Source organism: Aphis gossypii, unplaced genomic scaffold (genome assembly GCF_020184175.1).
Source record: "Aphis gossypii isolate Hap1 unplaced genomic scaffold, ASM2018417v2 Contig00088, whole genome shotgun sequence".
In the NCBI taxonomy this organism is placed as follows: Eukaryota; Metazoa; Arthropoda; class Insecta; order Hemiptera; family Aphididae; genus Aphis; species Aphis gossypii.
Window position 1 is genome coordinate 31,432 of NW_026083009.1, and position 58,134 is coordinate 89,565.

General features: G+C 34.3%; 5 protein-coding genes across 5 annotated transcripts; 3 read left to right on the forward strand and 2 right to left on the reverse strand.

Annotated features, from left to right (window-relative positions):
• The first annotated feature begins 8,233 nt into the window (after positions 1–8,233).
• Positions 8,234–9,136, forward strand: LOC114119734 (E3 SUMO-protein ligase KIAA1586-like). The gene has a single exon (XM_027981418.2). It carries the CDS (start codon positions 8,234–8,236, stop codon positions 9,134–9,136), a length of 903 nt encoding a protein of 300 aa, XP_027837219.2.
• A 13,290-nt stretch (positions 9,137–22,426) lies between these two features.
• LOC126553167 (uncharacterized) lies at positions 22,427–23,115 on the reverse strand. Its single transcript, XM_050208337.1, has 2 exons — positions 22,647–23,115; positions 22,427–22,579 (listed from the first exon to the last, which is right to left on the reverse strand). Exons 1-2 carry the CDS (start codon positions 22,843–22,845, stop codon positions 22,467–22,469), a joined length of 312 nt encoding a protein of 103 aa, XP_050064294.1. The 5' UTR covers positions 22,846–23,115; the 3' UTR covers positions 22,427–22,466.
• Positions 23,116–25,660: 2,545 nt separating this feature from the next.
• Positions 25,661–27,982, reverse strand: LOC126553161 (uncharacterized). Its single transcript, XM_050208332.1, has one exon. The coding sequence runs from the start codon at positions 27,980–27,982 to the stop codon at positions 25,661–25,663; it is 2,322 nt and encodes a 773-aa protein (XP_050064289.1).
• A 969-nt stretch (positions 27,983–28,951) lies between these two features.
• On the forward strand, positions 28,952–29,398 carry LOC126553168 (death-associated inhibitor of apoptosis 1-like). Its single transcript, XM_050208338.1, has one exon. The coding sequence runs from the start codon at positions 28,952–28,954 to the stop codon at positions 29,372–29,374; it is 423 nt and encodes a 140-aa protein (XP_050064295.1). The 3' UTR covers positions 29,375–29,398.
• Positions 29,399–37,110: 7,712 nt separating this feature from the next.
• On the forward strand, positions 37,111–42,381 carry LOC114131208 (uncharacterized). Its single transcript, XM_027996374.2, has one exon. It carries the CDS (start codon positions 37,111–37,113, stop codon positions 42,379–42,381), a length of 5,271 nt encoding a protein of 1,756 aa, XP_027852175.2.
• Positions 42,382–58,134: the final 15,753 nt, after the last annotated feature.

Here is a 58,134-nt window from a genome sequence, read left to right on the forward strand (position 1 = left end):
TTACTGCATACAATAATATTTTACACTTTAAGAAATCATCATTAAACTTGTGACAATGCGACACTGACACACATGTACAAATACAACACAATATTATAAAAATACAAACATATTAAAGACATGATTATTTTAAATTGAAAAAAAAGTATGAATCGTTTACAAATTATTATTACTAGGAAAACAAACACTAATTTTAATAAAAATCTTCATATTGTACAAATATTGTAATACATGTGCTGACGATTGTCACTTTTTCAAATATTGCATATTTAAACAAAAAATATTAGACAGGTATGATTTTAATAATTAAAATAAGGATTTAAGCCTAAAAAGGATCCAATAACACTGAGTGATGATAAATTAAATATTGCTATCTTGTGTATAATAGTGAATGTAGACAGTAGACTGCATGAAACCTGAAAACAGATGAGAAAAATTAATATATTGAGAAATTATATTCTAAGAGAACAGATTATATTTACTTGTTTGTAGACCATTCATAAATTGAAATCTTGTCATTCAACTTATTTTGCAACAGCTTGTGGATTGAAATACTCAAAACATAAACACTCCTTCAATGATTAGAACTGTGACTAGATATTATGATTCATACCTATCAAATTCATACCTAACTTTATATAAATATTTTTGTCATTACTTCTGGTACTCGGCAGTACCAAATTTTTTTTACAATAACAAAGGTATTTCAAATATAAACAATCATACGTCTGGATATGACGACATACACTTAAGCATTAATTATATTATATTATATAAAAATTTATCAGCACCTACAATAATGTTTATATGTATAAAATATTAATTTTATTATTTCTATAGCTATTTATTGACAGAGAAATACATAAGTATTTTTATATGAGATGTTAATATTGAAGCCAATTAAAATCCAGAATCAATCTTAATAATTAAATGCATTAACTATTTAAATAGTGTAGGTATTTATTTTAAAAATAATTTATTATAATATTTTTAATTGTTTGAGTGTATCTAATATAATTAGTAATTAATATTGAAAAATATAAATCAAATACAATATTACCTTAAAACATAAAGAAACAGTTTCTGTTATTTTTAAACCTGTTAAAATCATTAAGATTGTTTTTTTAAGTTTATAGAATATAACTTGAATATGTAATACATTAGTTTTCTAAGCTCAAAATGTCCATCCATCTTCTTAATGTGCCTACAATATATCTAATAACTACATAGATCTCTATAAAATATTGAGGGAGGCTCAAATAATTGGTATCAAACAGATAATGTAGTTGTGGATATTTTTCGTTTGCATTAACAATCATTATGTGGATAGTTAAACGAAATATTATAATGCACTTAAATAAAATACAACTAGATAATTAAATAACTAAGAAAATACTTACATTTCCAAATAATGGTTATACCACAGTATCTTTAAACTTTTAAACAACATGGCAACGTATATTTGTTAGAACTTAGTACGTGTATTATATTATGGACTATGCCCGACTATGGAGAGATTAATAAGTTATAACCTAACTTTCTAGTTTCTATTATTATTGGTTGTTACAAATCATAATGGTATGATGACAATATGTTCGGTATAATTATCGTGGTAATATTTATTTATAATATACTTTTAAAACAGATAATTATTACATGACATAGCTGCGCTATCTTGTGTTTTATAACGGTGAAGTAACTTAGAAATGGCAATATAAATGTTTGGCGCCTGGAATTAAACATAATGCAGCAACACATACAAGGTTTCTTATCACTATTCGTCTGAAAAACAGTCACCTAGCTTTGGTCACCCAACTTCACACACGTTAAATAAAGCATGTGTAGCTGATGAATAGAACAATATAATAGTCGCGGTTGATTGATAAGTCATATTATTAATATAACAATAATCTTTTCAATCTAAAAAAAATATTGTTGTCCCTTTCATATTGGTTGTATATACTGTGTGTATACTGTTTATAAATATAATATAATAATCTATAAATAGTATTGTCGATTCAATAATAATATTATACATTATTCTTTTCTTGATAATACATTTTTATCGAAGTGACAAAAATATAATTAGTTCAACAATTATCTAAGTTAATTTAAAAAAGATTTTGTCAAATTCACAGTGTTTGCTTTGTTAGCAGTCAACAATTTTGCATGATCAATATTACTAATGATTTTTCTTTGGGTGTATGGTATGATTCTGTAGTGATACGGTATTATCACAGAATAGATTCTGTGGTATTATCATGACCATATTTCGTTTGGATATTACATAGACCTGATAATAGATGGACTGCTCTTAGAGAGAGAAAAAATATATCCAACATGAGAAGGAAGATTTAGGTAAAATGTCATGGATAATAAAGTTAATTGTCAATTTAATCCATGAAAATCATAGCCTGATAGTGTTATTAATGTTATGACCATAGACCTGATAATATTATCATATGACCAAAACTATAGTTTATAAAAGTCTTTAGTCTAAAGACTTCAACTGTGTTCTGTCTTCTTGGTTGTTTTTCTTTTTTTAACTTCTTAAGTAGGTACTTAAATAAAGTTAAAACGAATTAATTTTTATTATTTTGACTGTCATTATTACGTTATACTCGTAATCAATATGGTTCTGATATGCTCCTTAAAAATTTGCCGAAATGTTACTGGTAAAGGTAAATTTCAGGCACACAGGTATGTAATTTTAAATTTTAAACACTGCAATTCTTTAACTAGTATACAATAAGTAAAAGTTCTGATAATTTTTAGATTTCCAGCAGACCCAAATATAGCTGAAAAGTGGTTGTTACGTTTAAAAGAAATTCAACCATCTTATGAACAAACAAAATCAGCGGTCGTATGTAGTGCTCATTTCCTAGATTCTGATTACACAATGTCTGGAAGTAAAAAAGTATTAAACAAAAATGTTATTACTTCAGTTTTTAAAGAAAGTATGTACCTATTATATTATAAAATAAATAATAGTAATTTTATTAAAATTTTGTTACTATTATACAAAAATCTATACTAAAAAGTTCCTTTTAATTTTTTTAGCTGCTTGTAAATCTCTACTAAGAGTTTTTGAAGATATACCTCACAATATTGAGAATAAAAATCAGAACAACGATGAAATATGTATATTACCAACAAATGAAGAGCCTGTTTCAACTATGACTCATAGAACAACTGATATAACAATTGCTGCATTAGAAACAGGTTTAAATTTTATAGATATGTTTTAAATTATTTAAAAATGTATATAGGTTATAATTTTTATTTATCTAATATTAAATTGATTTAGATTTAACCGATATGTCAAATAGCTTACAAAGTACAGAGAAGGTAGAATTAATTAGCCCAACTTTAACAACCTCAGTCCATTTTAAAAGGTATAAGTTTATTAGTAGTTTATTTAATCATTTTCAATAATAAAATTCATTTTTCTAGGAAACGCAAAAGTTACATGGGTGATTTTCATGAAACAGATTTAAATAGTCCAGGAAAACGCAAAAGATATTGGCAGATTTCTCAAAACTCGTATTCATCTCTTAAGAAACGAAATAAACTTTTACTTTCTCAAAACTTGGCCATGAAAAGAGAAATAAAAAACTTTCGCCAGCTAACAAATCATCTAAAAAACAAAAATAAGATCGCTGAAAATTGTTTCTCAGTTTTAAAGGTTAGAAAGGTGTTAGGTGCTTATTAATAGTAATAAAGTATAGTATTTTACATAAATACTAAAAGAAGGAGACCAAACTCCGCTTCTGATAATGTCCCGAAATAAGTCGCACGATTAAACCGTCACAAACAGCATTTCATTTTTTCCCCCATCAATAATTGGTACCCATACAAATACAATGAATGCAATCATGGCTATTGCTATATTAAGCACAATGTCTATGTCAACCTTATGATAATTAAATCAAAATATTACCTAGTTTAGTACCTATTATAGATATTATGTACTAATATTTTATTATCTTTTATTAGTAATATTAATTTTTTTAATTTTTTTAATAATACAAATACAAATAATACAAATTTTTAATGAAATGTACACATATGCACATGTATGAATGCGTAATTTTACGAACTATAAAATTTATAATGAGTCATGGTTCGAAATAATGCATATATTTTACAAAAAACGTAAAAAAAAACATGAATAATTCCTATACTACGTGGGTTAAGTAGCAACTTTAGCGTACGCAGCGCCGCCTGTGGTGGTTTAATCGTGCAACTCATTTCGGTACATTTTTTCATGCGGGCGGCCGTACTAGTTTGGTCTCCTTATTCTAGTATTCATGGTATTTTATTTTTATGAAGGCACAACACCCGTATTTGTTGTCTCAGTCTTACAAACGCGTAACATAGCAAATTTACTCTCAGCAGTTCATGTTTTATTCCATTAGCTTAAAAATTAGAGTGAATAGACCTATTACAAAACTTGATGGTAAGAACATTATCTGTGTTTTATAGTTTTATTAAAAGTATTTTTAAGATAATTCAGTTTTTAAGTGAGTTATGCATGTATAATGAATTGTAAAATAGAAATACTCTCACTTAAAAAATGAATTATAAAAAAAAACTTCCAACAAAACACAGATAATGTTCTTACCATCAAGTTTCATAATAGGTCTATTCAATCTAATTTTTTAGGTAACTGAATAAAACGTGAACTTCTGAGCGTAAATTTGCAATGTTACGCGTTTATAAGACTGAGACAACAAATACGGGTGTTCCCATCTTAATAGTAAATAAATAAAAACCTATATTTATATAAAAAATAAAATTGTATTCAATGTAAGTTGATGTAAAGAAGAGCTGACGACATAAAAACTTTGATTTAAGAAGAAAATAAATTAATGTATCTACCCACTTCTCCACATTTGTATATAAATATATTATGTATTTTTATTTATTCATTATTATTTTAAAGAGTATAAACTAGTGATATTAATTTTTTGTTAAATTTGTATAATAATAAAATAAAATAATTTATTTTACCATACATTAAAAATTATTGTAAGTCTTAAGTCACATAAAAAGCAAATCCATATATAATATTATATATATTATTAGTTATTAGTTTATTACTATATGTATAATATCATGTTGTATCTTAATACATGTATTTTAATTATATTACTTGATAAATATAAGTTGTTATTAATTATTACCTTAATTTAGGAAATATTACCTCCTGTTCAACAAGAAATGGTTTTAAAGCAATTAAATTTGAAAACGGGAAGAGAAATTTCTCCTGAGCTCCGTTGTTTTGCTTTAACGTTAAATTTTTATTCGCCAGCAGCATATAACTATGTCCGAAAAAACTTTAATAAATGCTTACCACACCCAAGTACACTTCGGTCATGGTATTCGACTATTAATGGATCACCTGGATACACTAAAGAATCAATGTATGCGATCAAAATTAAAGTTGATGAGATGTCTAAAAATGGGAAAAAACTAATTTGCGGTTTAATAATGGACGAGATGTCTATAAAAGAAAATATTCATTTTAATGGCAAACGTTTGCAAGGGTATGTTGACTTAGGTACTGGTACAGACAATTTAGATGGACTTCCTAGAGCTAAAGAGGCGTTGGTGTTTTTATTAGTTGCGATTAATTCAAATTGGAAAGTGCCAATATCTTACTTTTTAACATGTGGTCTTTCTTCAGAAGAAAAACACAATATTGTTCTTTCAAACTTGAAGTTCATTCATGAAACTGGTGTAATTATTAAAACTTTGACTTTTGATGGGGCACCAAATAATATTTCAATGGCTAAAATATTAGGGGCAAAACTAAATTTGCCTAATATGGAACCTTATTTTCCACATCCGGTGACTAAAGAGAGAATCCATATATTATATGATCCTTGTCACATGCTGAAACTTTGTAGGAATACATTAGGGGACTACAAACAAATATTTTTTCATGACGAATCAATTCAGTGGCAATACTTTAAAGAACTAGTTAAGTTACAAGAAGAAACTGGACTTCATGCAGGAACAAAAATTCGACAACGGCACATTAACTATTTTAAAGAAAAAATGAAAGTCAACTTAGCTGCCCAAACATTTAGTTGCAGCGTTGCTGATGCATTTCAATACTGTTCAGAATCATTAAAAATGAAAGAATTTCTTAAATGTGGCCAAACTATTAAGTTCTGTCGTACAATTAATGATATTTTTGACTTCCTGAACACAAGGAATTTCTTAAACAAATCAGAATTTAAGAAACCACTAAGAAAATGTGATGCATTTAAAATTAATAATTTTATAGAAAATTCCATAAATTATATATCAAACTTAAGCGTGGAAATTGTCAAGAAAGTAAACGGTCAACAAGAACGATCTAAAATCTCTATTTTAGAATCACAACGGCGCACCGGATTTAATGGGCTAATTATTTGTTTGACTAGCATAAAAAATTTGTTTACTGACTTAATTTTAAATGACCAACTCGATTTTTTACTGACATACAAAATGTCTCAAGACCATTTGGAAATGTTCTTTTCTGCCATCCGTGCTAAAGGGGGATTTACAAACAATCCAACAGCTACCCAATTTGAAGCTGCGTATAAGAGGCTGATTGTCCATTCTGAAGTTATGGTGGCTTCAGAAGGTGCAAATTGTACAGCACAAGATGTTACAAATATTTTAACTGTAAGTAGTGGAAGGAAAAAAATAGAAGAAAATTATTTGGATATGCTGTGTGTCGAAGAAGATGATGAGTTACTAAATGACAATGCTTCAGGTGACGTTATTCTAAATTACTCAATGGGTAGTAGAGTAGAAGAAAGGTTTACTTCAGATATCATATCATACATTGCATATCTATCATTGCATTTACATATCTAGAAAAATTTTGAGAACAATTAAATGTAAGCACTGTTCATTAGAATGCATAGATTCAAATAAGGATGTGTGGTCGACAACTTTATTAGGAATCAAAAATAAAGGAGGCCTTACTCGACCTTCAACAGACATTATTTCTTTGTGTAAGGCAGCTGAAACTGTTTTTAACACATACAAGTTTCACTTAAAATTACATAATCCAATAGAATATCTAATTATTAAAACCTGCTCAAATAAAATATTCACAACTACTTCAAATTTAAGCACACATATTTTATCTCAATCTCCTCTTAAAAACCATTTATTACAGTTAATCAAACTTATTCTTAAAACATACTTTCAAATCAATGCATCATCATTACAATAAAGTTCTAAGTCAACCACAAGACCGAATCAGATCACATTTTACTAAGCTCATTCATTTTAGACATCAGTAGTGTATATACCCGTGTACTTGTACAATTTGTATACTAAATACTTGTTCTTAAATTAACAAAACATTACATATTTACATTTCAACATTTGTATATATTGATTACCACAAAATTTGTATAATATTAATTATGTACATTGTAATATCTTTATTATATTAAAAGACAAAAGTATAATTCATTTTACCTCAGAATCATCATTTATCAGTCTGTTCTGGGAAATGAGTACATTGACATTTAATTGATTTGTTGATTAGCTATTAAGGTCACCTAACATTTACAAATATAGTATTTACAATTTATATAAATCTATTATTATCTTTGGCTGCTTATTTACAAAATATACATTATAAAAATGTTTACTTCTAAAATCTTTTGTGAACAAACATAATGTGTTTTTTTACGTTTACCTAACTTCAAACAGTTCTAACTATGAAAGACATTGTAAATTTGTAAATAATATAAATTTTAATATTGTATCATTTGAATACACTATCCACTTATATTATTCTGATAAAAAATAAAGCCCGGTTCTATGGAAAGTAAAATAATACAACTCTTTTCCCCATGATATTTTACCTAACAGAATTCGCGATGATGGCTGTTATGTTCGATGGGCGAGGGGGTCAGAAAGCGCAGTCCATATATTATCAGGTCTATGGGATATTACCTCCATAGGTTAGGTTAAACATACGTACTTTTCTATGTTATTAAACATCTTTATTATTTATGATTACCTCCCTAGACGTAAACTCAGTAATAGATAACCCAAATGGCAGATAACTAAATAATTCTATACAATGATTACAATGTACAGACATCATACAGTTAACTATTAACAGTTTACAATACTTTTTAAATTTTTTATTATAAAATAAATATTGTTCTGTTTTTTTGAGTTTTCATAATTTTACATACATTTTTATATCAATATGTCAAGTAGTGATGATGAAGGTCCAAAACTTGGCTCAAAGAAAAAACCATACACACCAAAATTTAAGGAAGAATGGAAAAAACATCCAGAATTTGCCTCTTGGTTGTGTAAAGGTAAAACGGATACATTTTTTCACTGCAATGTTTGTTTTAATGACTATTTGGGTGGTTTATCGGCAATTAAACGTCATTCAAAGTCTGACAAACATAGGAATAATTCAAAATCAGTTTCAGTTTCAAACCCCATTAATAAAATGCAAAAACTTGTACAACATACAAGTCATGAATACCAAATAAAACAGGCAGAAATAAAATTGGCAATGTTTATTGCAGAACACAATATTGCTTTTCAGACAAGCAATCATGTTGTATCTTTATTCAAAAGTATGTGTCCAGATTCAAGTGTATTACAAGGTATATCATGTAATCGTACAAAAAATACATCGATAGTAAACAATGTAATTGGACAGTATGAATTTGAATATTTACTTGAAATTATGAGGTCTCAAAAATTTTCTATTCTTATCGATGAGTCTACAGATCACTCTTCTGTTAAACATCTGGCGATAATTGTTCGAATTTTAGACTACAGTAATTATGTGGTAAGAGATAATTTTTTATGCTTACTTCAAATTACAAGCGCAACTGCTGTCAACATTTTTGAAAAAATAAAAACATTTTTTACTGAGCATAATATCCCCTATCAAAAAAATCTTGTGGGATTTGCATCAGATGGGGCAAATACAATGTTTGGGAATAGACACTCTGTCAAAACGTTACTTGAAGAAGATGTACCTGGAATCTTTGTCATGAAATGTATATGCCATTCACTGGCACTTTGTGCTTCCTATGCTTGTGTAAAAATTCCAAACAACATAGAAGAATTGGTAAGATATTTATAATTATATGAAGCAAAGTTTTAAACGATTATCAGAATTTAAAGAGTTCCAAGTATTTGTTGATTGTAAACCTAATAAGCTTTTACAACCATGTCAAACGAGATGGTTATCTCTAACTTCTTGTATAAAGCGTGTATTGGAACAATTTGATGCTTTAAAGTTGTATTTTCAAGGTGAAAATTTAATAGACAATAAAGCATCCATAATATTTTCTAATTTGACTGATCCATTAACTAAGTTATATTTACAATTTCTAGAATTTGTATTGCCAATACTCGTTGATTTAAACATAATATTCCAATCTACAAAACCAAAAATCCATGAACTGTATTATAAAATGGAAGTAATTTATAAAACAATTTTATAATGCTATATGAAACGAGAATATTTGAACTCAAATGATATTTCTAATATCCAGTACAGAAACCCAAATAATTTTCTGCCTTCGGAAAAAATTTACTTGGGGGGAACTTGTACTGTGGCTCTTGAAAAAAATAATTTAATTTCTAAAACAGCTCGGGAACAATTCCGAACAAATTGTTTAAATTTTTATATCGAGTGCTCTCATCAGATATATAAACGTTTTCCGTTTAATACGGCTAATGTTCAATTATTAAAACTGCTATCGTTCTTAGACCCAAATAAAATTAAAGATATACCGTCGATTGCTATTGTTTCATCAAAATTGCACACCTTAAACCTTGATTTGAATGCCATTGACCGGGAATGGAGACAACTACGTAATGAAAATATTAATTTTAACGATGATATACTTGAATTTTGGAAAACCGTAAAATATATCAAAGTTAACGATGACGAAACTTACCCATTAATTAATAGTTTGGTATCTCATGTTTTATTACTTCCACACAGTAATGCAAGTGTAGAACGGTTATTTAGTGCCATAAATTTAAACAAAACCAAAATCCGTAACAGATTATGCACAGAAACACTAACTGGAATATTACATTAGAAAAATTTTCTTAACAGACAAAATAAAAGTTGTTTTGATGTTGACATTCCCAATAGTATGATTAAAAAACTCAATGCAAATATGTACAAATGACATTTATTTTATTAATACCTAAACCTATTTATATGCATTATTATTATTATTACTAAACTTATTATATTATTATTTATTTTATAATTTAAGTATAAATTAATATTTCTATCTATTTTATATAATATACTATTAAGCATTTTTTGAACTTATGTTCCTATAAGTAATAATCAATGTGATACAAAGGCTTGTCAATTATTTTTATGTTTATTCAGTTTATTGTTATGTTTTTATATTTTTTAATAATTTTTAAAAGTTGATAATTATAATATTATGTTTTATTTCAAATAAATAATTTGTTAAATTTTAAAGTGTAAAATATATATCCTTATAGTACTAATGATGCATCAGGCCTGGAAAAATTAAGTTTTTCATGAAAATGGAAATTATAATTGTTTATCTCTTATTTAAGTCCTATTAGTAATATTTAAAAAAAAAAAAAATTAGTTTTAAAGAATTTCAGTCATTGGGACTGAGAGAGTTAAAAAAAATCTAATATATGTATTACTGATAAAATAATAATATAAAATTAATACTGTATCAATTGAAATGGTCACATTCTCACATTAAAATGTAATACAAATATGACACATTGTAACTATATTATTTTTTATTACTACTTAATTAATATTACATAATAGTTTTTATATATAAAAATAAATACAAAAATTCAAAAATATATTTTCGTTAACATTATATCTTTTTTTCAAAATAATAATTTTTTTTAAATTCTATGTATTATATCGAGTATCAACAAACCAGAAATCCTCGGAATTCCTTGAAAAATTAAAATCCTGCACTTTTCCTGCAACTTTCCCAAAATCCCCGGAAAAAGGAAAAATCCTTGAATCTGGCAACACTGGCTCCTTCTGACCGCCGTAGCTTTAATGCGTCTGTCAGCATTGTTGTTCGCGTATTTATCGACGTTAAACTTCAAACCCATTTTTTATAAGGAGCCGAACGTTCACAGTTTCGCCACGAAAATCGATTAATTTACCGTTTTGGTCGGTCAACGATACTCGGACGAAATAAATCGTATTTGTTTTCAATTTATACAGCACGCAATATTTTGGTATTTCGACTATTTTATAGCCGGGTGGAACGACTGGATAAAATTCGTGTATCGTGTGCGGTTGCTGTCCGTTGTCGAATGAACCTAAAGCCAAGTTACATTCGACTTTTATCGTATTGACATTCATAATTTTTACCACGCGATCTGATTCATGTTTACGACCGCGAGTTAAAAGTCGCTTATCGAAGCCCAATAATGGGGCGATACTGTCCTCAACGTTCAAGTCGATATCGCTATTACAATGAACTGCACATTTCAAAGTGCTATTGTCGGTCGATAAACTGAAAAAATGTCCTTCAAAAGTCCACGTACTTTTGTTTCCAGAGTAATTATTTCATAAAATCCGGTCGGTATTTTAATCTTTGTCGCCCCCTCCAGTTCACCGCGTATAATATGTAGTGTATCACATCCGGCTTCGACGTTAGGTATAGAATTATATGTCTGGATGCTTAGAAGTCCGATTACGGATTTACCTGGCAATTCTAGTGGCGGGAAAAAATGACATTCCAATTCGGAACTGTTACCGCTCAACGATACTGTTTGCGACGTCATGCCGGCGGCTGTGTATTATATTATATTATATTATATTATTATTATTATTGTTGTGCGGTTAAAAATTTTAAACATAAATGACCGCAGTTAAAAGTATCGTATGCCTGCGTTCTCTCGTAGTTGTATTCGATATCGCAGCCCTTAAAATATTTTTCCAATTCTAACGGCGGACGAAAATTACCAAAACTATCGAAATACAAAACTGATTTTCCGGTTTTTTTATAGGACATCCAATGCGTGGCCTTATTTTTTTCAAAGTCTAGCTTAACGACCGCAGCTTCTTCGCGTCTAGGTGCAACGGGCAACCTGTCTATGCAATATACGCCTCTGAAATGCGATATTTTCGCGCGTTTAGCGTATTCGCTAATTTCAAAATCGTAAAGGGCACGATTGGGCAGAGTTAGTTTTTTGATTTCGGTGACTTTTTATTAGATTTAATTTTTCGAGATTTATTATTTTGTTTTTTTTTGTTTGTTAGTCCGCGGTGTAATGACGCTAGATTTCCGTGCTATAGTATACGAGCCCGCGCTTTTATACGGCCTTAGATATACGCCTTTACCTAAATGCACAGATGTGCCGACGTCCGATCTAATACCGCGTATCGTTCTAACGATGTTAGCAACGCCGCCGGCCAAGGTGCCGAGCGCCGAGAGCCCCGCCAACACCGGGATTAAAGTTAAAGAGCCCTCCGTTTTCGGAACTCTGATGACGCGAGGCGGTTTATTTTAATTTATTTTTTTCGACCGGCTCCCCGCAGCAGAATTTACATGTTTTCGCGCGACAAGGACAGTCGATTTTATTAAACTATTCATATTCGGTGTTCCCGAACACGATTTTAGTGATTTTTTTAACGCTTTTTTACACGCCCCGACTATACTAGAGAACCCGCAGCCACTACCGATTTTTCGTTTAGCCTTCATACCCGTAGTTACAAACCACGCGGCGGCTTTTTCTTTAAAATCGGCGTCTTTTGCCCCCGCTCTGCTCCAAGCACGTTCTTCCAATACACTGTCAGCCGCACTGCGATCGGTCAAAGAATTACTTTTATCGTAAGCTATATCGTGTTCCCTGCACGCCGAATCCAATCCGTTTATTCCCGGCTGTCCGAGAGTGAGTCTTTTTTTTAAATTAGTCCCCGGCCCGCAGTACTGATAACCGGGCAGATGTAATTCAAACGGTAGACTATTTATTACGGTGTTCAGTAGACCTGCACCGCTATTGGACTTGTACTTCGAACGCGATAACATTATATGAGCACGTCGCTCGAACGTCACGCGTATTTATACAATGCGGTTTGTCGACCAAGTGATAAAGCTCAGAGTCGACAATATCGATCCGCTATCGTTATGTAATAACGGAGCTGCACCGCGCGCCCCGAGACATGGAGCGCTGTTTCCGAACACAATACGCGCGCTGATCGTAGGCCCGTCCGGATGTGGTAAAACAAATCTTATTTTCACGCTATTGGTTCACGAGAACGGGATTAAATTTGAAAATGTGTATATTTATTCAAAAACGTTAGATCAAGCTAAATATGTAATGCTCGATAAAATTTTGAGCGGTGTTCCAGGCGTTAAATTATATAAATTCAGCGAGAACGAAACTGTTATTCAGCCGGAAAAAGCTCTACCTAACTCGTTTTTTCTTTGACGACGTCATAACTAATAATCATAACATTGTTCGCTCATATTTTACCCGCTCAAGACATCATCTTATAGATGTGTGTTACTTGGCACAATCGTATTCACGCGTCCCGAAACAATTGATCCGCGACAACGCTAATTTTATAGTGCTTTTCAAACAAGACGAAATGAATTTAAAACACGTCTACGACGAGCATTGCTCTGGCGATATCAAGTACTCAGAGTTTAAAGATTTTTGCATGGCGTGCTGGCGGGGCGGGCGATTTGAATTCGTCGTTATCAGTAGTGAAAACGCGCGTGATGACGGTCGTTACAGGCACGGCTTCGACAAGTACGTCATTATATAAAAAGACGGCGAGCTTAAATTTGCTACATTAACTCGGGATCATGGATAAGGAGAACAACTCGACAGCATCATCGCCTACGATATTGACGGATATAATTCAAGCGAGGGCTAATATAAAACAAAAATATAACGCGTTAAAAACGGGCAGGTTTGAAACGGATGCGTTAATAAATAACACATTTGGCGCCATTATCCAGCCTCTGAACGAAATACGTTCGAATAACAAAAGGAAACCTTTCCAGGCCACATCGTCTCCGCCCGCATCGTTACCGTCGAGGGCGACGTCGCCATTGCCAGATGCGGATTCTATTGTGAATCGTTCCCCGCCCCAACAGACTTCGCCTACAGCGTATGTAGATTTGAATGCACGTTTCGGACCTTGGACAAAACCAGTGTTGGACCGAATATACGGTCCAAGAAAATTATCTAACGATGCGTTCGAATTGGGCGGAAAAGAAATACAATTTTTTGATAACGTGATACGTATAGAAGGCGATACACGCACATACCCGATGACGGCGGGGCTTATCAATTTGTTATTCCTTAAATCCCCCGAGTCGGGGAAATATACACAGGCGGATTTAAATGCGTATAAACTGATCTTAATTCAGACATCGGCGCACAGGACGTTGAACGGTGATCGTATTCGTAAATCTAAAGGACCTAAATTTGGAATAATATCAAATTTGTTTTCGAGAAAAAATAATATTTTAACGGGTGCGGGTATTAATATACGATTACAAAAACACAATATCACTTATTGGAACGATCCTAACGAGTTGGTCGATAGACTGCGTCTATTGTATTCGTCTCTCGGTGCGGGCAACACGGCAGTTCGTAACGAGATAATATCGATTTGCGAAGAATTAGTCGAGGTTAAATTATTGAAAAAAATACCTAATGTCTAAGCGTGCGATTGCGGCGGAACTTCACGCGTCGGCCAGAAGGAGCTATCCGCGACGTCGAGTCATTGTTTACGGTAAAAACGATTTATTCCAAGCAGACCTTGTCGACATGCAACAATATTCTGCCGTGAATAAATCGTATAACTATATACTGTTCATTATTGATTGTTTTACTAAACGTTTATTTTACGCGCCCTGAAGACCAATAGGGTGAGGAAGTCACTGCAGCAGCTGGTAAAATTTTCGCACAGAGCAGACCTAATCTATTACACGTTGATCAGGGCCGCAAATTTTACAATAAAAATTTTGAAGCTCTAGTAAAAAAGCACAATATAAAAATGTATAGTACTTTCAGCGTGCTTAAAGCATCGATAATAGAAAGGGTCAATCGCACGATTAAAGCTCGTATGTTTAAAGAATTCACTAGCAGAGGTTCGCACGTTTGGATCACGATTTTACCCGCTTTAGTAGACGGTTATAATAATTCAATGCATAGAACGATCGGTATGACGCCGATGGAGGCCGACGCTCACCCGTCACGGGTAAAACTAAAATACGATGTTGAAAAAACGGGGAAAATAAAATTTAGCGTCGGTGACAAAGTCCGCATTAGCGTGTACAAGGGTGTTTTCACCAAAGGATATTTACCCAATTGGTCTACGGAAATATTTACAATTATTAAAGTGAATAAGTTTACGCCGGCAACATTTATCCTTGAAGATTATACGGGGAGCCCGATCGCCGGTGGTTTTTACGCTGAAGAAATACGCAGGACAATGTACCCCGACGATTATCTGGTGGAAAAAGTAATTCGCACAAAGGGTCATCGTGTTTTCGTTCGATGGTTAGGCTTTTCGGACGAACATAATAGTTGGTTAAATAAGGTGGATTTAAAAATATAAGCACAGTTACCGCGGTACGATGGACGCGTTTGGAGGTTCACCGACCAGTCGGTTGAATAAAATAATCGCGGATATAGAGGAAAAATACGAAAAAGAGCTCGCCTTACACGTCGATTTAATCGAGATAATCGATGGTAAAATAACGGTACTCGGCGGAAATTTTACAAAAGAGCTAGCTATACATAGTAATATAATTGACACAAACGTGGAAAAAATCTCGGCACTCGTACCGTATATCGATAAATATTTTTCGGAAAACGAAAATAAAATTAAATCTTTTATAGAATCCATAGACAGTAAAAATAAAAATATTAAAGATTTGAAAACTGACTTGACGCACGCATACACCAGGATAGTTATACTCGAGGATAGAATCGATGGATATCAGTATTCACTCAAGACTACCGCTAGTAAGACGTTATAATATATTATAATATAGCTCTTGCAATCGCAAGAATATTATGACTTCGGCTATTTTCTGGATATCCAATGCATACTTGGTCCCCACTCAAAGTACATGATAAAAGAAATGTCTATAGTAGACTTGGACGGGTGGGCTAGCCAACATTGGATTTTTAAACATATTAGAACGCGCGAAAATACGCCAAAAGTCAATGCTGTCAACATGTGGTTGTATCGCAATTACCATCAACTGTCACCGGTTTGCGGGGACGTCCAATATTCGGAAATAGGAAAGATTTTAACATCGTTACATTTCGATTGCATTTACGTGAAAGGTGAAGAAAAACGGCAGATCATTCAAGACTTCATTCCCAATGTCAAAATCATCGAGATGGGCACAGATTTGGACTGTCCGCGACTCGACCAGCTACATGCGGGGCCGGGAAAAAATATACAACCTTGCTGTTTATACCATATGAATTTAGATAGCACGCAATGCACTTATAATCGAGTTTTCGCATTGCTTAAATGGTTTAAAAATAATATGTAAAAATAATGTGTTATATTATTTAATTTTTGTATATAATATTTCTGAAATATATGTATATTATATTATATAATTGTGTAAAGAGTTTTATTACGCATATATCTGTGTGCGTGTGTATAACATGTATCTACTCCACATCTAGGATTGACGGTTGGTCAGCGTTACACAAACGACCTCACATTCCATTACACGATTTTTAAAAATAATTTTTAGAATAATATAATTTCATTTCTGTATACACGATATTATTATATAGTCTCCTGCAAATAGATATATACATAATATAATGCTCACGAATGTCGAGTTTTTCAAGCAATCGTATTCGTTAGCCACATCTGGACAACCCTACAGGCGGTGTGTAAAATACCATCATCTGGCGGCGAAGGTCAACCCTCCAGCCTCGTACAACCGAAGCGACACATTCCGATTACAACGCGCAGGATCCGCTCAGCGGACCACCCTTTTCGTCCGTAATATACGCATATGCGTTTATCAATCGATGTATCCGCTCGATATTGTACACGTCGATAGATAATGGTGGGGATGTCTGCTGATAATAATTTTAGACGAGCGGGCATCGGTCAGAGAATATTAAATCAGTTGTATTTTCTCAACTATCCGAAGCAGTCATCTCTTCATATTATCGTCCATCTACACTACAGTCTAGATTTTACAACATCTCCGTTCAAATAAAGTGAATTTTGTTTAATAAAAAATAATATTATTATTATATGCAATGGAGTGTAATGTCTATAATTTTTAAAATATCATTCGTTTGTATATATTGTTGCGTGCCAGTATCAGATTTGAATCCAAATGGTTAATTTGAATGAAAGTTAAACTTAATAACGTAATATGTTTTATTGCATACAAACAAAATACATGTAACAAATTAAATAAGTGGCTGAGTGACGTGAAAGTGCTCAGTTGTTGATAGCTTTGGTACATCTGCCGTTGCTGGTCTTCGGGCTCCCTTATATATTGTGGTGCGTCTCTTGTTTACGTCGTGTTTTCGCCTTCTGGGTAAAACCAGGTGTCCTTGTTGTTGTTGTTGCAAATTCGGACACGAATTTGAGAATGTGCAATAACATCTCAAATGCATCATTAGTGCACTGTAATTATTGGTGCGCTTACTATCCCGACACGTGTCATGGTCATAGTAGCATCCGCATTACCCTTGACACGAGGCATGGTCATACTAACTTAGCCTTGTAATCTCGTAGATACCTTATAGATATCTCGTAGCCCATAACACCTCCCCACAAAAAAAAAGGTTTATGTCTGCAAGACAGAAATCTTTACAATTTTCTTAAATGCACTCAGTTACACTTACAAATTCAGTTTTACATTGGTAACTTAATAATAATATTAGTTATATCAAATTTTAAATAAATCAAGAATACAATATAAAGTATGTTAGTACAGTATATATTATTAATATATATATTTTTAAATATTTGAATCTCCTTCACCTTGAATAATACAATTAAAATAATAAAATAAATTTGTGAATAATTAATTAACATTACACACGAACGTTACGTTCTACCCATATACCAAATTAAATAACTGAATAACTGAATCTACACATAGGTATAAAATTAATATTAATATTTTAAAATGCTTTATTAAGTTTTCATATCGTTTTTTTTTTTTTTATGATGATATGATTAAATATATTATATTTAGTATATTATTCTACATCCATTCTCATAGATCATGAAATTGTTTTAGTATAGTTACTTTCTCTTCTTCCGTATACTCTACGTTTTTTGCGGTTTTAGTTTATGCAAACTATAATTCTGATTTTAGTCTTACGAAATATGTATCGTAACATTGACCTTACTTTTTTACATTCTAACTCGTCATTCATACCTAGTTTATTCATTACTATTTATTTAATTATTTTTAATTTCACAAACCTTTCTTAAATTTATTCATTAATACTATAATCTTATATTTGATTAATTATTTGCTTTAACATTATAATACTGTTTTACATTATTTTTATGTATGGTAATGCCTCGTCGGCCACGTTGTATAACTATATTTCCATCTCCTATTACTTCAATTACTATGACTAGTATTAACTTTATTTATTTTTAACAATTTGCAAACTTCCGTAAATGTTTTGCTAAGGAAATCCGTTCCCTGATCTGTCAATATCGTTCCCGGTATTCCATGTACACACACGAAATGTATAACAAAAGCTTCCGCGACCGTGTTTGCCTGATGATTAGGTATTGGTACTCCTAGCGTGTATTTAGATAAGTCATCTTGCATTGTTAAAATATAATTATTACTAGACAAGGTCGTTGGTAATGGACCTACAATATCTAAAAATATTTTTTTTTTTATGTTAATAGAAATATTATATAAAGATTGCTCTGTATTACATACGATGTATTACCTATTACTTTACTAATCGGTAAAACAAATTAATTCCTAACTTACGTTCTATTTCATATTTTATTTCTAATGTTAAATTTATTGTTTTGTAATTTTTGTCACTATATAATACTCTTTTTTTAATGCTTCTAAAAGTGTACCTATAGTTTCTTTTACATTACCTTCGAATAAAACCATATTTCTAAAATTTTTATTAACCTATTCATAATTATATTCTACTCTATTATTTATTTATTACTAACTTATCGTAAAGTCCTGTACTGTTGTTTTCACTTTATTACAGGTGTTCTATATTTGATCAACCTCCTTGGTATATATTATCTGATTGAAAATTACTGATATGATTATTCGTGTTATAATTTCTTGTATTATTTGTACGTTGAAAATTATTATTATTTAGTCGTGAAAAATTACAATTATCTCTATTACTAGAAAAATCGTTCCTGTACCTATAATTATCTCTTTCTGAATTATATTCTACTTCTTCTGATTTTGCCAATTGCTTAGCTACCTCTAATGTTTTAGGATTTCGTGCCTTTACAATTGTTCTTATAGGACTTATTAATCCTTTTATAAAAATATTCAGTGTTTGTTCTCTTAAAGTTTCGTGAATTACTTTTGCTTCTGATTCTTCTTTATTAAGTGTACACGCAGTACATAATTTATAATACAATTTTTCTACTCTATGGCAATAATCATTGACGTCTTCACCATGACGCATCTTAATGGAATTTAATTGTATCTGCAAACTTGAAGCAGTTGTCGTATCTTCAAAAGCATCCGATAAATAACTCTTAATGTATACCCATTTAGCAACATTTTTATATTTTATCATTTCTAATGCTCTACCGGATAACCTAGTTGTTATATATTTAACTAAAGTCGGTGCGCATTTTTCTTCAACCGGATTTACTGCCATATCACATGCATTTATGAACGGATAGATATCGTCTTCTCCCGTACACATAGGTATAAGCTTAAATGCTTCCTCTAATTTTATGGTAACCATTTTCTTTACACGCGGTTTTCTCCCGAACGTTAACTCAGTATGTTCAAAATCGTCCGTAACCTTGCTACGTGTAACCTTTTTATTGTCTAAACTTAAACTTCTCTCTAAGCTGTGTTTTATTTTTGCGCTCTGGCGTTCATTTTGGTTTCTAAATAAACTAGGGCGTTCTTTCGGGCTTTCAATAGGGCTAGGGCTTTTACTAGGGCTAGGGCTTCTACTAGGGCTTCCCAAATCAATCAACTGTTGGGTTTTATTTAATACTTCTAAACTCAATTCTGGAGTTTCTAAAGACGTCTTATTCGATGGATTAGCTACTTCCAAAGGAGATGTACCTGTGTTCTCCATAAATTGCTTTCACACTCATTTGATACGTTTTACAATCAACTATAATAATATAACTCAATAATAAATCTCAATAATATATGCCCTTTAATAATTCTCAATAATAATCTCAATAATTCACAATATGCCCTCAATAATAATTCTCAATAATAATCTCAATAATTCAACAATATGCCCTCAAAATAATATAATAATTCAATAATAACTCAAATAACTCAATATGCCCTCAATAATAATATAATAACTCAATATTTCTCAATAATAATTCAAATAAATCAATTGCCCTTTAATAATCAAAAAAAAATTCCTAAATAGTTTTTTTACGACCTACTTAAATATATTCAGTTACTTAAATGATATTTCTTAGGTTTTATATTTTTGAACATATATCCGTGTAATAATTTAATTAACTATTCACTCACAATAATGCGACGTTCGTTGATGTTGTCATCCTGTCTGATACTTTCTGCAACGTTGAATTGAATGGTCTTCTCTTCTGGAGTTATCAACGAAAAAGAATGATCAAGTCTTCCTTGTTGATGGTAGCCTTTGACAGTTTGCCTCCTTGAAAAGTGAATCCTACCGACTGCGCCAAATTGTTGCGTGCCAGTATCAGATTTGAATCCAAATGGTTAATTTGAATGAAAGTTAAACTTAATAACGTAATATGTTTTATTGCATACAAACAAAATACATGTAACAAATTAAATAAGTGGCTGAGTGACGTGAAAGTGCTCTGTTGTTGATAGCTTTGGTACATCTGCCGTTGCTGGTCTTCGGGCTCCCTTATATATTGTGGTGCGTCTCTTGTTACGTCGTGTTTTCGCCTTCTGGGTAAAACCAGGTGTCCTTGTTGTTGTTGTTGCAAATTCGGACACGAATTTGAGAATGTGCAATAACATCTCAAATGCATCATTAGTGCACTGTAATTATTGGTGCGCTTACTATCCCGACACGTATCATGGTCATAGTAGCATCCGCATTACCCTTGACACGAGGCATGGTCATACTAACTTAGCCTTGTAATCTCGTAGATATCTTATAGATATCTCGTAGCCCATAACAATATTATATGAAACTAACAGGAGTTATATTTTTCAGTTCTGAATTCATTCTCTTACCACATTCAACAACGTCAATATCCGCAACTATACGATCTACTAAAAATACAAGTGACTTCGGTTCCGTACATTCATCAGATCAATACCGCGCGACTTAAAGTGAGTTAATTTTAAGTCTAATAAATAATTAAATATTTTTAAAAAATAATAAAACTATCTATTCACGCATAACGACACGCGCATACACACGCGTTTACCAAGTTTATTTTTATCTAACATTTACTGTTTCTGTTCTCAGTACGATTATGGCATTTTTACAATCGCTAAAGGCTCAATTGAACTCCGTCAAACTTTCTGTCGGGGAATTACGCAAAGACGTTCGTTACCCCATACGGTCGATGAAAAATGTCGAGACGAAATTTGGTACTGCAGTGTCCTGCATATTATCGGACCTCGATGGCGCCGGTTCAATAAATATATTTCTACCCAAGGCGATCTGGATATTGAAACATATAATTTAGGCGCTGTACCTCCTGTTAGTCTCATTTATAAGGGATTGAATAGAAGGAGCTTTATCATAGATTTTGAATGAAATCTATAATCGAAATCCTCTATGAACGGTTATCGATAATTTTCTATTATTATTATTTAATTGTTTTATTATTTTTAATATAAAAAAAAAATGTCTAAGTTTATTCTTATTTATATTTTATCTCAACCCTATAATGATAATAATTTATTCGTAATAGTATAAAAGGTTTAGTTATAAGGTTTCGATATTTCTTAATATGTATATCTTAACATGTATTTATACGCATTTAGGAGTTGTATAATATAATTATATATATTTAGCGTGTTGAATAATTATTCCTGCAAAGATGAGATGGTTAAAAAAAAAAAATAAAATATGTTTTTATTTTCATTTTATCTAAATCCTATAGTTTTAAGGGACATATAATATAATTATATACATTTAACAAGTTATACAATTATTTTGTCCGAGCAATGAGTTGGTTTTAAAAAATATATTAACATCGGTATTCTATAAAATAATATTTTATTTACATAAAATTAAATATATTACATTTTAGTGTTAAATTCAGATATTATTTTCTTTTTCCAATGTGGGGTATTTTCTTTAAGTGGAATATCTTCCCACTCAAAGTCACTCAAATGAAATGATTGCGCGTCATCTGAAAATATGATACGTAATTTAAAAAAAATATATATAATAATTTTATCTATAATATTAAGACTCACTTAATATTTCTCTATCGTTGGGGAATTGTGCAGATAATAAATTTAGGATGGACGGTGAATTCCAGCTCGACATCTCCTCCGTAGACTGTTGCAATGGCGGACTTGAATCGGGTGATTTCCACGGAAATTGTTGTCCGGCATGAAACCCGAGCGAATAATCGACGCTGGGTTCACTGTGTTCTGCAGCTACAGTAAGCATGAAGTCACGCGGATCATAAGACTCGAGGAATAATGGTGGTGACTTAAAATAAAATAAAGTTTAATTTAAGTAGTAGTATGAGGTGTGGTACAAAATGATGATAAAAAAAAATAATAATAATAGTTGAAAAACTTACCACGCATCGTTTCTTAGGGATATGGTCGAAAAATGAGCACTCTGACATATTAATATATTATTATCACACGTTCGAAAATACTTAACTCTAAAGACTGACTGATGAAGAAATGACCATCCATGTTCCTGTAGGTATGTTGACATATAAATCCCCTCTACACCACATCCACGTCTTATCACACAGCGACTGAGTGGGGATTTTTAAAATAATAATAATATTACCGAAATCGTGAGATTTGTCGGGCAAGTGTGTGTACGAGTGTGCGTGTGGTAATAAGGACGATAAGGAGTAATGATTAACTTCGCCCCATCACGTGTACATATATTTAGCTCAAAAACGATAATATTAGTCGCAGTGAGGATAGGAACGCAGCTGTGCGTATAAGGGGTATTGTATAGTTTATAAATATATTTAACTCGATATAGTATGAGTTGAAATACTAGGGGTAAAGCATAACTATAATATTACTTTTTAAGGGGTTATGTATATATTATATATATATATTTTACTCTATACTATACATATTACGTCGAAACACCACGATCGACATTATAACTATATGATTCATAAGAATACTGAAATGGAAATAATAATAATAATTTAAATAAACGGTGTTAATATATTTTAACATCTTACAATACAACGAATTTTTATACATTTAAATACACAATATAATAACAATAATAACAATTTAATAATTTATGCGGTGATGACCGTGTGCGTACGTGGAAATGTTATCGGGTAACACATGACGCTTATCGTCAGCCCTGTTTAAAACTAATTTCATAGTCTTAATCGTACGCAATTCGTGTTTAAACGACCGAATAGAGACATTTTGTCTATACGGTGTAAAAGGCATATAGGTATGACAATGTGACGGATGTGTGGTCGACGGTGAATTTGTTGCTGACGTTGAGGCGTTCCGATGAATTTGAGCGACAGCTTTCAGTGCGGAATCGGCTGCGATCATTTTCCCCATATTTGCGTCGAACTCATTGTCACACTTGTCGGATTCTGCATTGTCGTCCACGTCAGCGAATAAGCACCGCTTATGGTCGGCGAAAGTGAGGTGATTACGAATCACGTACCTCATAACACCCTTCGCGCGAATGGTAATCTCTTCTTCCACGTCGTACGCATAAGACTTGGCGCGCAAAGCTACAAATTCGTAAACGGTTCTGGAGCCACACTCGAATTTAAAAAGTCCTGGAATGCGCTTCCGAGCAGCTGTATAGCACTTGTGATCGTGTGCGAAATTTGAGGTGTCCATAAACCGCATCAAATTAGGATTTTTTATCAGGTCAGCGAAGAAATCGTTGGTCATCACGCGGTAGAATAGTGAATCTGAAATATGAAATAATAATAATAATAATATATAATATCTGAATGAGTCTGCACGAGATTTATATAGACGTACCAGTATCGGTATAAAGCAGCTCGATCTTATCTCCGTAATGTCGTTTCATAACGTCATAATGAAATCCGTACATTAAAACTTTACTCAGTTCCAGTACAGCAAATCCTATGTATATCGGCTTACAAAAATCGACTTCTTTATTATGCTGCGTGACGACCGAAAGATTTTCATTGTAAGTCGTGCAGTATTTGAACGTCGGGCGGTTTATCAGTTTCCGCATTCGGACTGGACACGATACAAGCTCCAAATCAAATCGTAAACGCATATTCTCGAAAGTTTGCCCTGCATACATATACATAGTTATCATGAAGTAAAGTTGGAGCAGGTTAAAGTTCAATAAAACATGTACAATTTATAACAATAACATACCGTACACTGAATTATTTAAATCCTTAAAAAACTTTTCTTCAAATTTATTTTTCGCCTGCTTCCACAATTCCGTGTTGAGATTAATGTACGGAGCCAGCCATGGGGATTGTCGGAACTCTAACACCCTGTGAGTCTGGAATTAATGGGAGGGAAATTATAAGAATCGTATTCGTATTTGTCAAATAATAATTATAATAATAATAATAATCACCTTTTCGACTACGACGCCGTGGGTCATGGCCTGTTTCAAATTCATATAATGCACCACGTAGTGTTCTTTCTGCAGAAATGTGACCATCAACTTTCGGACAGTTGACCCGTGCGGAATGCTGGCGTGAGGCAAAAACGGCATATCGTTGTGGGCGTCGTGTAGATCCTCCGGGTATATTATATCCACTTCGTAAAATCTACCCACATCGTCCGTCGCGTGCATCCACTCTAACTGGGCCAGCGCGACCTCAGGATTCCCCGTGTACCATACGAAATCTCCAATCGGCATATACTGACACATCGCGTACCCGTACAAATTGTTTGCTAAAAAAATACGGAAAAACATGAATTAATATACGTGTACATATAATTTATATTTTATAATCACCATCTAAGTATATGAGCGACGTGTTAGGTTCTTCGGTATTGTCCCTCCCGTCGTCAGGATTGTTGGCACGCGCGTAACGCTTGCTGGCCTGCACCAGGCCACCCCTCGTGCCTGACTCTATGAAGATAATTTTCTCATAATCGGTCAAAAGTTCAAGTTGAACTTTCGTAAAGTATAGCATACAATTAAAACTGAATCCGGGTAACGTGAAGTAATGTGCGGGGTCGAGGTGATATGTGGCCATACATATATTCCTGAAATTCTCAAACACGTCGGCGCTTAACAACACATCGACTTAAAGGTATAAATCGCTATAAGCGCCGAGTGAGGTGCAGCCGAAATGATTCCAGACCCTGGTCGCGTGACTATAATCCTCGTCACTCACGTGCGTCTCCGTCAACGCGCTGTAGAATTGGAACTTATCCGGTAGCGACGTAGCGTCCAATTTATCCCACGAATCTGTATATTCATACGGATATACGCCTTTCCGCGTAACCAACTCCATCTCCGACGGGGCGAACACTTTCGCGACTTCGCGAAACTTATCAAAGTTCGCGGAGGTGAAGTTCTCCGCCAAGTGCGCCAAGCTCGACGCCATGAATCGACACGTGTCTACAAACCTAACGGAGAACGAGTTGTTAATATACTTCGAGAACGAAATATATTTCTCCTCGGTGTTCGCTATTACCGATATTCGATTATTGTCGCCGTCGCACGCCAAATTCGTCACGATAAAATGGGCGTCGTAGTTGGACAGATTATGCAGATAGCACGGTACAAAATTCGGTGTTTTCAACTTAAGGTTGCACGTGTTGCATAATGTTTTTAGAAAACGTCCCGACAAGTGGTCGTGGTGTGCAGTTTTACAATTGCGTTCGCTAAACGTACAACTGCACAAGTCACACATTGTCTTGACGTCATGCACGTGACAATCCTCAATACTCATAATAATCGGTACATTTACTTCCTTATATAATCTTGCTATCTTTTTGGTCACGCCGAGTACATCGCTGACAAAGCGTTTGGCAACATCGTCCTGAGTAACTGAACCACGGAAAATGACTGGAGCTCGCGGTATGTCGAACTGGTCGAGCAACTCTGTCAGCACCCCCTCCGCCGCGACAACATGGTACCCGTAGCTCATTGGATGGTGTTCGTGTATCGCAGTGGTATTTTCACCTTGTTTTCGCCCCGTTTTCAGTAGTAGGGCTTCAAAGTCAGCGTATACCACAAACGGCAGGCGACCCGTCTTACACCACGCCTTGAATTTGAGCGTGTCTCCTTCTTTCGGCATAAGAGGAACAACCGGTTTGTGTGAGCCGCACAGTAAACGGTGGTTGGCCAGTGCCCTCTCTCCGTGTAATTTATATTTTAATGGGCGGTCCTCAAAACTGATGAAGCACCGTTTGCAGTAAAATAATCGATGTTGGTGATTATTTTTTTGCGAACTGGCTAGGCGTGAAAAATTAGAAATGATCGCGTAATGATTCTTGTCATCCTTCCCGGTAATCAGTAGCAGGTCAAAATGATTCTCCTTTTCTTCATCCACGATTCGCAGAGGGTACGCGACAGATTGTGTGGACGACTTTTTATTATTTTTATTTTTTACGCATTTTCTTACGCCGTATACATTAACGGACGTCCCGGGATTCGACTTTTCAAATACCTTTATTTTGGACACCGGAGTGGGGGTTGATAGTGCAGAAAAGTCGTATCGGTGTTCTTCCCTCGAATAATTCGTACCTACTCTTGTGCGATCGTTAAATACATGTTTGGCGAGGATCACCCACTTGAAACATTGCTGGTCAATATTTTGTGGGTTGACAACGGCCTTCCTATTCAAAATACTTTTCGGCAACGGTAAGTACGACGATCCCCCCATAGGCGTGTACTCGTACACACCCAAGAGCAGTCCGTCGATACACGATAAGGAAAATACACTACACTTTCCGGCGTAACAATCCTCTTCGGCCTGGAGCGCTGCGAAATCGCGATCGACCAAACGTTCGACATTACTGTGCCCGTATAATTCACGGGCCGAAGTTTTAAATGCGCGATTTTGAGCTGAATTGGGTAAATTTGGTACGACGTATGTGGCCTCTAATTTCAGGTTATATTTGATCGGGTTAATACGCACGCACTCGCGTAATTTTGCGATTAATTCGGACTCTATCGAATTGAGGAACGCACGATAACTGGCTACGTTATCAACGTTCTTCCTAAAATACCATACGATCGCCCGTTTATGCGATGACTCGATCTCGATAAAGCCCGGCGTATTAACCTTTTGAATACGCGCCTTTTTACGTTTGATGTTTTTACTAGTATTTTCCGTATGGGACTCGCCTTCCTCAACGGACGGTGGTGAAAGTGAAAGTGGTAGTGCGGTGGTCGCGGGGGATCTTGCGACTATTCCGCCGATGATAGCCTGTGCGGGTGGTGGGGAAACGATAACCGGTATATGGGGGGACGATGATGATGAGGCTTGAGGCGGGGGAATAGATGTGTCCGCACAGCGGCGGCTAGTCGAGATGTCCGTCGGAGTCGAAACATCTGTTGGAGCGTACGGGGTAGTGGCGGGGGGTGCCCAGTTTATGACTGATGCGCGACCTAACATACATTATTAATATTAAAATAGCTACATTATTATTATTATTATTATTATTTATATGAGAAAAAATTATTTACCCAATGAACCACCTACTCGTACAGCGCTGTGAAATTCGGGAGTGTTTTTAACGATCTCTATTTAAAAAATAATTTAATTAATAACCCTGATTTAAGCAAATCATCTATGTGTATATTACGGAACACTATCGATTAATATTCAATGTACTTACTATGACAATTTTGTACGTGGATGCTGAGTTTGTCTCGGCGGGTGAATATCTTGAGGCATATTCCACATGAAATCACCGATCCATCGTGAGTTTTGACATGTCTGTTCAAACCACACTTATGAGCGTACACTTTTCTACAGGTCGTACAGTTAAACATTTTCGAGAATGTAATACAAACAACGTTTTAAAATAATAATAATAAAATGTAGACGAGACTATGAATATACGCAAGAACGTCGAACGTGTTTAAACTCTGTAGGCCGTCTGATCTGTATACGTCGGGACCGTTGGCATTTCGATTCAATAACTAATCGACCGCTAAGAAAAACCAGAGCTATGTTTCGGGCTATATTATACGAGGAGTATATATTATATATATATAAATTACACACGAAATATGCGCGTCGGGGAAGATGTGTTAACAATGACACTGGTGGCGACATCATACCACACATCTGTATGGTCAACAACGACGCGACGGCGGCGGCGGCTGTTATCTGATAATGAGGAATAACTGCTCGACATTGAATTTGCTATTCAAATATCTTAATTCATATTATTTTTGTTACTATTATTATTATTATTGACGCGTATACACCACGCGCGAACTATTACTATATATACAGCCGTCAGTCGTCAGTTACTGTGAGACCTTTACACTGGCCGCAAGTGTCTTATTCGCGATCAGACAGCTAAAACGAATTGCATGCGATTTTAAAACAATTATTTTTATACGTTGTATTGAAATGGAATTATTAAAATGTTCGACTGATTGCCGATCACTAGTGCGTTTGGTACACGAGAACTCGGATCCGGAATATCCTCAGTATTCAAGCTTTTTATCGAGACTTAAAACATTCGATTCATATCCAACGCGATCGCATCAAGATAAATATTCGTTAGCCGAATGCGGGTTCACTTATACCGGAGCTGGCGACTTGGTTCAATGTCACTACTGTGGCATATTGTTGGTGAATTGGGAGGAAAATGATGAAGTTTGGCAGCAGCACGCCGTGCATAACCCTAAATGCGTATATGTGTTATTATATAAAGGCGCTCAATTTATTACGAATGTTCAAAATGAATTTAATGACATTCGTAATAATCGCGGTAATAGTAATGATCAAGTCCATAGATGTAAAACGGAATCGTATGATGTCGTCGGATAACATGTAGATTATTCATGCCGGTTATAACACGATAACCTGTATAATATATTTTTATTGAATAAACATCTAATTATATTAAATGATTCAATAGTGTTAGTATTTACCTCCGTATCCTACTAGAAGTATGCATGTATGTACATGATTTACACGTTTATGTATATGTTTTTATACGTATATGTATATGTTTCATACGCGAATGTATATGTTTTACACATTTATGTATATGTTTTATACGTATATGTATTTTTTATACGTATATGTATATGTTTTATACGCATATGTATATGTTTTATACGTATGTGTATATGTTTTGTATGTATATGTATATGTTTTATACGTATGTGTACTCACGGCGCTCGTGGTACAAGTGGCGGGGTTTTAGCGTGATAACATGGAGATATCATACAGATGCGAGGCGAAAAAACCGCATCAGTCGCATGTACGGACAGATGGCGCCACCGTCGACGACGGCGATAATAGGACATGATAATAGTGTGATGGGCGGGGCGACAGTGACGCGGTATGGGCGGTGGTGCTCCGATTACGTAGTGTATTGGGGTGGGGGGCTCAGGGGTCTTGTGACGTAGGGTGGGTCGGTATTGGGGGAAAGGGGCTCGGGGATCTTGTGACGTAGGGTGGGTCGGTATAGGCGGGGGTGGGTGGAGGGGGTAATGATCCGGGGGTTAGGGTGGGACATGGTGGGTCGGTATAGGCGAGGGGTGGGTGGAGGGGTAATGATTCAGGGGGTTAGGGTGGGACATGGTGGGTCGGCTTGGAGGCGGGGGGGGGGGTGAAGCGGAGGGTCACCAGAACCGGCCATTTCACCCTACTTAGGTTCATTTCCAAAACATTTATTTATTTTACCGGTTATTGTGATATTTGTTCCTAAGGAGTTTGTAAATAAATTGTCAAAACAGGTTTTTACAAAAGTACCAATATCTGATCCTCCGTACATCGAAATAATTTTTGACTGCAATTTACACGAATTAAATATATTTATACAATAAAATTCAGTAAGTAAATATTAGTTTAAAGTTATCTTACCAAGTATTGGTAAAATGAATCATCATTAAGAAGGCCTTCAATATAATCCAGATCGTCATTGTCTTTTAATGGAAATTTTTTGTATTGGATAGAATGTTCATTTTCAAGAGACTTATCAGGGCAATTATTACCATTGGCTGCTAATTGATTAAATATACGCTCTTGGTTAGAGATGATTCGACAATTCTGGGCTTTAATTTCAAAAATATTTTTCATCAATACACTAAATTGCTTCATCTTTATCCCTACAAATATATCAAAATAAATAAATATAAAACATTAACTAACAAGATTTAGTTAGAGTTGACTGATATCAGTATGACAGCACATTATAATATAGTAGTAGGTATAATTAAAATATGCTATTTTGTTACTTTTGTTTCCTGGAGATGGTGATTCTTCTGTGAATATTTTATGACATGCTGCACGTTTTGATGTACTTGAAGTTTCCAGAGTGTTTGTTGTTACTATAAAATTATTTTGTGTAAAATTCATAAACAGTTAGATTAGGTACATCAAAATTTTAAATTGTATTAAGTTACTTTTGTTCACTGTAGAAGGTGATTCGTCAGAAAATATACCATGAGATGACCGTTTAACTGAACCAATAGTTTTTGCATCTTTACTATTGTTTGTTTCTTTCATACAATTTTAAAACAAATTATTAGTTTTGTAAGACATTTATAGCGATGTTATTAAGAGGATGTTATACTCGCATGTGTTCTCTGTTGTAATATAAATAAAAGCATATGAAATTTTCAAGATAATATTCTTACCTTTAAATTTGACAATAGGTAAATTTACTCTAATATTAAAGCTAATATCACAAAATATGTTCAGCTGAACACAAATTTGCTAAGATGTGCGTTAGTACAACATATACAACACATGTACCATAATATGTCCTCTTAAATTTATTTGTTTACTTCTGTTCACTGGAGAAGGTGATTTGTCTGTGAATAAAGTACGACATGCTGCACGTTTAAATGAATTTTTAGATAGAACAGTTATTGAAGTTTCCCGAGTGTTTGTTGTTGCTATAAAATTATTTTGTGTAAAATTCATAAATAGTTACATTTAAATATTATTAGGTTACGTTTGTCCACTGGAGAAGGTGATTCGTCAGAAAATATACTATGAGTTGAGCGTTTAACTAAGCCAATGGTTTTTCCATCTTTACTAATGTTTGTTTATTTCATGCAATTTTAAAACAAATTATTAGTTTTGTAAGACATTTATAGTGATGTTATTACATTTATTTGATTACTTCTGTTCACTGGTGATGGTGATTTGTCTGTGAATAAAGTATGACATGCTGCACGTTTAGATGAATTTTTAGATAGAACAGTACTTGAAGTTTCTAGAGTTTTAATTTTTCCTATAAACAGATTTTGTATAAAATTTACATTTTTATAAAAAAAAGTTTCAGTACATTTAAATTTTATTAAATTACTTTTGTTTAATTGAGAAAATGGTTCTTGAAATATACTAGGTGAAGGTATATCAGGAGAAACAACATTACGGCTTGTAGTGGCATCTAAAATATAATATGAATTATTAGTCTTCAGAATGGATATTACTATAGAAGAACCCATATTTTATGAATAATAAATCAAACAATACCTTTCTGTGAAAAAGTAATAGATTTGTTCTGATCAGGACTATAATTATTTTTTTTTTGCTCTTATTTGTCTTTGAGATTTAGCCAATGTTTCAATCTCAGTATCGCATTCAGAATAGTTGAATTGTATAACTGTTGATAGTTTTTCAAATGCTCTTTCAAAACTGTCTATAATAGTGGGTACAACAGAAAATTATATTATTAGTTAATTAAAATAACATTATAAAAATTATTAAAAACTAATATAATATTGAGCTTACCACTTGAGCCTAAAATGTTTTTAATTGACCAAACTGGCCAAAAATCTGTGGGATTTGTCATGTTTTTCACAGCTTTATTATACTGGTTTTCAGTATGAACATCTGTACCCGGTCTTGGTAATTTACAAGAATATTTTTCATCATTTTTATTTTGAAACAAACAAGTCTTTGGAATACACTGGACCCTACTATCTTCAAATTCCACAATCAAATAATTACTAAAAATATTAAACATAATAATTGTTTGTAAAATTGTATCAAAGACTAAACTAATAGGATTTAAAATATATACAAATGGAATTTTTCTCATTTCCACAATTATAATTACTTTTAATTATACAATATACATATTTTAATATGTTTAACATAATTTTAATTTAATTTAAATGTTAAGACACAGTTTATTGTTCCTAAATTATCATCAAATTTATTTTTAATAAAACAATGACAATTACAAAATATACTTAAGTTAATGTAAAAAATTAAATGCTAAGTAAATAAAAATAACACCTATATAACATATTCAAATTTTAAATCAAAAAAATATTTCTTTATTCAGTGTGATGTAGTGGAACTACAGCCATTCTGGTTGAATCCAAACATATCGGAAAAGAGAAGTACTTGAATTCAATATCTTTTACTGGCCATGTCATAAATTCAGATAAGTCATCTACTTCATAAATGCCCAAAATAGATGATGGACATGGTAACTTATAAAGATCAGATCTTTTAAGGTATTCTTTACCAATAATAACAAATAACCATATCTATCTTTTAAGGCTATGTTGAAAATTTTAATTATTTTATTCCCTTTGACACAGCAACAGTCATTTTTGTTGTCATTTACTATGAAAGTCATATCATTAAATATTAATTTTTTGTATTGAGAGTTGGTACACCCTTGAAGTAAAGGACCATTCATGTGTGGGTTATTAAGATGATTTGTTTAGATGTATTGATGTCACTTGAATTGACAACTTATTAAATTATTTAAAGCAGTTGATTCTGCGTACCTTCGAACTATTTGTTGCAAAGGTTTGTCTTCTTTGTGTATTTTTTTCTTCAAATGCCCTAAATAACTTTCAAATTGAAATGTGCTAAAATAATCTAGAGAACCATAATTTTCAACATCATTGACTAAATGAAGTAAACCATGGATATTATAACTAATATTATGTTTACCATAAATTATTCCAAATTGTTTAACAAAACATTCTATAAGATTCTTTGCACAATTTAACCATTTTTGTTGGTAACAGTATTGTTTTGAACATAATATTGATACAGCCACATGCAATGTAATAAAATTTTCATAAACTTCATTACTTAGTTTATTTTTTAAAATAAATGGCCCAGAGTATAATAATAATTGACGGTATTCTGTGGCTTTCCATTTTTTAACATAATTTAATGATCTAGGTTTTCGTTGAAATTCTATAGGAACACAGTTTTTAACCAAATGTATTAATGCCGATGATATCAATTGAACATTACGGAAAGGTAATCGTATTCTAAGATCACCAAAATTCCACATCAACAATAATTTTTTCACAATGCCTAGACAAACCAGATGTTGATAGTCAAGTGGAACTTGACTGACAAGACCAAACCTAGGAATATTTTCAAGTGGGCTTGTTCCTTGATGATAGTCTTCATCCTCATGATCAGCAAAACTCTTATCTGATCGTTTTTGACCAATGTAATCTGTAAAACATACTCTTCTCTCCGAGTAATCACCAACAATATTGCATTTGGTGCAACTTGAATAGCCTGTATGATACTTAATATTTAAAACCATAGCTTTGTCTGGAGCATCAGCATAAAAACCTTTAATAGAAAAACTATAAGTTTTTCCTAAATAATTTATTCCAAAATGTGTCAAATTAGATGCCTCTACAACAAAATCTTCTAAAAAGGCAAATGTATCAGAAGGTTTTTTATTTCCATGGTATATTTCAATCAAAAACACATAGTTGGTTTTATAAATTAATCCTAAAATTGGCCATAATTCACTTGAACCAGATTTTGTAACCGGTATTCCATCAATATTAAACAAAATTTCTATAGCATTATTTGGTGCGTTTGAATAGATTTTTAAATATTCCAATATCCCTTGTTCTATTCCTAAATTGGAATAGAAACCCGGTTCAACTCGTCTAATATCAGTGGATCTTGGGGTGTTCAAGAGAGTACGAGAATCTAATGGTAAGCCATATGTAACATTTAAACCATAGTTAGAAAACCCATGAAGAAGATTATTTAAAGAACTTGCATTGATATTTTCCTGAACTGCCCAACTTCTCAAAAAGTTTTTGAAGCTAATTACTTGATCTTTTTTATGATGTATAACATGAATTGACGAGGCATTCAAGTTTTGATTTTGAATAACATTAACTTCCAGATTTAAATTTGAAGTATTAGATAAAACTGAATTTGAGTATGAATTTTCTAAAATATTTGAAGCAATTGAACTTGTATTAAAATTATGAACAGTTTCTGGAGTAATATTATATGATATCGGATCAGAATTAGGAGTTAGATGTATTGTTTTATAATCAGTGAACTTAACTTCATTTTCAACTTGTAATAATTCTGCAGCTATTCGTCGGCGACGTTGACGAGTTGTTATGTCATTTACATTTTTTCTATAAATTAAAGCAACACATTCTTATAGAATTTTGAGAATAATTTAATTGGTTGTCTTATTAAATATTTCACATTTAATAAAGAATTAGTATAATCATTGTGTTGAACCTACTATGCCGTTAAAATAATTAAAGTAGTAACTGATCAGTGTCCTGCACACAGGATTATAAAAAAACTACACTGAATTATTAGATCTCAAATTTTCATTTAAGTAATTTTTTATGTTTTTAATTTATTGAAATGTTAACTATTAGCTTATTCAGCTTATCATTAAAGACTATATAAATACTATATAAATACTATATAAAGACTATATAATATGAACTTTTTAGATCTAAATCAATCATTAGTTTTTTGTAGGTAACAATAAGTAATAATCGAATAGCTAATATTACATTAAACTGAACAAATAACAAAATTAAACATTTTAGTGTAATACTTAATATACTATATAAAAAAAAAAATTTTACTTAAGTTATAATTACATACTACATTAAATTAATTACGTTAGAGTGTAAAATCATAATATAATTACTTCAGTTGAATTAATTCAATACTCAGTAAGTTAAGCTACCTACTATAAGTAAATAGTTAAAAACAATACATTTGACATTAAAAGTATAAAGTTATAATGCTATGAATTTTACACCACAATAAATAGTCCATCTAGTCATCTAGGTTATGTTTAAATAATATCAAATAAAAACAATTACGGTACCATATACATTTTAATGTTCAATATGTATCCTTACTGTAATACTGAATACTAAAAAACTTAAAACCCAAGAAGTTCTTAGTTAAAACTTAAAACTAAATAGCAATTAACGTATGATTGATTAACATTTCCTAAAAAATCATTACTTAATTGACTATTACACAATTTATAGGAATTCACTAAAAAAATTGTTTTAAAAATACATATTTTTGAAAACCATTTTAAGCATATATTAAAAAAATCTAAAAAGTTTGTTTTTAACTCTTTTGTTGTATTTTTTTCAACCCTGCCTGCACAGCGATCACTTACTACATGGCTATACAGTATAAACAGTAAATTTTACTATCACTTAAACTCTAAAGCTGTTCAGCTGCCGCCTTTTTTCTCGAACCGGTCCGCGTGAGCGCGCGACGGACGACGAATTTTCTAGAAATTTGCCCGTATCGGCTGTTGTCGCGCGTTCGTTATCACCATCAGGCTTTTCGCTGGACATAGGTGCGTACGCGACAACGAGTCAGTCTGCCGTAAGCTGTTGTGGTTTTCGTGGTTTATCGTGCTGCGCGTCTTACGACGTCGCTGAACCCACAGCGTCAATACGAAACCACGTGTTCGGTTTGTGCGTCGTCGTGTGCGATTGTTGTGAGCTGTTCGTCGGGTGCGACTCGTTGCGGACGTTAATTGGAGGTGCATATACGTTGTCGTCGACTCCGTCATTCTCCGCCGTTGTATTCGCCATCTTCGGCACCGTCATTCCCCGCCGGTTCATAGGCCGTCGTCGACACCGCGACCCCATCGTTGCCATCACCGTCACTCGCTGCCTACGCGCACGTCGGCGGCGTTTATAAATACGACGAATATAGGTCAACGGCCGCTCCGTCAGCTGTCCACTACTCGTTCCGATACGACACCAGCTGGATACAGTGATAAGTCCTATCCATACTATTTTTCATATTATATTATTATACGTTGTGTATTCTGTCTTTTGTATTACCCCCTATTATTACTTAATTATTATTAGCAGGAGACGTCCTCGCCATTATATTGTGTATTATTATTATTATTATTATTATCTGCAACGAACAATACATGTTGTCTACAAACAATATTCATATATGATATTATTATTCCTTTTCTTTATTTATTAATATTGTAAGTGGTAACAACCGTTGTACGGTGCGAGTTGTCGGGTCAACTGTTCGCAAGAGCTCGACAGCGTAAACATTTTGGTAGCAGAGCGTGGTTCTGGACACTATTTCAGACATTAATTAGCGCCGTAGGTTATTTGTTCGTTCCTTGGGTTAAATACAGGTATTGGTGTAATTATTTGTATATTTAGGCCGTGTATTATTATTATAGCCGGTTTCGTATTTTCACGCGTGACGTTATATTTTATATAATATTTCAGTAGTTTTTTGTATACCTTGCGATATATTTTTCTGTTGGTTACATCATGTCGCTCACCACTGATAACAACGCTCGTGATATGCGTGCCAAAGAAAGGGCATCAATAAAACGTGATACGATCGTCGCAGAAATTCGGTCTATTTATCAATTAGCACAGAAGGCTGCGGAAGATGGTAATTTATATTCTCAATTAGTAATCGCCACTAATGATCTGGATTTGTTATGGGCGAACTTTGTTGCCGAAGATGATGCGTTCTTAAATTCATTATTGGATTTGGGTTTAAGTGATCAATATTCCGGTGCACTTAAGGTGGAAGTTCGTGGGTTCATATCTTTTTCCAAATCTATATTACGGAATTATGAATCGCAACCAGGCTCCGTAGGAGCAGAGTCCGTGTTAAATCAGAGTATCAGGTCCGAACCAGCATCCCAGGGGTGTGGAAACGCAGATCAATCGCAACCTGAGCGTGTCGTCAATACGTCACATATAGATCCGACGGATTGTGGGAACTCACCAACATCAGACTCTGCTTATGTACGTTTGCCTGAGATCCCTCTACCTGTGTTTGACGGAAATATTTATAAATGGCCGGCCTTTCGTGATCATTTTATCGATATGGTAGATAAGAAACCTCGCACCACTGATAGCGCCAAATTATATTATTTACGTGGTTGTTTGAAAGGGGACGCTGCCGATGCAGTACGCGGGATTCCCGTTTCTGCCAGCGCGTATAAGCTTACCTGGGCCACCTTGGAGTCACGGTATGATAAGCCTCGCATGTTGGCTAGCGCTGTTGTTGAAAAAATTCTAGCTGCACCCGAGTCATCCGAAAAATCGCTGGCAAGTCTCACGAAATTTATCACCACCTTTGACGAGGGCGTGTCGGTACTGAGGTCATTGAATATTCCCGACATGGGAGACTTTATATTGTTTTCAATCGCTTCCCGTTGCCTACCACTGTCTTGCCGAACGCTTTTTGAAACCAATTGTCATGAAGATTATCCCACAGTTTCATCCTTATTCACATTTCTAAAGGCTCGCGTAGCAGTATTAGAACGTGTTGGACACTCAGCATCTCTCGGACCAGCCACTAAGCACGTGCAAAAGAATGCTTCGCACAGATCTCAAAAACCTGGTGGCATATCATCCTTTGTGACCTCGGGGACTCCGCCGTCCGTATGTAAATGTTGTAGTGGTGCACATGCTGTTTCCGCGTGTTCAAAGTTTAAGGGTTGGCCTCTTCAGCAACGGGTCCAATGGGTCCGTGATCAGCGCATCTGTTTCTTGTGTTTGAGTGATAAGCACTGGTCGAACCGTTGCTCGTCCAAGGTAAAGTGTTCGAAATGTTCCCGTAAGCACCACGTTTTAATTCACGAAGATCAGCCGCCACCCCAAGGGAAGGATCCCGCGGGCTCGAAGAACGAATTCGACTCGACTGCGGCCACCTCAATGTGCGGTCTCTCCGAATCGCGTTCGATATTGCTCGGTACAGCATTAGTACATATCCGCGATTCCTCTGGTGTCCTACATACAGTTCGCGCGTTGATTGACTCTGCATCGCAGATCAGCGCTATTACTACGGGCTGTGTGGCGCGTCTTGGTCTCCGAAAAACCCCTTGGACGGCCCCTGTAACTGGACTATCTGGTGCGCCTGTTGCAAGCACTGAAGGGATCGTCAATTGTCAAGTCCAACCCCGGTTCGCGGACGAGCCGATCATTTCGGTGAAGGCTTGGGTGTTCCCAACTATCACGTCTGACATGCCTCGTCAATCCCTACCGGAAATCGTGGCCCAGAAATTCACACATTTGGCTTTAGCCGATCCATCGTTCGCTACACCATCACCAATAGATTTACTGTTGGGTGCTGATATTTTTTCTTCTGCGTTGAACGGCAAGCGTGTTGAGGTGGGAAACGTTTATCCAGTGGCATTTGGCTCGATCTTCGGGTGGATTTTGATTGGACCAGTTCCCTCAAATGCCATGTCAGCTTTTCATGCCATTCCTGTCTCGTTGACAACTTCGATAGAATCCTTGATGGATCGTTTCTGGCATGTGGAAGAGCCGAATGCAGCTCCGGAAACATTTACTGTTGACGGTAAATGTGAGGCCATTTTTCGAAACGAGTGCTCTCGTGATCCCGAAGGCCGTTTCACGGTTCCATTACCATTCCGTGAAAAGGTGACCTCCGACGCATTTCATGGGTCTCGTGCTATAGCTCTGAAGCGTTTCGAGAATTTAGAGCGCAAGCTCCACGCCGATCCTCGACTCCGCGACATGTATGTACAATTTATGTCCGAGTACATCAGCCTAGGCCATATGACTGTTGCGGCTGCTCCCGGACGTTATTTCATCCCACATCATGCCGTATACCGAGCATCGGTCCCTAGTTCGAAAATTCGCGTCGTTTTTGACGCTTCGGCAGCATCGTCCACTGGCACTTCCTTGAATAATTGTCTGCTTACAGGTCCCAAGTTGCAGCAAGATGTAGTTGATATTCTATTACTGTTCCGTTTGTCTCGTTATGCATTTACCACTGACGTGTGCAAGATGTATCGACAGATCCTGGTCAATCCCGAGTACAGACCATTCCAGCATATTTTTTGGCGGGACTCGCCATTCGCTGAACTCAAAGAATACGAGCTGAACACCGTCACCTACGGTGTCAATTGTGCTCCATATCTTGCTATGCGGGTTATCAAATCAGTCGCTGAACAGGATTGTAAAGATTGTCCGGCTGTGCAGTATGCACTGCTTAAACAGACCTATGTTGACGATATATGCACTGGTGCCGACTCGGAGAAAGAAGTTTTAGAATTGCAATCATCTATTATTTCCATAATGGCTGGTGCTGGTTTTGAATTAAAAAAATGGTCGAGCAATAACAGAGAGGTTTTGGATTGTGTTGCCCCAGAAGATCGTGCCACTGGATCGACATCATTCGACGGTAACGATGTATCCGGAGTAAAGGTCTTAGGGCTTCAGTGGGACCACCGTGAGGACAATTTCAATTATGCATTTCAACTTGAATCAGTCGTTCAAACAAAACGCGGGATGCTCTCTCTGATCGCCCAGATTTTTGACCCACTTGGATTCCTTGCCCCGACGATATTTGCTGCGAAACACCTTATGCAAAGGGTATGGTCGTCCCACGTGTCATGGGATGAAACCTTGCCGGACGATCTGGCTGAGCTATGGCGGAATTTTGTGGCAGACCTGCACATCCTATCAGATTTAAAGGTACCTCGCTTCATAGGTACGCGCCTACGTAGTCGATGTATTCTATGCGGATTTTGTGATGCCTCGGAAAGAGGATACGCGGCAGTGGTTTACATCCGACTGGAGGACACCAATGATCAGAGATCAGTAGTATTGCTAGGTTCCAAGACTAAGTTGGCTCCCATGAAACCAATGACTATTCCTCGACTGGAGTTATGTGCCGCTGTGTTGTTGTCAAAATGGCTACATCGTATCCAGCTCACGCTCAGTGTTCGTCTTAATATTACACACATATTTGCATGGTCTGATTCATCCATCGTTCTAAGCTGGTTGACGGCACCCCATCAGTCTTTCAAAATTTTTGTATCCAATAGAGTGCATAAAATTCAGTCGCTGTTGCCCACGTCTCGGTGGCACCATATTGGATCGTCTGACAATCCAGCAGATTGCGCTTCTCGCGGACTCACTCCATCAGAACTACTTAATCATCAACTGTATTGGGAAGGACCACGATGTTTGCACTCTCCAATAGAAACCTGGTCTACTGACTTTCAGGCAGTCCCCGCAGATCAACTACCCGAACTAAGGGTTACCCAAACAGTCCTCACCACAATTGAACCAGAGAGTGAATGGTTCAGTAGATTTTCGTCCTATACTCAAATGATACGTGTTGTGGCTCGAGTAAAAAGATTCTTATATTGTTGTCGTCACGGCCGACCATTAGTTCAAAATTCTTGGCTTTCTCGCAGCGATCTAGATGCTGCTATTGTTACAATTACGCGCTCGGCTCAGCAATTTGCATTCCCTGCCCTTCATCGAGAACTGTCGGTGAACTCGGAGGTGTCCAACAGTGCCCTTGCTCGCTTAAGACCATTTATAAATGAAAAGGGGCTAATCTGCGTAGGAGGTCGCCTACGTTACTCAGATTTGCCAGAAGCACAGAAATTCCCAATGTTGTTGCCGAAGTCGTCGCACCTGTCCATGTTGATAGTTCGCCATTGGCACCAAGTCACGTTCCATAGTGGGCCCCGCGTGTTAACAAGTATCATTGCCAGAGAATTTTGGATCTTGTCATTGCGTTCCCTTATTCGGTCAGTTATCAGTAAATGTACAAGATGTGTCCGTATAGCAGCAGTTCATCCTCAGCCAGTGATGGCTGATCTCCCTCGATCACGAGTGTCCGAGTGTCGTCCGTTTTCCCGGGTTGGCATTGACTTTGCAGGCCCACTTAAGATGACAGAAAACCGCCTGCGCAAGTCCCGGGAATACAAGGTCTACATCGCCGTCTTTGTGTGTTTCGTCGTCAAAGCGGTTCATCTAGAAGTGGTATCAGACCTGTCAACCAAGGCGTTTCTAGCGGCTTTAGATCGATTCGTCGCACGACGTGGCATTCCCACCGACATATACACAGATTGCGGAACCAATTTCGTTGGCGCTGCTCGCCAACTTAATGACTTGATCAATGATGTTGCTAATCGTGATCACATCTCCGCCTCTGTTCGAACTACATGGCATTTCAACCCACCTAGTGCGCCGCACTTCGGGGGATTATGGGAGGCTGCCGTGCGTTCAACGAAATCCTTGATGGTGAAAGTGATGGGGGAGCACACCTTCACTCTAGAAGAGTTTACCACAATAATCTGTCGGATTGAAGCTATTTTAAATTCCCGGCCGTTGACACCGACTTCTACCGACCCTTCAGATTTAGATTGCTTGACTCCGGGTCATTTTTTGATTGGGCAACCCCTGTTGACAATTCCCACGAGTGAAGACAACGGGTCCATATGTCGACTATCTATTGCTAATCGCTGGAAACTCTTACACCAGTGTGTTCAGGCCTTTTGGAAACGGTGGCGAGACGAATACCTGCAGACGCTGCAATGCCGTCATCGATGGTCTTCGGACGCACCCTCTTTAGCATTAGGCGACATGGTGGTCATTAAAGATGCCAATTCTCCACCACTGACGTGGCGCCTTGGGCGTGTCATCGAACTTATGCCAGGCTCGGATGGTGTAGTTCGAGTGGTCCGCGTCAGCACACAACAGGGATCCATGGTTCGCCCTGTCGTAAAGTTAGTTTTGTTACCAGCCACTCAGTGACCGTTGTTGCGGTTGCACTTGACTTGAGGGGACCAAATCAATCATTTAAACCGTTCCGCTCAGAGCTCTTGCGAGGGGGCCGGACTCCTCGTATCAAAATTAAAAAAAAAAAAAATGTATTCTTTGAGGGCATGTAACCACATTTCATGTTGTTGTATTGTTAATTTTACTGTATTATATTTTTATTGTCATTTTGAATTATGTAAAATAATAGGTACTTATCAGCAATGGCATCGGAGGATAATGTGAAGCGGAGCTTCCCATGGGGGAGCATGTTCAGCTGCCGCCTTTTTTCTCGAACCGGTCCGCGTGAGCGCGCGACGGACGACGAATTTTCTAGAAATTTGCCCGTATCGGCTGTTGTCGCGCGTTCGTTATCACCATCAGGCTTTTCGCTGGACATAGGTGCGTACGCGACAACGAGTCAGTCTGCCGTAAGCTGTTGTGGTTTTCGTGGTTTATCGTGCTGCGCGTCTTACGACGTCGCTGAAACCCACAGCGTCAATACGAAACCACGTGTTCGGTTTGTGCGTCGTCGTGTGCGATTGTTGTGAGCTGTTCGTCGGGTGCGACTCGTTGCGGACGTTAATTGGAGGTGCATATACGTTGTCGTCGACTCCGTCATTCTCCGCCGTTGTATTCGCCATCTTCGGCACCGTCATTCCCCGCCGGTTCATAGGCCGTCGTCGACACCGCGACCCCATCGTTGCCATCACCGTCACTCGCTGCCTACGCGCACGTCGGCGGCGTTTATAAATACGACGAATATAGGTCAACGGCCGCTCCGTCAGCTGTCCACTACGCGTTCCGGTACGACACCAGCTGGATACAGTGATAAGTCCTATCCATACTATTTTTCATATTATATTATTATACGTTGTGTATTCTGTCTTTTGTATTACCCCCTATTATTACTTAATTATTATTAGCAGGAGACGTCCTCGCCATTATATTGTGTATTATTATTATTATTATTATTATCTGCAACGAACAATACATGTTGTCTACAAACAATATTCATATATGATATTATTATTCCTTTTCTTTATTTATTAATATTGTAAGTGGTAACAACCGTTGTACGGTGCGAGTTGTCGGGTCAACTGTTCGCAAGAGCTCGACAGCGTAAACAAAAGCAATAAAGCATACAGGTTCAACAGTCATTAGTTTCATTACATCTAATTATAACAGCTATTGATATATATATGAGTAGGTATTTCGTGATGATGTTTATCACACAGTTTATTAATATTTAATACAATACCATAGGTATTACCATTGTAGAAAGTACTTGTACATAAATTTTAACATAAACTAAGTTTATTGAATTGAATAAGAATAGAGATAAAAATATTATAGTCTGGTCGATGTAGGTGTCTCCATGAAAAAGTTACTAGAATGAACCAATGAAATTAATCAAAAACAAAAAGATGACTTAAGTAAGTAAGACAATAACGCATGAACGTTTAAAAGTTCAGTATACTGTTTTCGTCAGTAGTTTTGCCGTTATCACGGTAAAACAAAAATTTATTAAAATTTATTTATAACGAATTTATCACAATAAACCTTTTGATCTCTGCGAACATTAGGTACCGCATACCTCGGAGACAGTAAATTAACGATGCACGATTTTAGTGTGTAGGCTACTAAATAACTCACCGTTTATTATTGTCGGCCATAATAACTGCAGCTATATGTCAGTCGTTTTCTAATTATATCGTCGATTATATTGTCTTCGGGTTGACGATTGTACAAGTAGAACGCTTAAACGCATGTGAGAAAATAAATCAAAAATCAGGAACCAACATACATATTGCTCACAAATCAAGATAATTAAGCACACTGCACAGAATACACGTATATTATAATGGGTAACGCCGGTCATTGGACGTTGACGGTTGACCATAGATGATATTGAATTATATAATAATAATAATATATTTTAGTTATTTGTGATCGTCGTCGTCGCCGACGAAGATAACAATTTTGGGTTTACCCATTAGTAAATAATTATTAGTTCGCATTTGGTCAGCTGTTTGTAAATTTGTAATGTGTTTGCATTGTTCGACATACGCTAGATAGCAGTGGTCAGTGCTCAGTACAGACTACGAATTAAAATATAAATATATTTGTTATTATAAATGAACGAGCGTTCAATTTATGTATTTTTTTGTGTCTTCGCCTCCAGACTCCCAGTCGTAACGATTTATTGGCCATCCCTATTAATGTATTATAATATAATATTATATAAAAATATAAAATATAATAATTATAAGATATTGCCATATTGGGTATTTATTACTCCGAAAACTTACCTACGCAGTGTCGAGAGAAATTATTATGAGGCCTGAGGCAGATTTTTTTTGTGAGGCCCCAGGGTATATTAATTTTATAGCTTTTTTAACAACTTATTGTTGACCTACCAACATTATTTTACCCAAATAATCATTAATGTGTAGATATCTAGGTATTAGATACTAATATTATGATAGAAGTGTTTATTTACTGTACAAATTAAATAAAAAGTTGACAAAACGATTTTAAAACCGTGTAACGCGGGGCTACCAAAATCACGGGACCCTGGACAGCTACTCCTTCTGCCCTGGCTTCTAGTCAATGCTGTACGTATGTATACAAAAAGAAGAGTTATAAGTGTTATAACAACTATAGTTACTATAACTGCTGATTGTCTACAATAAAATTGTATAAAATTATGATATTCCCAAGGTCTTCCTAGTTAAATACATTCGGGCATTCCCATTGTATTTGTCAGTTAGTATTACATTTGATTAATAAATTGAGTTAATTCTTTTTAGAACTCCAAAGACATGAAAATGGAGTACTAAAATGGGTTATCCCGATTAGGAGGCTAGTAGGACTACCGGCGGGATTAATTGTGCTGTGCGGGTATACATCTTGGTAGTTAGTCTCATAAAAGTTTTAAGTACAAAGCAACCATTGCTGTTTATTTATAGTACTTATACGAAAGCCAATGGTTATTTTTGTTTACAACCATTTCACATTTTGGCGAGATTTAATATTATGTAAATTACACCAGGGATATAGGCAAAAACAGTACAACTGAGGGCTCCGTATGTCACTGCTTGATTATCATTGACTTTCTCGTATTATCATTTATAGTATTTGTTATTAATTCATTATCGTCTTATCGAACATTAAAATATTGTTAAATTATTATGGTAACAGGATGAAATAAAATTATTACGAGTAAACAGCACCCAAATGTTATTATTTTGTACTCTTGTAGATATTTATATCATAATATTTTATGTAAAATGGCTAAATAAACAGTAAACGATTATTGAAAAAAATACACATGCATTACACAAGATTTATCTAGATATTTATGTAGATTTTCATAACTTAAATCTTAGATACCAATTAGATACTAATTTGTTTTTTCATCTAGATAAGATAAAAATACTTAATTTGCATCTAGATAATTTATCTAGATATGACTCAACACTGAACTTGTTACACCATGGGTTACCCTCCTTCACACCAATATCACTACGCAAGTCGTTGTTGCTAACCGCGATTTATAAAGTAGGAGCGGACGGCGCACAACTTGAAACATGCGTTTATAGGTGTTTTATTTTTTATTTGGCAATAAGATGTAAACAGACGGTAACACGTTAGAATACTGAACAGAGTGAATTTTAAATACAGTAGAACTCCAATTATCCGGACTAATTAATGTCAAGGGTGGTCCGGATAAGCAAATATCCGGTTGATTGACATATGATATATCAAAAGTTATATACACACATAACCATAAACAAATATGTTATTTTATTAGATATTCAACTGAAACAAAATAATCTATACTCTATAGTACATTCCTCCATATAATTATACAATATAAAATTTTGGAATTAATGATTGCCAGCATAAACAAACTTGCTTGTTCCCTCGTTATCACTGCCCACTATCAGACATAACTCACATGGTTCCGGAGGGAAATTAAAGCGGCAATTCAAATATTCAAGATTCTAACTATACTCGCGGATTTTTAGACAATGAGTAAAAAAAAGAAAATTCAAACATTTAAGTAAAAGATTCAAGATCCTACGATCAGTAAATTTTTAAAAATAACAAAAATCGAAAAATTTTTAGTAGTAAAAAGTTATTTGACACGTTAATTTTTGATTTCAAATTAAAACCTAACTTAACTTAAATTTAATCACTTCTAACATTTTTTTAATTGAATAATCCTCAAACTTTTTTATAATTATTCTAAGCTTAACTTATGGACAGCATAGTATTAAATTTTCAATTCTTAGCTTTTGATAGTAAGTAAAACATTTATAAATTTTTAACTACCAAATAGTTAACAAATATTCATGATTTCAAATTTCAGTTGTCTATAAATAGCTCAAAAAAAGTCAAAATATTTTGAAAATTAAATCACGTAAAGGAAACGCCAATCTTAATAACTAGAAAAATTTTCAAGTATCTACGACTTATACTTTTTTTCGAAAAATAACAAATATTTAAAATCGTTTGAGGATAAATCGTTATCGTTACGCTATTTCGTTAAAATTTAAAATTCAAACGCACTTAAAATTGATCCTATTATGATGCTTCGAGTTTTTCTATAGATACTTGAAGGAAAACTTATGAAAAATCTTGTATTAAATTTTCAACTCTTAGCTACTTATACAAACATTTTTATGAATTATACCTACAAAATAAATTGCAAATATTCATGATTTTGACGAATTTTTGTCAATATTTGAACTTCAAATGCTAATAAAAAAAAATTGTGCCTATGTATTCTTATAATTTTTTAATCACTACACTATAAGAATAACTTATGAGGAACTTTGTATTAAATTTTCAAGTATTTTGATAGGACCAAAAAAATTTTATTGACACTTCAAAAAAAATTTTTCAGAAAATTTGAAAATTTCAGTTGTCTATAAATAGCTCAAAAAAGTCAAAATATTTTTGAAAATTTAATCACGTAAAGAAAAACACCAATCCTAATAACTGGTAAAATTTTGAAGTATCTACGACTTTTTGAAAAATAACAAATATTTAAAATCGTTTGAGGATAAATCGTTATCGTTACGCAATTTCATAAAAATTTAAAATTCAAACACTCATAAAAATTTTTTGTCTGAATCCGGTAGAGTTTTTTTTACAGATATTTGTAGAAAAATTTATGAAGAACCTTGTACCAAATTTTCAAAACTTAGTTATAAAAGAAAAAAAAATTATGATTTTTCAACTTCAAAATTACTTGCAAATTTTCGCGTTTTCGACAGATTTCGTAAAATTTTGAACTATAAACGCTTATAAAAAAAAATTGTGCCTAACGATTTTTAATTTTTTTTAGCTACATTAAAAACAACTCATAAGGAACCTTGTATTAAATTTTCAAAACTTTTTGGTCATCCAACAATTTTTTATCGACACTTTAAAAAAAATTTCTCAAAAAAATTGAAAATTTCAGTGGTCTATAAATAACTCAAAAAAAGTCAAAATTTTTTGAAAATTTAATTATATACGGATACCACTGACATTAACATTTGGTGAAAATTTCAAGTATTTTCAGTGATTAGTTTTTGAATTACAACCATAAAAAAATCGATTTGGTCGAAAACTGGTTTTGCGTAAAAATTCCCGTTTTTCCGTCATTTTTTTTTGGTTTTTCCCGGCGCTTTTGAAAACTATTGGAAATTTTTTACTTTTGACCCCCCAAAGTACAAACTACATTCACTTTCCTATCCGAAACAGGGTCTACTTTTTAAAATCGGTTTTACTGCTCCAAAACGTGGTGACAGACACAAAAAAAAAAATAAAAAAAAAAAAAAAAAAAAAAAAACACATCATTGTAAAATCAATACATTCTTCACTCCGTTCAGAATCTAAAACATGATAATACTACTTCTTATAAAAATGCAATAGCTACATATAGTGCATGGCTATTAACTAAAAAAACTGGATCAGTTTCAACTTTAAATAAATTAACAAGTCAAGGAGCAAGTTATAAAAAATTCAGCTATTTTAACAAGTGTAATAAGGTGTGTCTTATATTGTGCCCCGCAAGATATTGGACTACGAGAACATCGAAAAGATATAAAAGAAGAATTCAATAGTGAAAATTGTGATGCAAGTTTGTGTTCACGCCATAACGTAAATGAAGGTAACTTTTTAGAAATTATAAAATTAATTTCTATCGAAAATGAACATTTTAAAACAAATTTTAATTTATTACCTAAAAATAGCAAATACGTATCGCCTGAAATACAAAATGATATAATAAAAGCTATCTCAAAGCTTGTATTACAATTAATAGTAAATGAAGTTCATATTGGAAGCCAGATATTTTGTTTAGTTGAAAATAAGGCTAGAGATCAGTCAAAAACTGAGCAAATGAGAATTTGATTTCGATATTTGCACAATTTAAAAATTAAAGAAAGATTTTTTTTAGGTTTTGTCGAATTGAACGAATTAAATGCTCAAACTCTGTGTGATGGCATAATATTTTTTTTTATTAAATAATATTGGTTTGGATATTTAAAATTGTGTAAGTCAATCATATGATGGTGCATCAGTAATGTCCTGAGCTTTTTCTAGTGTTCAAACAAAAATAAGGGAATTAGCACAAAATCCGTGTCCGTATATTCATTGTCATGCTCATAGGTTAAACCTAGTTCTGATTGATGTAACGAAAAATATTCAAGAAGTAGATGAAATACTTGGTTTATTAGAAGCTATTTATAGCATTAATATGCATTCCAATCGGTTTCTACAATTCACCATCATGTTTTTTATAAGAAACCAATTATAAAGTACCACAACATTGTGAAACAAGGTGGGTTTCAAAATACAAGGGTATTAAATTTTTAAAAAATCATTTTATTGATTTTTTAAAAGTTCTTTATGCATTAAGAAAAAGTACTAAAAACAAGAAGCTGCAGAGGCAAAGGGTTTGGCCATACAGTTTGCTAAGTTTGAAGTTATCATAATAATTGTATGCTTAAACGAAATATTAAATATCGTTAATTGCTTGTCTATTAATCTGCAATCAACTACTCTTGATATAAAACGCTGTACATTAAAAATGATCCATCGACTTGGGATACCATTCATAGTTATAAAAATGCATTAAATATTGTAACCAAGTTACAAGTAGTAAATGATACGGCAGAGTGAGGTATTAAATTGATGGAGGATTACAATAAGTTATTGACAACCAATGAAGAGCAAACACAGTTTGTTTTACAAATTGTAAATGTTTACAGGAAAAAGTTTCCCGATTGCAAGAAATCTACATTAATGCAATTACTTTAAAAAATTAAACTATTTATTACATACATTACTTATTTTAAATTTAGTAATAGGAAAAAATTGACTAAAAGATAATTACTATGTATAAAATATAAAAATGTGTATTTAATAATAAATATTAGACTTGTATATTTCTATTTTAATCATAATATATTATATGTTTTTAGCTACAAGTATATAACATTGTAACGTATTATTTAACTCAAACTATTTAAAACATGTTTTTTAGAAAATTTGTCCGTTCACCGTTTTGTTTTAACCACCGACCGGTTATAAGGTACGCTAATTGCCATCAGTGGCGGCTTGTCAGAGGAGTCTTTGAGACGGTGACTTCCCGTAAAAATAAAAAGTAATAACGCAATAAAAAGGTTTGAAGAAAATTGTTTATGTTTTATCCATTTTGAAAATAATTATTATACTATTATAGTTTTTGATATTAATATCGATAATATTTTGTATTCTATTTTTACATTAATAATGGGAGGACGGGACGGGTGTCATTCAATAACAATACGGGCTAAATAAATCGATAACGATGACGGTCGCTAGTTCGGGAGTCTGCCGTCCGAGAGACTCAATTGTGTATACAAATTTCATATGCATGACAAAGCAGCGAACGGTGAAGATTGTATAGATGTTATTCAGTACATTGAGACTAGACTCATTCAAAGTTTTTGTCGCGGTCGTCACGTATTTTTCTGTAAACAAAAAAATTGCAGCTAACTGGGTGATATGGCAAAGGACCCGACATTTGTGGAAAGTATTATTGATGATTTTGCGAAGAAAAAAGAAAGAATAATTGAATTCGAATATGAAAAAATATAAATTATCTATTCTTTTAATATTATTATAAAGCTATCAATTATAATAATAAAAAAAAGGGTTTTTTGTCATTTTTATATTATTTTTTTTTTTATTATTAAATGTTCAGTCTCCCCAATGAATTCACTTGCGAGCCGCCACTGATTGCCATATTTGACGTCACAACATTGTTCTTTGTGCCTACCTTCTTACTTGTACTATTTTACTAAACCTTTCGCCTTGCTAAAGTTTTGGTTACGTATTCTATCTATAAGAAGCTTTTAATAGTTGTTCTCTGCTGTGTTCTAATAATGAATTCATCCAGTCAAAAAAACATTTTCCGATGTTAATTAAAATTAACACGAGGAGTAATTCTAAAAACTTGCAATGTTACACTTCCACCAACAACCTGATGGAAACACTTCAATCTTTCAGCAATTAATTCCTAAAATCCGTCAAATCTCAATCCACAGTGCAGATATCACTATTTATGAACTTAAATGTGATTTAAAGAACCTTTCTTTTCTTGTCGCAAAAGCCGAGAATACTCTATTTAAGGAGGAAATAAACACTCTCAAAAATAGAAAAGAGGTTATTGAAAGTACAGAACCTCCCACTCAATCTACTTTATCATTTGACCAAATGTTTCAAGAAATTTCTGAGAGAGAAATCTGGGCATATAACGCTTTGGTATACGGTTTATCTGATTCGTCAGCCACCCCTTCTCATCGATGAGTTAGTGATGACAACATTGGGCTGGAGCAATCTCCTGGAGAGCACAGTAATATTATCCCTAAATAAACTATTAAACTCATTCGTCTTGGGAAAGTACGTCCTGGTTATATTCGCCCATTAAAAATCATCTTTTTCTCCAAAGAAGAGTTAACAAATTTAATTCAAGGTTTCATCAAAGCTAAATTTGAAGGCGCCTAGTTTCCTGCTGGTCTCCAAGTTGTCAGGGACAAAATTACTCATGAACGTGGCTTATTACGGTCCTGTCATTCTGAACTCGATCGTAGAACGAAATCTGGAGATGTGGGTCTGCGGATACGTTACATCAATAGCGCGCCTAAAGGTGTACGGAATCCCTCAAAAAACGAATATCATCCACAAGATCATTCAATCAATTAGCTCCAAACCTGAAGCTTGGTCATCCTCCACCATCGCTTTCAACATTTTACTCACACTCAAGTCTCACTTTTCAAGTCTCCAGATCTTCTTAAGCATAACTTTTTTAACACTAACTGTAAATGTTGTGATTATTCCAAATCTACCTTCACATAATTTTTTTCTGATTTTATTAGTCTTAATTATTCTTAAATATCTTTAATTATTTAAGTGTTGTCGTATACGCCGATTACTCGAACGTATACCAAAATAAAGTTAAACACAAAATAACGCAAATGAAGAACTTTATTTAAACACGACGTCCGGTGGTGCTCGAGTCACACGATCACCACCACTGACTGCCTTTGCTGTCTTAGCCATCTCACTTATATATTACACTTACAATCGAATTACTTATCGATTGTTCTACATTTTTCTATTACTACGTTAAATTTACAATTATAGATACTATGATTATTGTGTAATTGTTATTTTAACCCGATTAGTAAATTATTAAACAAATTTATTTACATTCCTTATTATTATATCTTGCTTACTATGCTAACTGTAATATAAAGTTTACTGGCACCGAATTGCACAATTGTTATTTTAACCTATTTCTGTGAATAATTAACTATTGCTTAACTTATTGAATTTTACTATTTTACTTATTATCTATAGTTTTTCTTAACTTATTTCTTACGTACTAACATCTCTTATAAAATATTCATACATATAATACAACAGTGTTTATAACCAGAATGTACGTGGTATTCGTAAAAAACTAGCAAATCTTCATACTATAGTCCACGCAACGAAAACTGGCCGGTTACCGCCGAAACCCGCCCGCCATGAACATGCCGTTAACTGTGGGTTCTCAAACTACGCGTCGTCGTTGTGATGCTTACACAATATAGGCGCACGGCCTATAGTTTAATAACCACTAATTGAAAATTGCCACTAGATTCAAGCCAGTCATCGGCCAGTTTTCGTTGCGCAGACTATAATGCTGCTTTTTTGTCCTGCGATGTTTTTATTTTTATAGAAATCTGGCTCGCTGATGGTACATCGAATGCTAAGTTATGCCTTGACGGATAAATGATTTTTTGATGTGATAGAAACTCTAATACCACTGTTAATCGGTGAGGTGGGGGTCAATATAGCTGTTAAGAATAAATTACACCCTACTTAAATAACCTCACCAATCAAAGATATTGAACAATTTTTTATTTCTATCGCTAACTCTGGTGGAACTACAGGACTTCTTTTATGCATTTATTTTCCTCCGAACTCAGAAATTTCAAGATATGTTAGTCATACAACATAATTTGATTTAATTCTAAATTCAATTTTGGTATGGTTTGTGGGGACTTCAACCTGATTAAAGTTAACTGGATCAATACTACCTAACCTCTGGCCTCGAGTATACGGGTCATGTCTTTGATAAAGTCCGTTTAATTGAGGATCAATTCGGCTTACTTCACTTTGATCAAAAGAACAATGTCCTTAATACTAATAGTTCTCTTCTAGATTTAGTTTTTTATAGTATTGAATTGGTTCAAATCACTCAAAGTGCTCTTGAAACACTTATTCCTTGTGATACGCATCAACCTCCGCTCTCTATTTTTTGTCCAATTCCCCTGGTTTCTTCCGTTTTAGAAACACAACATATGTATAATTTAAAAGTGCTGATTATGTGGGTATCATTGAAGACTTGAGGTTGATTGGCTGGAACAACATCCTTGCTCTTTCATCGGTCGGGGATTTAGTTAACTTTCTACAAAATACTCTTGCTGGAACAATACAGAACCGGATTCCGATGTTCAAAGTATTTACATATCCATCCTAGGTATCTAAAGCTTTCAAAGATTTAATATCTAAGAAAAAACAAGCTCTTGCAGCGTATAAAACTGTAAGTTATACTAATAGGTACTACAATTTCTCTTAATTACGTGCTCGCTGTAAATTCGAGTCCAAACGCCTTTACAATAATTATATGCAAATCATCCAAAACCAGTTAAACACAAAATCTCAGTTCTTCTGGAATATAATCGTCAAGGAGGCAACACCATTCCTGAAATTGTTCTTTGAGCTATTAAGGCATCTGGAGATAGAGTTGCTGACCTATTCAATAAATATTTTTCCTCAGTCTATATTAAACCATGTGTCATCAACCTCAGGGATCGGCAGTGATGAGTGGTACCGATGTGAAAACCGGCTCCCAAGTAGTGGGCTTACCAAGGTCGTTGTCAGGCAACCGTGAAGGTACGAGGGTGGACAACCTAGTCCCCGCAATTCCACACAAGACTAATGCTGAAAAAATTGTGCCAGCGAGCGCGCATCCCAAATTTGGTGAACTAGAAGCGGCCATGCGAGTAATGTCGCAGATGAAAACGCAGAACGGAGCTGCTACTGGAAGAGGTCTAGAACTTAAAGCAGCTAAGTTCAGTCATGAGATCCAATAGGTCTGCAAGGAAGTGATAGGAAAGGTCAATGAAGGGACAACGGGACTCCAGGAAAATCGAACGGCTCTGCATAAGTCGATGAACGTCCTGTACCTCAGACTAAAGGAGGACAAATCAGGCACGAAGCACTCGGCGAAAGTGAGTACGCAGACGGAAGAGGGACCTCCACAACCCAAGGACCCAGAGATGCACGAAAAGAGGAGTGTTGGGTTGTAGACGCTAGTTAATGCCAAAGAAAGATGCGGCGGAGGCGAAGCCAAGAAAACAGAAGAACAGACGAAGAAACAATAGTGTAATGGTGACGGAGGAAGAAAAGAGCGTTAGCGACGCTACCCCTACACCAGCCCAGAAAAGTGAACCGCCGGACAAGCCCGACGACGGATTTACGCTGGTGTCGAGAAAAAAGTAGGTGCACGAGAAGCCGAAGGCCGTCATGGTTCTATCGGAAGCTGTTGTGGTCAGAATTGCAGACAAAACATATACTGAGACACTCAGGGAGGTGAGAAATGGCCTAGGAAAAGCTGGCTTGACAAACGAAGTAAGGGAGATGAGGAAGACACTTCTAGGGGATCTACTCATCAAACTGAAGAAGCTGACAGAAGTGCACTCTGAAGTAGAGAATATTACCGGGACCACTGTACCACTGTATGAAAACTGTGCCGGCCTGGACGGAGATACGACGCCAGGAGTACTGTCTGGTAGCCTGTCGGAGATACTCGAAATTAGCGTGGAGTAAAGACTCTTAAAGGTGGTGATGTGGGGAAGATGATTGCCGTGGTGGATCTACCAGTTAGGGCCACGAATCAACTAGTATCGGGACCACGTCTGCGAATAGGTGGGCGTCTTGCTCTATTCGTATTCGCGTGGCAATGGAGCGATGCTTTAGGTGCCTGGCCTTTGGTCACAAAAAGGACAGGTGTACCGGCCTTGACCGTACAGCAACGTGTCGGAATTGTTGGACAAATGGATATGTGCAGAAGGACTGCACTGCAGAACCATTCTGCGAACTCCACAAGGACGAGGAAAATGGAGAATCGGGCAACCACTACTAGAAAAGTCACAGTTACAAAAATGAATACATTTTCGATCGACGGAACGTTATGCTTCCTCTACACTTCCGCAAGCTTGTCTCATCACGAGGTTTAACGGGGTGAGGTGAAGCGAGACGCCGAACACTGTCGCCGAACAACCATGCGAGGCAACCATCTACATTCTCGTTTTATTTGAATTTTTTGTTCGTACCTGGACGTGGTTGAAGTAAGTACTGCAGCAGAATTGATCACCTTTGCATATTATAATTTTTTTAATATTTATGATAAAAAAAATAATTAAAAAACCATAGAAAAAGGTGATGGTGATGTGTTTCAGACCAACTATGGATCATGTATTTACAGAGTTGCTTTTTGAACCATCAGATGAATTTGAAAAATTTTTACGAATGTCCTCATCAAACTTTGAATATATGTTAGATAAAATATCACCTATAATATCTAAAAACGATACTCAATTTAGAGAAGCGATACCTGCCAAAACAAGACTTACTATCGATTTAAGATTCTTAGCTATTGGAGATAGCTATAAAAGCTTGCATTTTTTATTCAAAGTGTCTAGTCATTTAATTTCACAATTCGTGCCTGAAGTATATAATGCAATGAACGACCTCCTAAAAGATGAAATAAAGATAAAATTGTTTACTAATTATAAAGAAATTAAATTAAACTAGTGAATAATATATAACAAGAACATTATTTACTTCATTGTATAAACGATTAAGGAAAAAAATTCCCTTAAAATAAAAAATAGTCATAACTTTTTTATAACTTATAAAAAAACAAAATAACATCTTATTAAAAAACGAAACAGCTTTAAATCAATATTCCTGATCTTCTTGAGCAATGTAATATAGTTGACTCATTATGTTTGAGTTAGTCATAGCTGGTTAATTTATATCAGGTACATGAATAGGGATGGACAGTTGTTCTGAATAGAGAGGATTAGAGTTCTGTGGATCGGAATATGTTCTATGTTGACTGTTGTATTACTGCAGGTTCTTATTTTTTGTGTCTGTGTACACGAAAAGTAGTTAAAATAATGCTACGATTTTCAACTTTAGTATCTTGTTCGATGGGAACGTGAATCTAACACCGGCTTTTGGTAAGTTAAAATTAATTTGTATTTGAGGGGCGACATTCCAAAGTGTGTTATTGCCAAAAAATGGTAAAATTAGTAATACAGTTATTTTTATTTTGAATTTTAAGTTTATATTTATTCTAAATTTCAGTAGTTATGCATATTTATATTTATTTAGAGTGATAACAACAATCAAACGGTTAAAAAGAATAAAACGTTTCTACCTTCAATAAAATGTCATCAAATTCGATCCAAAACTTGCTTATTATCCGTAATTATGATTCTAGTTTTTCCTATTGTTAAATAATAATTCACAATAGAAAATCGTGTTTCTTGAACAATTTAAAAATTGGCAATAATACACTTTGGAATGTCACTCTTCATTTATTATTACAATGTACGTACCTGTTCAGTATTAATCGTACCTAGCGTTATAATCGTTAATAGTCCCTAAAAATCTACCTAAAAACCATATTGGCTGATATACCTCATTTTGTCCAGTTCCTGATTGTATAACCGCAAAATGTTGCCATGATTGATTTTTTTTTATTCTTCAGCTCTTCAATCAGTATATTATATAGGTCGCTAGTCCGGAGTTCGTCGATGGCATCCCGGGCCGCGTATTACCAAACACTAGAGCCCCAGCGTCGTATTTTATCCCAGCGCTAATATTGGTCCGTTTAAATTTCACGTCACAATCATAAAATAATATGTTAATCACGCCATAATCATATCAACATTAAATTAATATAGATACACTGAGATAGTTTATAATAGACTAATCATATCAAAATGTATAATGACAATTTTAAATAACAAGTTAAACTGTAAATAATTCTGTTACAAGAGAACTCATGCTCATTACTAGCAAAATTGGCTTAAAACAACCAAAAGGCACATAATATATTATCTCCATGATGAATGAAGAAAAAAAATTTTGGTTCCATTAATGTCCCTTTGGATATATTACTAGAAAAAATAGCTACATGTGCCAAAATAGTTAAGTAATCATTTGAAAAATATAAAGGAAATATTATAATGGATAGGTGTTTAGTAAACCTTATCAAAGTTATTTTAATGGTAGTTCAATAGGCATCAATAAATACATAGATGAAATACTTAATACCTACCTAAATTTTAAACAAATTCATATATATTATCAGTGGTCGAAGTGGGGGGATACGGAGGGATGGCATCCCTCTACTATTTTTAATTTACATTTTTCATACCTCCACTTATTTCCTCTAAAATAATACATCCCCCTTTATATTAGGTATTCAATATGTATTCAGATTATCGGTTTATACCTATTGGTGTTTTTAATAAAAATGGAATTTTTAACTATTATGAATTTTTCCAATGTTTCTTTTAAATGAGTTTTGTTAAGAGACAACTTTGGTATTTTTTTTCTTTAAATTACACTACGATGACTAAATTAAATAAACCTAAACGTCATTTGTTCTAAAATGATGTCGATAAGATAACAATATGAGTATAATCTTAATTAAAGTTAAGTTATTTTTAACCTACTCTGCGGAATTACCCAACAGCTTGGTGTGGTGATGAGCAGCAGCTGTAGACTGTATTGTAATTTGTGATAAAAACAATAAACATAAGATTATTTTTATTTCAAATAATTTGTATCAATTCAAAATATTCAGTATTCCAGTGTATCGCGAATAATTAATTAATTCATTTTAAATATGTTAACGCCAAATATACGCTTAATTATTTGTCATAAACTCCTAATTTGTATGAGTGATTTTACGGTATTAGATACTTAAACATGTATTTATTAAATTGATTAACAAAGTTGAACTCAGATGCAAATAATTCAACTTCAGACTTGCCAAGCCAAGAGGAAACTCCAGCAAAAAAATCAAAAATGTCTCTTTGTAATGATGGTAAGGATAAAACTTGCACAAATTTA

Bases quoted from the DNA above. Each gene is read 5' to 3' on its own strand.
- LOC114119734 (XM_027981418.2), top strand. From the start codon at position 8,234: ATGTCAAGTAGTGATGATGAAGGTCCAAAACTTGGCTCAAAGAAAAAA.
- LOC126553167 (XM_050208337.1), bottom strand. From the start codon at position 22,845: ATGCTTACTGTAGCTGCAGAACACAGTGAACCCAGCGTCGATTATTCG. The intron at 22,580-22,646 runs GTGAGTCTTAAT...TCATATTTTCAG, and splicing joins CAACGATAGAGAAATATTAA to ATGACGCGCAATCATTTCAT.
- LOC126553161 (XM_050208332.1), bottom strand. From the start codon at position 27,982: ATGTTAGGTCGCGCATCAGTCATAAACTGGGCACCCCCCGCCACTACC.
- LOC126553168 (XM_050208338.1), top strand. From the start codon at position 28,952: ATGGAATTATTAAAATGTTCGACTGATTGCCGATCACTAGTGCGTTTG.
- LOC114131208 (XM_027996374.2), top strand. From the start codon at position 37,111: ATGTCGCTCACCACTGATAACAACGCTCGTGATATGCGTGCCAAAGAA.